Here is a 72089-nt window from a genome sequence, read left to right on the forward strand (position 1 = left end):
GCTGAAACCCTTTCCGCACACAGTGAAAATCTTCCCCACACACTGAAACCCCTTCCTCACACACTGAAACCCATTCCGCACACACTGAAACACCTTCCCCACACACTGAAACCCCTTCCCCACACACTGAAACCAATTCTGCAAACACTGAAACCCCTTTCACACACACGGAAACACCTTCCCCACACACTGAAACCCCTTCGTCAAACACTGAAACAGCTTCCACACACACTGAAACACCTTCCCCACACACTGAAATCCCATCCAACCAACTGAAACCCTTCCCCACACTCTGAAACTCCTTCCCCACGCACTGAAACACCTTCCCCACACACTGAAAGCCTTACCCACACTCTGAAACCCCTTCCCCACGCACTGAAACACCTTCCCCACACACTGAAACCCCTTCCGCACAAACTGAAACCCATTGCCACACACTGAAACCCCTTCCCCACACACTGAAACCCCTTCCTCACACAATGAAATCCCTTTCCCACACACTGAAACACATCCCCACACACAGAAACACCTTCCCCACACACTGAAGCCCCCTCCGCACACACTGAAACCCATCCCCACACACTGAAACTGATCCCCACACCCGGAAACCCATCCCCACATACTGAAACACCATCCCCACACACTGAAACCCTTCCCCACACACTGAAACACATCCCCACACACTGAAACACATTGCCCACACACTGAAACACCTTCCTCACACACTGAAACCCCTTTCCCACACACTGCAACCCATCCCCACACACTGAAAGACCTTCCCAACACACTGAAACACTTCCCCACACACTGAAACACATCCCCACACACTGATGCACATCCCCACGCACTGAAACACCTTCCCCACACACTGAGACCCCATCCCCACATACTGAAACACCTTCCCCACACACTGAAACACCTTCCCCACACATTGAAATCCCATCCCCACACACTGACACCCTTCCCCACACTCTGAGACCGCTTCCCCACACACTGAAACACCTTCCCCACACACTGAAACACCTTCCCCACACACTGAAACACTTTCCCCACTCACTGAAGCCTCTTCCCCACACACTGAAACACCTCCCTCACACACTGAAACCCTTCCCCACACACTGAAACCCCTTCCCCACACACCTAAACCCTTCCCCACATACTGAAACCCCTTCCCCATACCCTGAAACACCTTCCCCACACACTGAAACACCATCCCCACACGCTGAAACACTTTCCCCACAGACCAAAACACCTTCCCCACACACTGAAACCCCTTCCGCACACACTGAAACACCTTCCCCACACACTGAAACAGCTTCCCCACACACTGAAACCCCTTCCCCACACACTGAAACCCCTTCCGCACACACTGAAGCACCTTCCCCACACACGGAAACCATTACCCACACTTTGAAACCCTTTCCACACACACTGAAACCTTTCCCCACACACTGAAATCCCTTCCCCACACACTGAAACAGCTTCCCCACACACTGAAACACCTTCCCCACACACTGAAACCCCTTCCGCACACACTTAAACACCTTCACCACACACTGCAACACATCCCCACACACTGACCCCCCCGTCCCCACACACTGAAACCCTTCCCCAAACACTGAAACCCATTCACCACACACTGAAACACATTCCCCTCACACTGAAACACTTCCAAACACACTGAAACACATTCCCCACACACTGAAACCCCTTCCCCACACACTGAAATCCCATCCACACACACTGAAACCCTTCCCCACACTCTGAGACCCCTTCCACACACAGAGAAACACCTACCCCACACACTGAAACACCTTCCCCACACACTGAAACACCTTCCCCAAACACTGCAACACCTTCCCCACACACTGAAACCCTTCCCCACACACTGAAACCCCTTCCCCACACACTGAAACATCTTCACCACACACTGAAACACCTTCCCCACACACTGAAACCCCTTCCCCACACACTGAAACACCTTCGCCACACACCGAAACACCTTCCCCACGCACTGAAACCCCTTCCCCACTCACTGAAACCCCTTTCCCACACTCTGAAACACCTTCCCCACACAATGAAACACCTTCCCCACACACTGAAACCCATTCCGCACACACTGAAAAACCTTCCCCACACACTGAAACCATTACCAACCCACTGAAACCCCTTCCCCACACATTGAAACCCTTCCCCACACACTGAAACCCCTTCCCCACACACTGAAACACCTTCCCCGCACACTGAAACACCTTCCCCACACACTGAAACCCCTTCCGCACACACTGAAACACATTCCCCACACACTGAAACACCTTCCCCAAACACTGACACCCCTTCCACACACACTGCAATCCTTCCCCACACACTGAAACACATCCCCACACACTGAAACCCCTTCCCCACACACTGAAACACATCCCCACACACTGAAACCCCTTCCCCACACACTGAAACACCTTCACCACACACTGAAACAACTTCCCCACACGCTGAAACCCTTTCCGCACACAGTGAAAATCTTCCCCACACACTGAAACCCCTTCCTCACACACTGAAACCCATTCCGCACACACTGAAACACCTTCCCCACACACTGAAACCAATTCTGCAAACACTGAAACCCCTTTCACACACACGGAAACACCTTCCCCACACACTGAAACCCCTTCATCACACACTGAAACAGCTTCCACACACACTGAAACAGCTTCCCCACATACTGTAACACCTTCCCCACACACTGAAACCCCTTCCACACACACTGAAACAGCTTCACCACACACTGCAACACATCCCCACACACTGAAACACCTTCCCCACACACCGATACCCCTTCCCCACACACTGAAACCCTTCCCCAAACACTGAAACCCATTCACCACACACTGAAACACATTCCCCTCACACTGAAACACTTCCATACACACTGAAACACATTCCCCACACACAGAAACCCCTTCCCCACACACTAAAATCCCATCCACACACACTGAAACCCTTCCCCACACTCTGAGACCCCTTCCACAAACACAGAAACTCCTACCCCACACACTGAAACACCTTCCCCACACACTGAAACACCTTCCCCAAACACTGAAATACCTTCCCCACACACTGAAACCCTTCCCCACACACTGAAACCCCTTCCCCATACACTGAAACCCTTCGCCACACACTGAAACCCCTTCCCCACACACTGAAACATCTTCACCACACACTGAAACAACTTCCCCAAACACTGAAACCGCTTCCCCACACACTGAAACACCATCCCCACACACCGAAACACCTTCCCCACACACTGAAACCCCTTCCGCACACACTGAAACACCTTCCATACACATTGAAACAGCTTCCCCACTCACTGAAACCCCTTCCCCACACACTGAAACACCTTCCCCACACACTGAAACACCTTCCCCACACAATGAAACACCTTCCCCACACACTGAAACCCATTCCACACACACTGACAAACCTTCCCCACACACTGAAACCATTACCCACCCACTGAAACCCCTTACCCACACACTAAAACCCTTCCCCACACACTGAAACCCCTTCCCCACACAGAAACACCTTCCCCGCACACTGAAACACCTTCCCCACACACTGAAACCCCTTCCGCACAGACTGAAACACATTCCCCACACACTGAAACACCTTCCCCAAACACTGACAACCCTTCCACACACACTGCAATCCTTCCCCACACACTGAAACACATCCCCACACACTGAAACCCCTTCCCCACACACTGAAACACATCCCCACACACTGAAACCCCTTCCCCACACAGTGAAACACCTTCCCCACACACTGAAACACCTTCCCCACACGCTGAAACCCTTTCCGCACACAGTGAAACTCTTCCCCACAAACTGAAACCCCTTCCCCACACACTGAAACCCATTCCGCACACACTGAAACACCTTCCCCACACACTGAAACCCCTTCCCCACACACTGAAACCAATTCTGCAAACACTGAAACCCCTTTTGCACACTCTGAAACACCTTCCCCACACATTGAAACCCCTTCATCACACACTGAAACAGCTTCCACACACACTGAAACACCTTCCCCACACTATGAGACCCCTTCCGCACACACAAAAACACCTTCCCCACACACTGAAACACCTACCCCACTCACTGAAACACCTTCCCCAAACACTGAAACCCCTTCCCCACACACTGAAACACCTTCCACACACACTGAAACCCTTCCCCACACACTGAAACCCCTTCCCCACACACTGAAACACTTCCCCACACACTGAAACCCCTTCCCCACACACTGAAACACCTTCAGAACACACCAAAACACCTTCCCCACACACTGAAACCCTTCCCTACACACTGAAACCCCTTCCCCACACACTGAAACACTTCCCCACACACTGACACCCCTTCCCCACACACTGAAACACCTTCACCACACACCGGAGCACCTTCCCCACACACTGAAACCCCTTCCCCACACATTGAAACACCTTCCCCACACACCGAAACAACTTCCCCACACAATGAAACACCTTCCCCACACACTGAAACCCATTCCGCACACACAGAAACACCTTCCCCACAAACTGAAACCCTTACCCACCCACTGAAACACCTTCCCCACACACTGAAACACTTCCCCACACACTGAAACACCTTCCCCACACACTGAAACCCCTTCCGCACACACCGAAACACATTCCCCCACAAACTGAAACACCTTCCCCAGACACTGACACCCCTTCCACACACACTGAAACCCTTCCCGAAACACTGAAACCCATTCACCACTCACTGAAACACATTCCCCACACACTGAAACATCTTCCCCACACACTGAAACCCCTTCCCCACACACTGAAACACCTTCGCCACACACCGAAACACCTTCCCCACGCACTGAAACCCCTTCCCCACACATTGAAACACCTTCCCCACACACCGAAACAACTTCCCCACACAATGAAACACCTTCCCCACACACTGAAACCCATTCCGCACACACAGAAACACCTTCCCCACAAACTGAAACACTTACCCACCCACTGAAACACCTTCCCCACAAACTGAAACACTTCCCCACACACTGAAACACCTTCCCCACACACTGAAACCCCTTCCGCACACACCGAAACACATTCCCCCACAAACTGAAACACCTTCCCCAGACACTGACACCCCTTCCACACACACTGAAACCCTTCCCGAAACACTGAAACCCATTCACCACTCACTGAAACACATTCCCCACACACTGAAACATCTTCCCCACACACTGAAACCACTTCCCCACACACTGAAACACCTTCGCCACACACCGAAACACCTTCCCCACGCACTGAAACCCCTTCCCCACTCACTGAAACCCCTTTCCCACACTCTGAAACACCTTCCCCACACACTGAAACCCATTCCGCACACACTGAAAAACATTCCCCACACACTGAAACCATTACCAACCCACTGAAACCCCTTCCCCACACATTGAAACCCTTCCCCACACACTGAAACCCCTTCCCCACACACTGAAACACCTTCCCCGCACACTGAAACACCTTCCCCACACACTGAAACCCCTTCCGCACACACTGAAACACATTCCCCACACACTGAAACACCTTCCCCAAACACTGACACCCCTTCCACACACACTGCAATCCTTCCCCACACACTGAAACACATCCCCACACACTGAAACCCCTTCCCCACACACTGAAACACATCCCCACACACTGAAACCCCTTCCCCACACACTGAAACACCTTCACCACACACTGAAACAACTTCCCCACACGCTGAAACCCTTTCCGCACACAGTGAAAATCTTCCCCACACACTGAAACCCCTTCCTCACACACTGAAACCCATTCCGCACACACTGAAACACCTTCCCCACACACTGAAACCAATTCTGCAAACACTGAAACCCCTTTCACACACACGGAAACACCTTCCCCACACACTGAAACCCCTTCGTCACACACTGAAACAGCTTCCACACACACTGAAACAGCTACCCCACATACAGTAACACCTTCCCCACACACTGAAACCCCTTCCACACACACTGAAACAGCTTCACCACACACTGCAACACATCCCCACACACTGAAACACCTTCCCCACACACCGATACCCCTTCCCCACACACTGAAACCCTTCCCCAAACACTGAAACCCATTCACCACACACTGAAACACATTCCCCTCACACTGAAACACTTCCATACACACTGAAACACATTCCCCACACACAGAAACACCTTCCCCACACACTGAAATCCCATCCACACACACTGAAACCCTTCCCCACACTCTGAGACCCCTTCCACACACACAGAAACACCTACCCCACACACTGAAACACCTTCCCCACACACTGAAACACCTTCCCCAAACACTAAAATACCTTCCACACACACTGAAACCCTTCCCCACACACTGAAACCCCTTCCCCATACACTGAAACCCTTCGCCACACACTGAAACCCCTTCCCCACACACTGAAACATCTTCACCACACACTGAAACAACTTCCCCACACACTGAAACCGCTTCCCCACACACTGAAACACCATCCCCACACACCGAAACACCTTCCCCACACACTGAAACCCCTTCCGCACACACTGAAACACCTTCCATACACATTGAAACAGCTTCCCCACTCACTGAAACCCCTTCCCCACACACTGAAACACCTTCCCCACACACTGAAACACCTTCCCCACACAATGAAACACCTTCCCCACACACTGAAACCCATTCCACACACACTGACAAACCTTCCCCACACACTGAAACCATTACCCACCCACTGAAACCCCTTACCCACACACTAAAACCCTTCCCCACACACTGAAACCCCTTCCCCACACAGAAACACCTTCCCCGCACACTGAAACACCTTCCCCACACACTGAAACCCCTTCCGCACAGACTGAAACACATTCCCCACACACTGAAACACCTTCCCCAAACACTGACAACCCTTCCACACACACTGCAATCCTTCCCCACACACTGAAACACATCCCCACACACTGAAACCCCTTCCCCACACACTGAAACACATCCCCACACACTGAAACCCCTTCCCCACACAGTGAAACACCTTCCCCACATACCGAAACACCTTCCCCACACGCTGAAACCCTTTCCGCACACAGTGAAACTCTTCCCCACAAACTGAAACCCCTTCCCCACACACTGAAACCCATTCCGCACACACTGAAACACCTTCCCCACACACTGAAACCCCTTCCCCACACACTGAAACCAATTCTGCAAACACTGAAACCCCTTTTGCACACTCTGAAACACCTTCCCCACACATTGAAACCCCTTCATCACACACTGAAACAGCTTCCACACACACTGAAACACCTTCCCCACACTATGAGACCCCTTCCGCACACACAAAAACACCTTCCCCACACACTGAAACACCTACCCCACTCACTGAAACACCTTCCCCAAACACTGAAACCCCTTCCCCACACACTGAAACACCTTCCACACACACTGAAACCCTTCCCCACACACTGAAACCCCTTCCCCACACACTGAAACACTTCCCCACACACTGAAACCCCTTCCCCACACACTGAAACACCTTCAGAACACACCAAAACACCTTCCCCACACACTGAAACCCTTCCCTACACACTGAAACCCCTTCCCCACACACTGAAACACTTCCCCACACACTGACACCCCTTCCCCACACACTGAAACACCTTCACCACACACCGGAGCACCTTCCCCACACACTGAAACCCCTTCCCCACACATTGAAACACCTTCCCCACACACCGAAACAACTTCCCCACACAATGAAACACCTTCCCCACACACTGAAACCCATTCCGCACACACAGAAACACCTTCCCCACAAACTGAAACCCTTACCCACCCACTGAAACACCTTCCCCACACACTGAAACACTTCCCCACACACTGAAACACCTTCCCCACACACTGAAACCCCTTCCGCACACACCGAAACACATTCCCCCACAAACTGAAACACCTTCCCCAGACACTGACACCCCTTCCACACACACTGAAACCCTTCCCGAAACACTGAAACCCATTCACCACTCACTGAAACACATTCCCCACACTCTGAAACCCTTCCAAACACACTGAAACACATTCCCCACACACTGAAACCCTTCCAAACACACTGAAACATATTCCCCACACACTGAAACGCCTTCCGCACACACTGAAACCCCTTCTGCACACACTGAAACACCTTCCCCAGACACTGGAAACCCTTCCCCACACACTGAAACCCCTTCCGCAGATATTGAAACACCTTCCCTACACACTGAAACCCCTTCCCCAAACACTGAAACTCCTTCCGCACACAGTGACACCATTCCCTACACACTGCAACCCCTTCCCCACACACTGAAACCCATTCCTCACACACTGAAACACATCACCACACACTGAAACCCATTCCCCACACACTTAAAACACTTCCCCCCACACGGAAACCCTTCCCCACACTCTGAAACCCCTTCCCCACGCACTGAAACACCATCCCCACACACTGAAACCCTTACCCACACTCTGAAACCCCTTCCCCACACTCTGAAACCCCTTCCCCACGCACTGAAACACCTTCCCCACACACTTAAACCCTTACCCACACTCTGAAACCGCTTTTCCACACACTGTAACCCCTTCCACACACTTAAACGCCTTTTCCACACACTGAAACCCCTTCCGCACACACTGAAACAAATCGCCACACACTGAAACCCATCCCCACACACTGAAACACCTTCCCCACACAATGAAACACCTTCCCCACACAATGAAACACCTTCCCCACAAACTGAAACCCCTTCCGCACATACGGAAGCACCTTCCCCACAAACTGAAACCCTCACCCACACACTGAAACCCTTACCCACACTCTGAAACCCCTTCCCCACACACTGAAACACCTTCCTGAAACACTGAAACACCTTTCCCACACACTGTAACCCCTTCCACACATTGAAACGCCTTTTCCACACACTGAAACCCCGTCCGCACACGCTGAAACCCATCGCCACACACTGACACCCATCCCCACACACTGAAACCCCTTCCCCACACATTGAAACACCTTCCCCACACACCGAAACAACTTCCCCACACACTGAAACCCCTTCCGCACACACTTCAACACCTTCCCCACACACAGAAAACGCTTCCCCACACACTGAAACCCCTTCCCCACACACTGAAACACCTTCCCCACGCACTGAAACACTTACCCCACACAATGAAACACCTTCCCCACACACTGAAACACATTCCGCACACACAGAAACACCTTCCCCACACACTGAAACCCTTACCCACCCACTGAAACCCCTTCCCCACACACTGAAACACTTCCCCACACACTGAAACCCCTTCCCCACACACTGAAACATCTTCCCCATACACTGAAACCCCTTCTGCACACACCGAAACACATTCCCCCACAAACTGAAACACCTTCCCCAGACACTGACACCCCTTCCGCAAACACTGAAACCCTTTCCGAAACACTGAAACCCATTCACCACACACTGAAACACATTCCCCACACTCTGAAACCCTTCCAAACACACTGAAACACATTCCCCAAACACTGAAACGCCTTCCGTACACACTGAAACCCCTTCCGCACACACTGAAACACCTTCCCCAGACACTGAAACCCTTCCCCACACACTGAAACCCCTTCCGCAGATATTGAAACACCTTCCCTACACACTGAAACCCCTTCCCCAACACTGAAACTCCTTCCGCACACAGTGAAACCCTTCCCCACACACTGCAACCCCTTCCCAACACACTGAAACCCATTCCTCACACACTGAAACACATCCCCACACACTGTAACCCTTTCCCCACACACTTAAAACACTTCCCCCCACACGGAAACCCTTCCCCACACTCTGAAACCCCTTCCCCACGCACTGAAACACCATCCCCACACACTGAAACCCTTACCCACACTCTGAAACCCCTTCCCCACACTCTGAAACCCCTTCCCCACGCACTGAAACACCTTCCCCACACACTGAAACCCTTACCCACACTCTGAAACCCCTTTTCCACACACTGTAACCCCTTCCACACACTTAAACGCCTTTTCCACACACTGAAACCCCTTCCGCACACACTGAAACAAATCGCCACACACTGAAACCCATCCCCACACACTGAAACACCTTCCCCACACACTGAAACCTCTTCCTCACACACTGAAACCCATCCCCACACACTGAAACCCCTTCCCCCCCACACGGAAACCCTTCCCATCACTCTGAAACCCCTTCCCCACGCACTGAAACACCTTCCCCACACACTGAAAGACTTACCCACACTCTGAAACCCCTTCCCCACACACTGAAACACCTTCCCCACAGACTGAAACCCCTTTCCCACACAATGGAACCCCCTCCCCACACACTGAAACACCTTCCCCACACACTGAAACCCCTTCCGCACAAACTGAAACCCATTGCCACACACTGAATCCCCTTCCCCACACACTGAAACCCCTTCCCCACACAATGAAATCCCTTCTCCACACACTGAAACACATCCCCACACACAGAAACACCTTCCCCACACACTGAAGCCCCTTCCGCACACACTGAAACCTATCCCCACACACTGAAACTGATCCCCACACCCTGAAACCCATCCCCACATACTGAAACACGATCCCCACACACTGAAACCCTTCCCCACACACTGAAACACATCCCCACATACTGAAACACATTGCCCACCCACTGAAACACCTTCCCCACACACTGAAACCCCTTCCGCACACACTGAAACCCTTCCCCACACACTGAAACACATCCCCACATACTGAAACACATTGCCCACACACTGGAACACCTTCCTCACACACTAAAACACCTTCCCCACACACTGAAACCCATCCCCACACAATGAAACACCTTCCCATCACACTGAAACACTTCCCCACACACTGAAACACATCCCCACACACTGATGCACATCCCCACGCACTGAAACACCGTCCCCACACTCTGAGACCCCATGGCCACATACTGAAACACCTTCCCCACTCACTGAAACACCTTCCCCACACACTGAAATCCCATCCCCACACACTGACACCCTTCCGCACACTCTGAGACCGCTTCCCCACACACTGAAACACCTTCCCCACACACAGAAACACTTTCCCCACTCACTGAAACCCCTTCCCCACTCACTGAAACACCTTCCTCACACACTGAAACCCTTCCCCACACACTGAAACCCCTTCCCCACACACCTAAACCCTTCCCCACACACTGAAACCCCTTCCCCATACACTGAAACACCTTCACAGCTCACTGAAACACCTTCTCCACACACTGAAACCCCTTCCCCACACACTGAAACACCTGCCCCAAACACCGAAACACCTTCCCCACACACTGAAACTACTTCCGCACACACTGAAACACCTTCCCCACACACGGAAACAGCTTCCCCACAGACTGAAACCCCTTCTCCACCCAGTGAAACACCTTACCCACACACTGAAACACCTTCCCCACACAATGAAACACCTTCCCCACAAACTGAAACCCCTTCCGCACATACGGAAGCACCTTCCCCTCAAACTGAAACCCTCACCCACACACTGAAACCCTTACCCACACTCTGAAACCCCTTCCCCACACACTGAAACACCTTCCTGAAACACTGAAACCCCTTTCCCACACACTGAAACCCCTTCCACACATTGAAACGCCTTTTCCACACACTGAAACCCCGTCCGCACACGCTGAAACCCATCCCCACACACTGACACCCATCCCCACACACTGACACCCCATCCCCACATACTGAAATCCCTTCCCCACACACTGAAACACATCCCCACACCCTGAAACCCATCCCCACATACTAAAACAACTTTCCCGCACACTGAAACCCTTCCCCACACACTGAAACACATCCCCAACCACTGAAACAAATCCCGACACACTGAAACACATTCCCCACACACTGAAACCCCTTCCCCACACTCTGAAACCTCTTCAGCACACACTGAAACCCATTCCCACACACTGAAACCCCTTCCCCCCACACGGAAACCCTTCCCCACAATCTGAAAGCCCTTCTCCACGCACTGAAACACCTTCCCCACACACTGAAAGCCTTACCCACACTCTGAAACCCCTTCCCCACACACTGAAACAGCTTCCCCACACACTGAAACCCCTTTCCCACACACTGAAACCCCTTCCCCACACACTGAAACACATTCCCCACACACTGAAACCCCTTCCGCACAAACTGAAACCCATTGCCACACACTGAAACCCCTTCCCCACACACTGAAACCCCTTCCCCACACAATGAAATCCCTTCTCCACACACTGAAACACATCCCCACACACAGAAACACCTTCCCCACACACTGAAGCCCCTTCCGCACACACTGAAACCCATCCCCACAAACTGAAACTGATCCCCACACCCTGAAACCCATCCCCACATACTGAAACACCATCCCCACACACTGAAACCCTTTCCCACACACTGAAACACATCGCCACACACTGAAACACATTGCCCACACACTGAAACACCTTCCCCACACACTGAAACCCCATCCGCACACACTGAAACAACTTCCCCACACACTGAACCCATCCCCACACACTGAAACACCTTCCCAACAGACTGAAACACTTCCCCACACACTGAAACACATCCCCACACACTGACGCACATCCCCACGCACTGAAACACCTTCCCCACACACTGAGACCCCATCCCCACATACTGAAAAACCTTCCCCACACACTGAAACACCTTCCCCACACAATGAAATCCCATCCCCACACACTGACACCCTTCCCCACTCTCTGAGACCGCTTCACCACACACTGAAACACCTTCCCCTCACACTGAAACACCTTCCCCACACACTGAAACACTTTCCCCACTCACTGAAACCCCTTCCCCACACACTGAAACACCTTCCTCACACACTGAAACCCTTCCCCACACACTGAAACCCCTTCCACACACTCCTAAACCCATCCACACACACTGAAACCCCTTCCCCATACCCTGAAACACCTTCACAGCTCACTGAAACACCTTCCCCACACACTGAAACCCCTTCCCCACACACTGAAACACCTTCCCCAAACACCGAAACACCTTCCCCACACACTGAAACTCCTTCCGCACACACTGAAACACCTTCCCCACACACTGAAACAGCTTCCCCACACACTGAAACCCCTTCTCCACACAGTGAAACACCTTACCCACACACTGAAACATCTTCCCCACACAATGAAACACCTTCCACACAAACTGAAACCCTTACCCACACTTTGAAACCCGTTCCCCACACACTCAAACCCTTCCCCACACACTGAAACAGCTTCCCCACACACTGAAACCCCTTCCTCACACACCAAAACACCTTCCGCACACACTGAAACACCTTCCCCACACACTGCAACACATCCCCACACACTGAAACACCTTCCCCACACACTGCCCCCCTTCCACACACACTGAAACCCATTCACCACACACTGAAACACATTCCCCACACACTGAAACCCTTCCAAACACACTGAAACACATTGCCCTCAAACTGAAACCCATTCCCCACAAACTGAAATCTCATCCACACACACTGAAACCCTTCCCCACACTCTGAGACCCCTTCCACACACACAGAAACACCTTCCCCACACACTGAAACACCTTCCCCACACACTGAAACACCTTCCCCAAACACTGAAACAGCTTCCCCACACACTGAAACCCTTCCTCACACACTGAAACCCATTCCCCACACACTAAAACCCTTCCCCACACACTGATACCCCTTCCCCACACACTGAAACTCCTTCACGACACACTGAAACACCTTCCCCACACACAGAAACCCCTTCCCCACACACTGAAACACCTTCCCCACACACCAAAACACCTTCCCCACACACTGAAACCCCTTCCGCACACACTGAAGCACCTTCCCCACACACTGAAACAGCTTCCCCACTCACTGAAACCACTTCCCCACACACTGAAACGCCTTGCCCACACACTGAAACATCTTCCCCACACAATGAAACACCTTCCCCACACACTGAAACCCATTCCGCACACACTGAAAAACCTTCCCCACACACTGAAACACCTTCCCAGCACAATCAAACACCTTCCCCACACACTGAAACCCCTTCCGCACACACTGAAGCACCTTCCCCACACACTGAAACCCTTACCCACACTTTGAAACCCTTTCCACACACACTGAAACCTTTCCCCACAAACTGAAATCCCTTCCCCACACACTGAAACAGCTTCCCCACACACTGAAACTCCTTCCCCACACACTGAAACCCCTTCCGCACTCACTGAAACACCTTCACCACACACTGCAACACATCCCCACACACTGAAACACCTTCCCCACACACTGACCCCCCTTCCCCACACACTGAAACCCTTCCCAAACACTGAAACCCATTCAGCACACACGGAAACACATTCCCCTCACACTGAAACACTTCCAAACACACTGAAACACATTCCCCACACACAGGAACCCCTTTCCCACACACTGAAATCCAATCCACACACACTGAAGCCCTTCCCCACACTCTGAGACCCCTTCCACACACACAGAAACACCTACCCCACACACTGAAACACCTTCCCCACACAATGAAGCACCTTCCCCAAACACTGAAACACCTTCCCCACACACTGAAACCCTTCCCCACACACTGAAACCCCTTCCCCACACACTGAAACCCTTCGCCACACACTGAAACCCCTTCCCCACAAACTGAAACCTCTTCACCACACACTGAAACACCTTCCCCACACACTGAAACCCCTTCCCCACACACTGAAACCCCGTCCGCACACACTGAAACACTCTCCATACACTCTGAAACAGCTTCCTCACTCACTGAAACCCCTTCCCCACACACTGAAACCCCTTCCGCACACACTGAAGCACCTTCCCCACACACTGAAACAGCTTCCCCACTCACTGAAACCACTTCCCCACACACTGAAACGCCTTGCCCACACACTGAAACTTCTTCCCCACACAATGAAACACCTTCCCCACACACTGAAACAGCTTCCCCACACACTGAAACCCCTTCTCCACACAGTGAAACACCTTACCCACACACTGAAACATCTTCCCCACACAATGAAACACCTTCCCCACAAACTGAAACCCTTACCCACACTTTGAAACCCGTTCCCCACACACTGAAACCCTTCCCCACACACTGAAACAGCTTCCCCACACACTGAAACCCCTTCCTCACACACCAAAACACCTTCCGCACACACTGAAACACCTTCCCCACACACTGCAACACATCCCCACACACTGAAACACCTTCCCCACACACTGCCCCCCTTCCGCACACACTGAAACCCATTCACCACACACTGAAACACATTCCCCACACACTGAAACCCTTCCAAACACACTGAAACACATTGCCCTCAAACTGAAACCCATTCCCCACAAACTGAAATCTCATCCACACACACTGAAACCCTTCCCCACACTCTGAGACCCCTTCCACACACACAGAAACACCTTCCCCACACACTGAAACACCTTCCCCACACACTGAAACACCTTCCCCAAACACTGAAACAGCTTCCCCACACACTGAAACCCTTCCTCACACACTGAAACCCATTCCCCACACACTAAAACCCTTCCCCACACACTGATACCCCTTCCCCACACACTGAAACTCCTTCACGACACACTGAAACACCTTCCCCACACACAGAAACCCCTTCCCCACACACTGAAACACCTTCCCTACACACCAAAACACCTTCCCCACACACTGAAACCCCTTCCGCACACACTGAAGCACCTTCCCCACACACTGAAACAGCTTCCCCACTCACTGAAACCACTTCCCCACACACTGAAACGCCTTGCCCACACACTGAAACATCTTCCCCACACAATGAAACACCTTCCCCACACACTGAAACCCATTCCGCACACACTGAAAAACCTTCCCCACACACTGAAACACCTTCCCAGCACAATCAAACACCTTCCCCACACACTGAAACCCCTTCCGCACACACTGAAGCACCGTCCCCACACACTGAAACCCTTACCCACACTTTGAAACCCTTTCCACACACACTGAAACCTTTCCCCACAAACTGAAATCCCTTCCCCACACACTGAAACAGCTTCCCCACACACTGAAACTCCTTCCCCACACACTGAAACCCCTTCCGCACTCACTGAAACACCTTCACCACACACTGCAACACATCCCCACACACAGAAACACCTTCCCCACACACTGAAACCCCTTCCCCACAAACTGAAACCTCTTCACCACACACTGAAACACCTTCCCCACACACTGAAACCCCTTCCCCACACACTGAAACCCCGTCCGCACACACTGAAACACCTTCCATACACACTGAAACAGCTTTCTCACTCACTGAAACCCCTTCCACACAGACTTACAATCCTTCCCGAAACACTGAAACCCATTCACCACACACTGAAACACATTCTGCACGCACTGAAACCCTTCCAAACACAGTGCAACACATACCCCACACACTGAAACCACTTCCCCACACACTGAAACCCCTTCCCCACACACTGAAGCACCTTCCACACACACTGAAACCTTTCCCCACACACTGAAATCCCTTCCCCACACAGTGAAACAGCTTCCCCACACACTGAAACACCTTCCCCACACACTAAAACCCCTTCCGCACACACTGAAACACCTTCACCACACATTGCAACACATCCCCACACACAGAAACACCTTCCCCACACACTGACCCCCCTTCCCCACACACTGAAACCCTTCCCCAAACACTGAAACCCATTCACCACACACGGAAACACATTCCCCACACACATTGAAACACTTCCAAACACACTGAAACACATTCCCCACACACAGAAACCCCTTCCCCACACACTGAAATGTAATCCACACACACTGAAACCCTTCCCCACACTCTGAGACCCCTTCCACACACACAGAAACACCTACCTCACACACTGAAACACCTTCCCCAAACACTGAAACACCTTCCCCACACACTGAAACCCTTCCCCACACACTGATACCCCTTCCCCACTCACTGAAACACTTCGCCACACACTGAAACCCCTTCCCCACACACTGAAACCTCTTCACCACACACTGAAACCCCTTCCCCACACACTGAAACACCTTCCCCACTCACCAAAACACCTTCCCCACACACAGAAACCCCTTCCCCACACACTGAAACACCTTCCCCACACACCAAAACACCTTCCCCACACACTGAAACCCCTTCCGCACACACTGAAACACCTTCCCCACACACTGAAACAGCTACCCCACTCACTAAAACCCCTTCCCCACACACTGAAACGCCTTGCCCACACACTGAAACATCTTCCCCACACAATGAAACACCTTCCCCACACACTGAAACCCATTCCGCACACACTGAAAAACCTTCCCAACACACTGAAACACCTTCCCAGCACAATCAAACACCTTCCCCACACACTGAAACCCCTTCCGCACACACTGAAGCACCTTCCCCACACACTGAAACCCTTACCCACACTTTGAAACCCTTTCCACACACACTGAAACCTTTCCCCACAAACTGAAATCCCTTCCCCACACACTGAAACAGCTTCCCCACTCACTGAAACTCCTTCCAAACACACTGAAACCCCTTCCGCACTCACTGAAACACCTTCACCACACACTGCAACACATCCCCACACACTGAAACACCTTCCCCACACACTGACCCCCCTTCCCCACACACTGAAACCCTTCCCCAAACACTGAAACCCATTCAGCACACACGGAAACACATTCCCCTCACACTGAAACACTTCCAAACACACTGAAACACATTCCCCACACACAGGAACCCCTTTCCCACACACTGAAATCCAATCCACACACACTGAAGCCCTTCCCCACACTCTGAGACCCCTTCCACACACACAGAAACACCTACCCCACACACTGAAACACCTTCCCCACACAATGAAGCACCTTCCCCAAACACTGAAACACCTTCCCCACACACTGAAACCCTTCCCCACACACTGAAACCCCTTCCCCACACACTGAAACCCTTCGCCACACACTGAAACCCCTTCCCCACAAACTGAAACCTCTTCACCACACACTGAAACACCTTCCCCACACACTGAAACCCCTTCCACACACACTGAAACCCCGTCCGCACACACTGAAACACCTTCCATACACACTGAAACAGCTTCCTCACTCACTGAAACCCCTTCCCCACACACTGAAACACCTTCCCCACACACTGAAACACCTTCCCCGCACACTGAAACACCTTCCCCACACACTGAAGCCCCTTCCGCACACACTGAAACACATTCCCCACACACTGAAACAGCTTCCCAAAACACTGACACCCCTTCCACACACACTTACAATCCTTCCCGAAACACTGAAACCCATTCAGCACACAGTGAAACACATTCTGCACGCACTGAAACCCTTCCAAACACAGTGAAACACATACCCCACACACTGAAACCACTTCCCCACACACTGAAACACCTTCCCCACACAATGAAGCACCTTCCCCAAACACTGAAACACCTTCCCCACACACTGAAACCCTTCCCCACACACTGAAACCCCTTCCCCACACACTGAAACCCTTCGCCACACACTGAAACCCCTTCCCCACAAACTGAAACCTCTTCACCACACACTGAAACACCTTCCCCACACACTGAAACCCCTTCCCCACACACTGAAACCCCGTCCGCACACACTGAAACACCTTCCATACACACTGAAACAGCTTCCTCACTCACTGAAACCCCTTCCCCACACACTGAAACACCTTCCCCACACACTGAAACACATTCCCCGCACACTGAAACACCTTCCCCACACACTGAAGCCCCTTCCGCACACACTGAAACACATTCCCCACACACTGAAACAGCTTCCCAAAACACTGACACCCCTTCCACACACACTTACAATCCTTCCCGAAACACTGAAACCCATTCACCACACACTGAAACACATTCTGCACGCACTGAAACCCTTCCAAACACAGTGAAACACATACCCCACACACTGAAACCACTTCCCCACACACTGAAGCACCTTCCACACACACTGAAACCTTTCCCCACACACTGAAATCCCTTCCCCACACAGTGAAACAGCTTCCCCACACACTGAAACACCTTCCCCACACACTAAAACCCCTTCCGCACACACTGAAACACCTTCACCACACATTGCAACACATCCCCACACACAGAAACACCTTCCCCACACACTGACCCCCCTTCCCCACACACTGAAACCCTTCCCCAAACACTGAAACCCATTCACCACACACGGAAACACATTCCCCACACACATTGAAACACTTCCAAACACACTGAAACACATTCCCCACACACAGAAACCCCTTCCCCACACACTGAAATGTAATCCACACACACTGAAACCCTTCCCCACACTCTGAGACCCCTTCCACACACACAGAAACACCTACCCCACACACTGAAACACCTTACCCACACACTGAAACACCTTCCCCAAACACTGAAACACCTTCCCCACACACTGAAACCCTTCCCCACACACTGAAACCCCTTCCCCACTCACTGAAACCCTTCGCCACACACTGAAACCCCTTCCCCACACACTGAAACCTCTTCACCACACACTGAAACACCTTCCCCACACACTGAAACCCCTTCCCCACACACTGAAACACCTTCCCCACACACCAAAACACCTTCCCCACACACTGAAACCCCTTCCGCACACACTGAAACACCTTCCATACACACTGAAACAGCTTCCCCACTCACTGAAACCCCTTCCCCACACACTGAAAAACCTTCCCCTCACACTGAAACACCTTCCCCACACAATGAAACACCTTCCCCACACACTGAAATCTATTCCGCACACACTGAAAAAACTTCCCCACACACTGAAACCATTAGCCAACCACTGAAACCCCTTCCCCACACACTGAAACCCTTCCCCGCACACTGAAACAGCTTCCCAACACACTGAAACTCCTTCCCCACACACTGAAACCCCTTCCGCACTCACTGAAACACCTTCACCACACACTGCAACACATCCCCACGCACTGAAACAGCTTCCCCAAACACTGACCCCCCTTCCCCACACACTGAAACCCTTCCCCAAACACTGAAACCCATTCACCACACACGGAAACACATTCCCCTCACACTGAAACACTTCCAAACACACTGAAACACATTCCCCACACACAGAAACCCCTTTCCCACACACGGAAATCCAATCCACACACACTGAAGCCCTTCCCCACACTCTGAGACCCCTTCCACACACACAGAAACACCTACCCCACACACTGAAACACCTTCCCCACACAATGAAACACATTCCCCAAACACTGAAACACCTTCCCCACACACTGAAACCCTTCCCCACACACTGAAACCCCTTCCCCACACACTGCAACACATCCCCACACACTGAAAAACCTTCCCCACACACTGCCCCCCTTCCGCACACACTGAAACCCATTCACCACACACTGAAACACATTCCCCACACACTGAAACCCTTCCAAACACACTGAAACACATTGCCCTCAAACTGAAACCCATTCCCCACAAACTGAAATCTCATCCACACACACTGAAACCCTTCCCCACACTCTGAGACCCCTTCCACACACACAGAAACACCTTCCCCACACACTGAAACACCTTCCCCACACACTGAAACACCTTCCCCAAACACTGAAACAGCTTCCCCACACACTGAAACCCTTCCTCACACACTGAAACCCCTTCCCCACACACTAAAACCCTTCCCCACACACTGATACCCCTTCCCCACACACTGAAACCCCTTCACCACACACTGAAACACCTTCCCCACACACAGAAACCCCTTCCCCACACACTGAAACACCTTCCCCACACACCAAAACACCTTCCCCACACACTGAAACCCCTTCCGCACACACTGAAACACCTTCCCCACACACTGAAACAGCTTCCCCACACACTGAAACCCCTTCCCCACACACTGAAACGCCTTCCCCACACACTGAAACCCATTCCGCACACACTGAAAAACCTTCCCCACACACTGAAACACCTTCCCAGCACAATCAAACACCTTCCCCACACACTGAAACCCCTTCCGCACACACTGAAGCACCTTCCCCACACACTGAAACCCTTACCCACACTTTGAAACCCTTTCCACACACACTGAAACCTTTCCCCACAAACTGAAATCCCGTCCCCACACACTGAAACAGCTTCCCCACACACTGAAACTCCTTCCCCACACACTGAAACCCCTACCGCACTCACTGAAACACCTTCACCACACACTGCAACACATCCCCACACACTGAAACACCTTCCCCACACACTGACCCCCCTTCCCCACACACTGAAACCCCTCCCCAAACACTGAAACCCATTCACCACACACGGAAACACATTCCCCTCACACTGAAACACTTCCAAACACACTGAAACACATTCCCCACACACAGGAACCCCTTTCCCACACACTGAAATCCAATCCACACACAGTGAAGCCCTTCCCCACACTCTGAGACCCCTTCCACACACACAGAAACACCTACCCCACACACTGAAACACCTTCCCCACACAATGAAACACCTTTCCCAAACACTGAAACCCCTTCCCCACACACTGAAACCCTTCGCCACACACTGAAACCCCTTCCCCACAAACTGAAACCTCTTCACCACACACTGAAACACCTTCCCCACACACTGAAACCCTTCGCCACACACTGAAACCCCTTCCCCACAAACTGAAACCTCTTCACCACACACTGAAACACCTTCCCCACACACTGAAACCCCTTCCCCACACACTGAAACCCCGTCCGCACACACTGAAACACCTTCCATACACACTGAAACAGCTTCCTCACTCACTGAAACCCCTTCCCCACACACTGAAACACCTTCCCCACACACTGAAACACCTTCCCCGCACACTGAAACACCTTCCCCACACACTGAAGCCCCTTCCGCACACACTGAAACACATTCCCCACACACTGAAACCCCTTCCCAAAACACTGACACCCCTTCCACACACACTTACAATCCTTCCCGAAACACTGAAACCCATTCACCACACACTGAAACACATTCTGCACGCACTGAAACACTTCCAAACACAGTGAAACACATACCCCACACACTGAAACCACTTCCCCACACACTGAAACCCCTTCCCCACACACTGAAGCACCTTCCACACACACTGAAACCTTTCCCCACACACTGAAATCCCTTCCCCACACAGTGAAACAGCTTCCCCACACACTGAAACACCTTCCCCACACACTAAAACCCCTTCAGCACACACTGAAACACCTTCACCACACATTGCAACACATCCCCACACACAGAAACACCTTCCCCACACACTGACCCCCCTTCCCCACACACTGAAACCCTTCCCCAAACACTGAAACCCATTCACCACACACGGAAACACATTCCTCACACACATTGAAACACTTCCAAACACACTGAAACACATTCCCCATACACAGAAACCGCTTCCCCACAGACTGAAATGTAATCCACACACACTGAAACCCTTCCCCACACTCTGAGACCCCTTCCACACACACAGAAACACCTACCCCACACACTGAAACACCATACCCACACACTGAAACACCTTTCCCAAACACTGAAACACCTTCCCCACACACTGAAACCCTTCCCCACACACTGAAACCCCTTCCCCACACACTGAAACCCTTCGCCACACACTGAAACCCCTTCCCCACACACTGAAACCTCTTCACCACACACTGAAACACCTTCCCCACACACTGAAACCCCTTCCCCACACACTGAAACACCTTCCCCACACACCAAAACACCTTCCCCACACACTGAAACCCCTTCCGCACACACTGAAACACCTTCCATACACACTGAAACAGCTTCCCCACTCACTGAAACCCCTTCCCCACACACTGAAACACCTTCCCCTCACACTGAAACACCTTCCCCACACAATGAAACACCTTCCCCACACACTGAAACCTATTCCGCACACACTGAAAAAACTTCCCCACACACTGAAACCATTAGCCAACCACTGAAACCCCTTCCCCACACACTGAAACACTTCCCCACACAATGAAACACCTTCCCCACACACTGAAACCTATTCCGCACACACTGAAAAAACTTCCCCACACACTGAAACCATTAGCCAACCACTGAAACCCCTTCCCCACACACTGAAACCCTTCGCCACACACTGAAACCCCTTCCCCACAAACTGAAACCTCTTCACCACACACTGAAACACCTTCCCCACACACTGAAACCCCTTCCCCACACACTGAAACCCCGTCCGCACACACTGAAACACCTTCCATACACACTGAAACAGCTTCCTCACTCACTGAAACCCCTTCCCCACACACTGAAACACCTTCCCCACACACTGAAACACCTTCCCCGCACACTGAAACACCTTCCCCACACACTGAAGCCCCTTCTGCACACACTGAAACACATTCCCCACACACTGAAACCCCTTCCCAAAACACTGACACCCCTTCCACACAGACTTACAATCCTTCCCGAAACACTGAAACCCATTCACCACACACTGAAACACATTCTGCACGCACTGAAACCCTTCCAAACACAGTGAAACACATACCCCACACACTGAAACCACTTCCCCACACACTGAAACCCCTTCCCCACACACTGAAGCACCTTCCACACACACTGAAACCTTTCCCCACACACTGAAATCCCTTCCCCACACAGTGAAACAGCTTCCCCACACACTGAAACACCTTCCCCACACACTAAAACCCCTTCAGCACACACTGAAACACCTTCACCACACATTGCAACACATCCCCACACACAGAAACACCTTCCCCACACACTGACCCCCCTTCCCCACACACTGAAACCCTTCCCCAAACACTGAAACCCATTCACCACACACGGAAACACATTCCTCACACACATTGAAACACTTCCAAACACACTGAAACACATTCCCCATACACAGAAACCCCTTCCCCACAGACTGAAATGTAATCCACACACACTGAAACCCTTCCCCACACTCTGAGACCCCTTCCACACACACAGAAACACCTACCCCACACACTGAAACACCATACCCACACACTGAAACACCTTCCCCAAACACTGAAACACCTTCCCCACACACTGAAACCCTTCCCCACACACTGAAACCCCTTCCCCACACACTGAAACCCTTCGCCACACACTGAAACCCCTTCCCCACACACTGAAACCTCTTCACCACACACTGAAACACCTTCCCCACACACTGAAACCCCTTCCCCACACACTGAAACACCTTCCCCACACACCAAAACACCTTCCCCACACACTGAAACACCTTCCATACACACTGAAACAGCTTCCCCACTCACTGAAACCCCTTCCCCACACACTGAAACACCTTTCCCTCACACTGAAACACCTTCCCCACACAATGAAACACCTTCCCCACACACTGAAACCTATTCCGCACACACTGAAAAAACTTCCCCACACACTGAAACCATTAGCCAACCACTGAAACCCCTTCCCCACACACTGAAACACTTCCCCGCACACTGAAACAGCTTCCCCACACACTGAAACTCCTTCCCCACACACTGAAACCCCTTCCGCACTCACTGAAACACCTTCACCACACACTGCAACACATCCCCACGCACTGAAACACCTTCCCCACACACTGACCCCCCTTCCCCACACACTGAAACCCTTCCCCAAACACTGAAACCCATTCACCACACACGGAAACACATTCCCCTCACACTGAAACACTTCCAAACACACTGAAACACATTCCCCACACACAGAAACCCCTTTCCCACACACTGAAATACAATCCACACACACTGAAGCCCTTCCCCACACTCTGAGATCCCTTCCACACAAACAGAAACACCTACCCCACACACTGAAACACCTTCCTCACACAATGAAACACCTTCCCCAAACACTGAAACACCTTCCCCACACACTGAAACCCTTCCCCACACACTGAAACCCCTTCCCCACACACTGAAACCCTTCGCCACACACTGAAACCCCTTCCCCACAAACTGAAACCTCTTCACCACACAATGAAACACCTTCCCCACACAATGAAACACCTTCCCCAAACACTGAAACACCTTCCCCAAACACTGAAACCCTTCCCCACACACTGAAACCCCTTCCCCACACACTGAAACCCTTCGCCACACACTGAAACCCCTTCCCCACAAACTGAAACCCTTCCCCGCACCCTGAAACAGCTTCCCCACACACTGAAACACCTTCCCCACACACTGAAACCCCTTCCGCACTCACTGAAACACCTTCACCACACACTGCAACACATCCCCACGCACTGAAACACCTTCCCCACACACTGACCCCCCTTCCCCACACACTGAAACCCTTCCCCAAACACTGAAACCCATTCACCACACACGGAAACACATTCCCCTCACACTGAAACACTTCCAAACACACTGAAACACATTCCCCACACACAGAAACCCCTTTCCCACACACTGAAATCCAATCGACACACACTGAAGCCCTTCCCCACACTCTGAGACCCCTTCCACACACACAGAAACACCTACCCCACACACTGAAACACCTTCCCCACACAATGAAACACTTTCCCCAAACACTGAAACACCTTCCCCACACACTGAAACCCTTCCCCACACACTGAAACCCCTTCCCCACACACTGAAACCCTTCGCCACACACTGAAACCCCTTCCCCACACACTGCAACACATCCCCACACACTGAAACACCTTCCCCACACACTGCCCCCCTTCCGCACACACTGAAACCCATTCACCACACACTGAAACACATTCCCCACACACTGAAACCCTTCCAAACACACTGAAACACATTGCCCTCAAACTGAAACCCATTCCCCACAAACTGAAATCTCATCCACACACACTGAAACCCTTCCCCACACTCTGAGACCCCTTCCACACACACAGAAACACCTTCCCCACACACTGAAACACCTTCCCCACACACTGAAACACCTTCCCCAAACACTGAAACAGCTTCCCCACACACGGAAACACATTCCCCACACACATTGAAACACTTCCAAACACACTGAAACACATTCCCCATACACAGAAACCCCTTCCCCACACACTGAAATGTAATCCACACACACAGAAACACCTACCCCACACACTGAAACACCTTACCCACACACTGAAACACCTTCCCCAAACACTGAAACACCTTCCCCACACACTGAAACCCTTCCCCACACACTGAAACCCCTTCCCCACACACTGAAACCCTTCGCCACACACTGAAACCCCTTCCCCACACACTGAAACCTCTTCACCACACACTGAAACACCTTCCCCACACACTGAAACTCCTTCCCCACACACTGAAACACCTTCCCCACACACCAAAACACCTTCCCCACACACTGAAACCCCTTCCCCACACACTGAAACACCTTCCCCTCACACTGAAACACCTTCCCCACACAAAGAAACACCTTCCCCACACACTGAAACATATTCCGCACACACTGAAAAAACTTCCCCACACACTGAAACCATTAGCCAACCACTGAAACCCCTTCCGCACACACTGAAAACCTTCCCCGCACACTGAAACTGCTTCCCCACACACTGAAACTCCTTCCCCACACACTGAAACCCCTTCCGCACTCACTGAAACACCTTCACCACACACTGCAACACATCCCCACGCACTGAAACACCTTCCCCACACACTGACCCCCCTTCCCCACACACTGAAACCCTTCCCCAAACACTGAAACCCATTCACCACACACGGAAACACATTCCCCTCACACTGAAACACTTCCAAACACACTGAAACACATTCCCCACACACAGAAACCCCTTTCCCACACACTGAAATCCAATCCACACACACTGAAGCTCTTCCCCACACTCTGAGACCCCTTCCACACACACAGAAACACCTACCCCACACACTGAAACACTTTCCCCACACAATGAAACACCTTCCCCAAACACTGAAACACCTTCCCCACACACTGAAACCCCTTCCCCACACACTGAAACCCTTCGCCACACACTGAAACCCCTTCCCCACAAACTGAAACCTCTTCACCACACACTGAAACACCTTCCCCACACACTGAAACCCCTTCCCCACACACTGAAACCCCGTCCGCACACACTGAAACACCTTCCATACACACTGAAACAGCTTCCTCACTCACTGAAACCCCTTCCCCACACACTGAAACACCTTCCCCACACACTGAAACACCTTCCCCGCACACTGAAACACCTTCCCCACACACTGATGCCCCTTCTGCACACACTGAAACACAGTTCCCACACACTGAAACAGCTTCCCCAAACACTGACACCCCTTCCACACACACTTACAATCCTTCCCGAAACACTGAAATCCATTCACCACACACTGAAACACATTCTGCACGCACGGAAACCCTTCCAAACACACTGAAACACATACCCCACACACTGAAACCACTTCCCCACACACTGAAACCCCTTCCCCACACACTGAAACCCCGTCCGCACACACTGAAACACCTTCCATACACACTGAAACAGCTTCCTCACTCACTGAAACCCCTTCCCCACACACTGAAACACCTTCCCCACACACTGAAACACCTTCCCCGCACACTGAAACACCTTCCCCACACACTGATGCCCCTTCTGCACACACTGAAACACAGTTCCCACACACTGAAACAGCTTCCCCAAACACTGACACCCCTTCCACACACACTTACAATCCTTCCCGAAACACTGAAATCCATTCACCACACACTGAAACACATTCTGCACGCACGGAAACCCTTCCAAACACACTGAAACACATACCCCACACACTGAAACCACTTCCCCACACACTGAAACCCCTTCCCCACACACTGAAACACCTTCCGCACACACTGAAACACCTTCCCCACACACTGAAACCCCTTCCCCACACACTGAAACACCTTCTGCAGATACTGAAACACTTTCTGCACACAGTGAAACCCTTCCCCACACTCCGAAACGCCTTCCCCACACACTGAAAATCCTTCCGCACACACTGAAACACCTTCCCAACACACTGAAACAGCTTCCCCACACACTGAAACCCCTTCTCCACACAGTGAAACACCTTACCCACACACTGAAACATCTTCCCCACACAACGAAACACCTTCCCCACAAACTGAAACCCTTACCCACACTTTGAAACCCGTTCCCCACACACTGAAACCCTTCCCCACACACTGAAATCCCTTCCCCACACACTGAAACAGCTTCCCCACACACTGAAACCCCTTCCTCACACACTGAAACCCTTCCCCAAACACTGAAACCCATTCACCACACACTGAAACACATTCCCCACACACTGAAACCCTTCCCCAAACACTGAAACCCATTCACCACACACTGAAACACATTCCCCACACACTGAAACCCTTCCAAACACTCTGAAACACATTGCCCACAACTGAAACCCCTTCCCCACAAACTGAAATCTCATCCACACACACTGAAACCGCTTCCCCACACACTGAAATCCCTTCCCCACACACTGAAACGCCTTCCCCACACACTGAAACATCTTCCCCACACAATGAAACACCTTCCCCACACACTGAAACCCATTCCGCACACACTGAAAAACCTTCCCCACACACTGAAACACATTCCCAGCACAATCAAACACCTTCCCCACACACTGAAACACCTTCCGCACGCACTGAAGCACCTTCCCCACACACTGAAACCCTTACCCACACTTTGAAACCCTTTCCACACACACTGAAACCTTTCCCCACACACTGAAATCCCTTCCCCACACAGTGAAACAGCTTCCCCACACACTGAAACACCTTACCCACACACTAAAACCCCTTCCGCACACACTGAAACACCTTCACCACACATTGCACCACATCCCCACACACTGCAACACCTTCCCCACACACTGACCCCCCTTCCCCACACACTGAAACCCTTCCCCAAACACTGAAACCCATTCACCACACACGGAAACACATTCCCCACACACTGAAACATTTCCAAACACACTGAAACACATTCCCCACACACAGAAACCCCTTCCGCACACACTGAAATGTAATCCACACACACTGAAACCCTTCCCCACACTCTGAGACCACTTCCACACACACAGAAACACCTACCCCACACACTGAAACACCTTACCCACACACTGAAACATCTTCCCCAAACACTGAAACACCTTCCCCACACACTGAAACCCTTCCCCACACACTGAAACCCCTTCCCCACACACTGAAACCCTTCGCCACACACTAAAACCCCTTCCCCACACACTGAAACCTCTTCACCACACACTGAAACAACTTCCCCACACACTGAAACCCCTTCCCCACACACTGAAACACCTTCCCCACACACCAAAACACCTTCCCCACACACTGAAACCCCTTCCGCACACACTGAAACACCTTCCATACACACTGAAACAGCTTCCCCACTCACTGAAACCCCTTCCCAACACACTGAAACACCTTCCCCACACACTGAAACACCTTCCCCACACACTGAAACACCTTCCCCACACAATGAAACACCTTCCCCACACACTGAAACCTATTCCGCACACACTGAAAAAACTTCCCCACACACTGAAACCATTACCCAACCACTGAAACCCCTTCCCCACACACTGAAACCCTTCCCCACACACTGAAACCCCTTCCCCACACACTGAAACACCTTCCCCACACACTGAAAGACCTTCCCCACACACTGAAACCATTACTCAACCACTGAAACCCCTTCCCCACACACTGAAACCCTTCCCCACACACTGAAACCCCTTCCGCACACACTGAAACACATTCCCCACACACTGAAACACCTTCGCCAAACACTGACACCCCTTCCACACACACTTACAATCCTTCCCGAAACACTGAAACCCATTCAGCACACACTGAAACACATTCTGCACGCAATGAAACCCTTCCAAACACACTGAAACACATACCCCACACACTGAAATCACTTCCCCACACACTGAATCCCCTTCCCCACACACTGAAACGCCTTCCGCACACACTGAAACACCTTCCCCACACACTAAAACCCCTTCCCCACACACTGAAACCCCTTCCACAGATACTGAAACACTTTCTGCACACAGTGAAACCCTTCCCCACACACCGAAACACCTTCCCCACACACTGAAACTCCTTCCGCACACACTGAAACAGCTTCCCCACACACTGAAACAGCTTCCCCACACACTGAAACCCCTTCCCCACACACTGAAACCCCTTCCGCAGATACTGAAACACTTTCTGCACACAGTGAAACCGTTCCCCACACACTGAAACACCTTGCCCACACACTGAAACACATACCCACATACTGAAGCCCCTTCCCCACACACTGAAACACATCCCCACTCACTAAAACCCCTTCCCCACACACTGAAACCCCTTCCGCACACACTGAAACACCTTCCCCACACACTGAAACCCCTTCCCCACACTCTGAAACCCCTTCTGCACACACTGAAACCCCTTCCGCACACACTGAAACACCTTCCCCACTCACTAAAACCCCTTCCCCACACACTGAAACCCCTTCCGCACACACTGAAACACCTTTCCCACACACTGAAACCCCTTCCGCACACACTGAAAAGTCTTCCCCACAAACTGAAACACCTTCCCCACACACTGAAACTCCTTCCGCACACAGTGAAACCCTTCCCCACACACTGAAACCCCTTCCCCACACACTGAAACCCCTTCCCCACACACTGAAAACACTTCCCCCCACACGGAAACCCTTCCCCACACTCTGAAACCCCTACCCCACGCACTGAAACACCTTCCCCACACACTGAAACCCTTACCCACTCTCTGAAACCCCTTCCCCACACACTGAAACACCTTTCCCACACACTGAAACGCCTTTCCCACACACTGAAGCCCCTTCCCCACACACTGAAACACCTTTTCCACACACTGAAACCCCTTCCGCACACGCTGAAACCCATCCCCACACACTGAAACTGATCCCCACACCCTGAAACCCATCCCCACATACTGAAACCCCTTCCCCACACACTGAAACGCCTTCTGGACACAATGAAACCCCTTCCACACACACAGAAACCCCTTCCCCACACACTGACATCCCATTTACACACACACTGAAACCCTTCCCCACACTCTGAGACCCCTTCCACACACACAGAAACACCTACCCCACACACTGAAACACCTTCCCCACACACTGAAACACCTTCCCCAAACACTGAAACACCTTCCCCAAACACTGAAACACTTCCCCACACACTGAAACCCCTTCCCCACACACTGAAACACTTCACCACACACTGAAACCCCTTTCCCACACACTGAAACATCTTCACCACTCACTGAAACACCTTCCCCACACACTGAAACCCCTTCCCCACACACTGAAACACCTTCCCCACACACCGAAACACATTCCCCATACACTGAAACCCCTTCCACGCACACTGAAACACCTTCCCCACACACTGAAACATATTCCCCACTCACTGAAACCCCTTCCTCACACTCTGAAACATCTTCCCCACACACTGAAACACCTTCCCCACACAATGAAACACCTTTCCCTCACACTGAAACCCATTCCGCACACACTGAAAATCCTTCCCCACACACGAAACCATTACCGACCCACTGAAACCCCTTCCCCACACACTGAAACCCTTCCCCACACACTGAAACCCCTTCCCCACACACTGAAACACCTTCCCCACACACTGAAACACCTTCCCCACACACTGAAAACCCTTCCGCACTCACTGAAACACATTCCCCACACACTGAAACCCTTCCCCATACACTGACACCCCTTCCACACACACTGCAATCCTTCCCGAAACACTGAAACCCATTCACCACACACTGAAACACATTCAGCACGCACTGAAACCCTTCCAAACAAACTGAAACACATACCCCACACACTGAAACCACTTCCCCACATACTGAAACCCCTTCCCCACACACTGAAACGCCTTCTGGACACAATGAAACCCCTTCCGCACACACTGAAACACCTTCCCCACACACTGAAACCCCTTCCCCACACACTGAAACCACTTCCGCAGATACTGAAATACCTTCCCTACACACTGAAACCCCTTCACCACACACTGAAACACTTTCTGCACACAGTGAAACCCATCCCCACACACTGAAACACCTACCCCACACACTGAAACCCCTTCCCCACACACTGAAACCCCTTCCGCACACACTGAAACACCTTCCCCACACACTGAAACAACTTCCCCACACACTGAAACCCCTTCCGCACACGGTGAAACAACTTCCCAACATACTGAAACCCCTTCCCCACACACTGAAACCCCTTCCGCACACACTGAAACACCTTCCCTACACACTGAAACCCCTTCCCAACACACTGAAACACTTTCTGCACACAGTGAAACCCTTCCCCACACACTGAAACAACTTCCCCATACACTGAAACACATACCCACATACTGAAACCCCTTCCCCACACACTGACCCCCCTTCACCACTCACTGAAACCCTTCCCCAAACACTGAAACCCATTCACCACACACTGAAATACATTCCCCACGCACTGAAACACTTCCAAATACACTGAAACACATTCCCCACACACAGAAACCCCTTCCGCACACACTGAAACACCTTCACCACACACTGCAACACATCCCCACACACTGAAACAACTTCCCCACACAGTGACTCCCCTTCCCCACACACTGAAACCCATCCCCAAACACTGAAACCCATTCACCACACACTGAAACACATTCCCCTCACACTGAAACACTTCCAAACACACTGAAACACATTCCCCACACACAGAAACCCCTTCCGCACACACTGAAACACCTTCACCACACACTGAAACACATCCCCACACACGGAAAAACCTTCCCCACACAGTGACTCCCCTTCCCCACACACTGAAACACTTCCCCAAACACTGAAACCCATTCACCACACACTGAAACCCCTTCCGCACACACTGAAACACCTTCCCCACACACTGAAACCCCTTCCCCACACACTGAAACCCCTTCTGCACACACTGAAACCCCTTCCGCACACACTGAAACACCTTCCCCACATATTGAAACCCCTTTCCCACACACTGAAACCCCTTCCGCACACACTGAAACAACTTCCCCACAAACTGAAACACCTTCCCCACACACTGAAACTCCTTCCGCACACAGTGAAACCCTTCCCCACACACTGCAAGACCTTCCCCACACACTGAAACTCCCTCCTCACTCTACGAAACACATCCCCACACACTGAAACCCCTTCCCCACACACTGAAAGCCCTTCCCCACACACTGAAAACACTTCCCCCCACACGGAAACCCTTCCCCACACTCTGAAACCCCTTCCCCACGCACTGAAACACCTTCCCCACACACTGAACCATTACCGACCCACTGAAACCCCTTCCCCACACACTGAAACCCTTCCCCACACACTGAAACCCCTTCCCCACACACTGAAACACCTTCCCCACACACTGAAACACCTTCCCCACACACTGAAAACCCTTCCGCACTCACTGAAACACATTCCCCACCCACTGAAACCCTTCCCCATACACTGACACCCCTTCCACACACACTGCAATCCTTCCCGAAACACTGAAACCCATTCACCACACACTGAAACACATTCCGCACGCACTGAAACCCTTCCAAACAAACTGAAACACATACCCCACACACTGAAACCACTTCCCCACATACTGAAACCCCTTCCCCACACACTGAAACGCCTTCTGGACACAATGAAACCCCTTCCGCACACACTGAAACACCTTCCCCACACACTGAAACCCCTTCCCCACACACTGAAACCCCTTCCGCAGATACTGAAATACCTTCCCTACACACTGAAACCCCTTCACCACACACTGAAACACTTTCTGCACACAGTGAAACCCATCGCCACACACTGAAACACCTTCCCCACACACTGAAACCCCTTCTGCTCACACTGAAACCCCTTCTGCTCACACTGAAACACCTTCACCACACACTGCAACACATCCGCACACACTGAAACACCTTCCCCACACAGTGACTCCCCTTCCCCACACACTGAAACCCTTCCCCAAACACTGAAACCCATTCACCACACACTGAAACACATTCCCCTCACACTGAAACACTTCCAAAAACACACAAAACACATTCCCCACACAAAGAAACCCCTTCCCCACACACTGACATCCCATTTACACACACACTGAAACCCTTCCCCACACTCTGAGACCCCTTCCACACACACAGAAACACCTACCCCACACACTGAAACACCTTCCCCACACACTGAAACACCTTCCCCAAACACTGAAACACCTTCCCCAAACACTGAAACCCTTCCCCACACACTGAAACCCCTTCCCCACACACTGAAACACTTCACCACACACTGAAACCCCTTTCCCACACACTGAAACATCTTCACCACTCACTGAAACACCTTCCCCACACACTGAAACCCCTTCCCCACACACTGAAACACCTTCCCCACACTTCGAAACACCTTCCCCACACACTGAAACCCCTTCCGCGCACACTGAAACACCTTCCCCACACACTGAAACATATTCCCCACTCACTGAAACCCCTTCCTCACACTCTGAAACATCTTCCCCACACACTGAAACACCTTCCCCACACAATGAAACACCTTCCCCTCACACTGAAACCCATTCCGCACACACTGAAAAACCTTCCCCACACACTGAACCATTACCGACCCACTGAAACCCCTTCCCCACACACTGAAACCCTTCCCCACACACTGAAACCCCTTCCAAACACACTGAAACACCTTCCCCACACACTGAAACACCTTCCCCACACACTGAAAACCCTTCCGCACTCACTGAAACACATTCCCCACACACTGAAACCCTTCCCCATACACTGACACCCCTTCCACACACACTGCAATCCTTCCCGAAACACTGAAACCCATTCACCACACACTGAAACACATTCCGCACGCACTGAAACCCTTCCAAACAAACTGAAACACATACCCCACACACTGAAACCACTTCCCCACATACTGAAACCCCTTCCCCACACACTGAAACGCCTTCTGGACACAATGAAACCCCTTCCGCACACACTGAAACACCTTCCCCACACACTGAAACCCCTTCCCCACACACTGAAACCCCTTCCGCAGATACTGAAATACCTTCCCTACACACTGAAACCCCTTCACCACACACTGAAACACTTTCTGCACACAGTGAAACCCATCCCCACACACTGAAACACCTTCCCCACACACTGAAACCCCTTCCCCACACACTGAAACCCCTTCCGCACACACTGAAACACCTTCCCCACACACTGAAACACCTTCCCCACACACTGAAACCCCTTCCGCACACAGTGAAACACCTTCCCAACATACTGAAACACCTTCCCCATACACTGAAACACTTTCTGCACACAGTGAAACCCATCCCCACACACTGAAACACCTTCCCCACACACTGAAACCCCTTCCCCACACACTGAAACCCCTTCCGCACACACTGAAACACCTTCCCCACACACTGAAACACCTTCCCCACACACTGAAACCCCTTCCGCACACAGTGAAACACCTTCCCAACATACTGAAACCCCTTCCCCACACACTGAAACCCCTTCCGCACACACTGAAACACCTTCCCTACACACTGAAACCCCTTCCCCACACACTGAAACAATTTCTGCACACAGTGAAACCCTTCCCCACACACTGAAACACCTTCCCCATACACTGAAACACATACCCACATACTGAAACCCCTTCCCCACACACTGACCCCCCTTCACCACTCACTGAAACCCTTCCCCAAACACTGAAACCCATTCACCACACACTGAAATACATTCCCCACGCACTGAAACACTTCCAAATACACTGAAACACATTCCCCACACACAGAAACCCCTTCCGCATACACTGAAACACCTTCACCACACACTGCAACACATCCCCACACACTGAAACAACTTCCCCACACTGTGACTCCCCTTCCCCACTCACTGAAACCCTTCCCCAAACACTGAAACCCATTCACCACACACTGAAACACATTCCCCTCACACTGAAACACTTCCAAACACTCTGAAACACATTCCCCACACACAGTGACTCCCCTTCCCCACACACTGAAACCCTTCCCCAAACACTGAAACCCATTCACCACACACTGAAACACATTCCCCTCACACTGAAACCCATTCCGCACACACTGAAACACCTTCACCACACACTGCAACACATCCCCACACACTGAAACATCTTCCCCACACACTGACCCCCCCTTCACCACTCACTGAAACCCTTCCCCAGACACTGAAACCCATTCACCACACACTGAAATACATTCCCCACGCACTGAAACACTTCCAAATACACTGAAACACCTTCCCCACACACAGAAACCCCTTCCGCACACACTGAAACACCTTCAACACACACTGCAACACATCCCCACACACTGAAACACCTTCCCCACACAGTGACTCCCCTTCCCCACACACTGAAACCCTTCCCCAAACACTGAAACCCATTCACCACACATTGAAACACTTTCTGCACACAGTGAAACCCATCCCCACACACTGAAACACCTTCCCCACTCACTGAAACCCCTTCCACACACACTGAAACCCCTTCCGCACACACTGAAACACCTTCCCCACACACTGAAACACCTTCCCCACACACTGAAACCCCTTCCGCACACAGTGAAACACCTTCCCCACATACTGAAACCCCTTCCCCACACACTGAAACCCCTTCCGCACACACTGAAACACCTTCCCTACACACTGAAACCCCTTCCCCACACACTGAAACACTTTCTGCACACAGTGAAACCCTTCCCCACACACTGAAACACCTTCCCCATACACTGAAACCCCTTCCGCAGATACTGAAACACTTTCTGCACACAGTGAAACCGTTCCCCACACACTGAAACACCTTGCCCACACACTGAAACACATCCCCACTCACTAAAACCCCTTCCCCACACACTGAAACCCCTTCCGCACACACTGAAACACCTTCCCCACACACTGAAACCCCTTCCCCACACACTGAAACCCCTTCTGCACACACTGAAACCCCTTCCGCACACACTGAAACACCTTCCCCACATATTGAAACCCCTTTCCCACACACTGAAACCCCTTCCGCACACACTGAAACAACTTCCCCACAAACTGAAACACCTTCCCCACACACTGAAACTACTTCCGCACACAGTGATACCCTTCCCCACACACTGCAAGACCTTCCCCACACACTGAAACTCCCTCCTCACTCACTGAAACACATCCCCACACACTGAAACCCCTTCCCCACACACTGAAACCCCTTCCCCACACACTGAAAACACTTCCCCCCACACGGAAACCCTTCCCCACACTCTGAAACCCCTACCCCACGCACTGAAACACCTTCCCCACACACTGAAACCCTTACCCACTCTCTGAAACCCCTTCCCCACACACTGAAACACCTTTCCCACACACTGAAACGCCTTTCCCACACACTGAAGCCCCTTCCCCACACACTGAAACACCTTTCCCACACACTGAAACCCATCCCCACACACTGAAACTGATCCCCACACCCTGAAACCCATCCCCACATACTGAAACACTTTCCCCACAAACTGAAACCCTTCCCCACACACTGAAACACATCCCCACACACTGAAACACATCCCCACACACTGAAACCCCTTCCCCACACAATGAAACACCTTCCCCACACACTGAAACCCCTACCGCACACACTGTAGCACCTTCCCCACACACTGAAACCCTTACCCACACTTTGAAAACCTTTCCCCACACACTGAAAACCTTTCCACAAACACTGAAATCCCTTCCCCACACACTGAAACAGCTTCCCCACACACTGAAACACCCTCCCCACACACTGAAACCCATTCCGCACACACTGAAACACCTTCACCACACACTGCAACACATCCCCACACACTGAAACACCTTCCCCACACACTGACCCCCCTTCACCACTCACTGAAACCCTTCCCCAATGACTGAAACCCATTCACCACACACTGAAATACATTCGCCACGCGCTGAAACACTTCCAAATACACTGAAACACATTCCCCACACACAGAAACCCCTTCAGCACACACTGAAACACCTTCACCACACACTGCAACACATCCCCACACACTGAAACACCTTCACCACACAGTGACTCCCCTTCCCCACACACTGAAACCCTTCCCCAAACACTGAAACCCATTCACCACACACTGAAACACATTCCCCTCACACTGAAACACTTCCAAAAACACACAAAACACATTCCCCACACACAGAAACCCCTTCCCCACACACTGACATCCCATTTACACACACACTGAAACCCTTCCCCACACTCTGAGACCCCTTCCACACACACAGAAACACCTACCCCACACACTGAAACACCTTCCCCACACACTGAAACACCTTCCCCAAACACTGAAACACCTTCCCCAAACACTGAAACACTTCCCCACACACTGAAACCCCTTCCCCACACACTGAAACACTTCACCACACACTGAAACCCCTTTCCCACACACTGAAACATCTTCACCACTCACTGAAACACCTTCCCCACACACTGAAACCCCTTCCCCACACACTGAAACACCTTCCCCACACACCGAAACACCTTCCCCATACACTGAAACCCCTTCCGCGCACACTGAAACACCTTCCCCACACACTGAAACATATTCCCCACTCACTGAAACCCCTTCCTCACACTCTGAAACATCTTCCCCACACACTGAAACACCTTCCCCACACAATGAAACACCTTTCCCTCACACTGAAACCCATTCCGCACACACTGAAAAACCTTCCCCACACACTGAACCATTACCGACCCACTGAAACCCCTTCCCCACACACTGAAACCCTTCCCCACACACTGAAACCCCTTCCCCACACACTGAAACACCTTCCCCACACACTGAAACACCTTCCCCACACACTGAAAACCCTTCCGCACTCACTGAAACACATTCCCCACACACTGAAACCCTTCCCCATACACTGACACCCCTTCCACACACACTGCAATCCTTCCCGAAACACTGAAACCCATTCACCACACACTGAAACACATTCAGCACGCACTGAAACCCTTCCAAACAAACTGAAACACATACCCCACACACTGAAACCACTTCCCCACATACTGAAACCCCTTCCCCACACACTGAAACGCCTTCTGGACACAATGAAACACCTTCCGCACACACTGAAACACCTTCCCCACACACTGAAACCCCTTCCCCACACACTGAAACCACTTCCGCAGATACTGAAATACCTTCCCTACACACTGAAACCCCTTCACCACACACTGAAACACTTTCTGCACACAGTGAAACCCATCCCCACACACTGAAACACCTACCCCACACACTGAAACCCCTTCCCCACACACTGAAACCCCTTCCGCACACACTGAAACACCTTCCCCACACACTGAAACACCTTCCCCACACACTGAAACCCCTTCCGCACACGGTGAAACACCTTCCCAACATACTGAAACCCCTTCCCCACACACTGAAACCCCTTCCGCACACACTGAAACACCTTCCCTACACACTGAAACCCCTTCCCCACACACTGAAACACTTTCTGCACACAGTGAAACCCTTCCCCACACACTGAAACACCTTCCCCATACACTGAAACACATACCCACATACTGAAACCCCTTCCCCACACACTGACCCCCCTTCACCACTCACTGAAACCCTTCCCCAAACACTGAAACCCATTCACCACACACTGAAATACATTCCCCACGCACTGAAACACTTCCAAATACACTGAAACACATTCCCCACACACAGAAACCCCTTCCGCACACACTGAAACACCTTCACCACACACTGCAACACATCCCCACACACTGAAACAACTTCCCCACACAGTGACTCCCCTTCCCCACACACTGAAACCCATCCCCAAACACTGAAACCCATTCACCACACACTGAAACACATTCCCCTCACACTGAAACACTTCCAAACACACTGAAACACATTCCCCACACACAGAAACCCCTTCCGCACACACTGAAACACCTTCACCACACACTGAAACACATCCCCACACACGGAAACACCTTCCCCACACAGTGACTCCCCTTCCCCACACACTGAAACCCTTCCCCAAACACTGAAACCCATTCACCACACACTGAAACCTCTTCCGCACACACTGAAACACCTTCCCCACACACTGAAACCCCTTCCCCACACACTGAAACCCCTTCTGCACACACTGAAACCCCTTCCGCACACACTGAAACACCTTCCCCACATATTGAAACCCCTTTCCCACACACTGAAACCCCTTCCGCACACACTGAAACAACTTCCCCACAAACTGAAACACCTTCCCCACACACTGAAACTCCTTCCGCACACAGTGAAACCCTTCCCCACACACTGCAAGACCTTCCCCACACACTGAAACTCCCTCCTCACTCTCTGAAACACATCCCCACACACTGAAACCCCTTCCCCACACACTGAAACCCCTTCCCCACACACTGAAAACACTTCCCCCCACACGGAAACCCTTCCCCACACTCTGAAACCCCTTCCCCACGCACTGAAACACCTTCCCCACACACTGAAACCCTTACCCACTCTCTGAAACCCCTTCCCCACACACTGAAACACCTTTCCCACACACTGAAATCCCTTTCCCACACACTGAAGCCCCTTCCCCACACACTGAAACACCTTTTCCACACACTGAAACCCCTTCCGCACACGCTGAAACCCATCCCCACACACTGAAACTGATCCCCACACCCTGAAGCCCATCCCCACATACTGAAACACTTTCCCCACAAACTGAAACCCTTCCCCACACACTGAAACACATCCCCACACACTGAAACACATCCCCACACACTGAAACCCCTTCCCCACACAAGGAAACACCTTCCCCACACACTGAAACCCCTACCGCACACACTGTAGCACCTTCCCCACACACTGAAACCCTTACCCACACTTTGAAAACCTTTCCCCACACACGGAAAACCTTTCCACAAACACTGAAATCCCTTCCCCACACACTGAAACCCATTCACCATACACTGAAACACATTCCGCACGCACTGAAACCCTTCCAAACAAACTGAAACACATACCCCACACACTGAAACCACTTCCCCACATACTGAAACCCCTTCCCCACACACTGAAACGCCTTCTGGACACAATGAAACCCCTTCCGCACACACTGAAACACCTTCCCCACACACTGAAACCCCTTCCCCACATACTGAAACCCCTTCCGCAGATACTGAAATACCTTCCCTACACACTGAAACCCCTTCACCACACACTGAAACACTTTCTGCACACAGTGAAACCCATCCCCACACACTGAAACACCTTCCCCACACACTGAAACCCCTTCCCCACACACTGAAACCCCTTCCGCACACACTGAAACACCTTCCCCACACACTGATACACCTTCCCCACACACTGAAACCCCTTCCGCACACAGTGAAACACCTTCCCACCATACTGAAACACCTTCCCCATACACTGAAACACTTTCTGCACACAGTGAAACCCATCCCCACACACTGAAACACCTTCCCCACACACTGAAACCCCTTCCCCACACACTGAAACCCCTTCCGCACACACTGAAACACCTTACCCACACACTGAAACACCTTCCCCACACACTGAAACCCCTTCCGCACACAGTGAAACACCTTCCCAACATACTGAAACCCCTTCCCCACACACTGAATCCCCTTCCGCACACACTGAAACACCTTCCCTACACACTGAAACCCCTTCCCCACACACTGAAACAATTTCTGCACACAGTGAAACCCTTCCCCACACACTGAAACACCTTCCCCATACACTGAAACACATACCCACATACTGAAACACCTTCCCCACACACTGACCCCCCTTCACCACTCACTGAAACCCTTCCCCAAACACTGAAACCCATTCACCACACACTGAAATACATTCCCCACGCACTGAAACACTTCCAAATACACTGAAACACATTCCCCACACACAGAAACCCCTTCCGCATACACTGAAACACCTTCACCACACACTGCAACACATCCCCACACACTGAAACAACTTCCCCACACAGTGACTCCCCTTCCCCACACACTGAAACCCTTCCCCAAACACTGAAACCCATTCACCACACACTGAAACACATTCCCCTCACACTGAAACACTTCCAAACACACTGAAACACATTCCCCACACACAGTGACTCCCCTTCCCCACACACTGAAACCCTTCCACAAACACTGAAACCCATTCACCACACACTGAAACACATTCCCCTCACACTGAAACCCATTCCGCACACACTGAAACACCTTCACCACACACTGCAACACATCCCCACACACTGAAACACCTTCCCCACACACTGACCCCCCTTCACCACTCACTGAAACCCTTCCCCAAACACTGAAATCCATTCACCACACACTGAAATACATTCCCCACGCACTGAAACACTTCCAAATACACTGAAACACATTCCCCACACACAGAAACCCCTTCCGCACACACTGAAACACCTTCAACACACACTGCAACACATCCCCACACACTGAAACACCTTCCCCACACAGTGACTCCCCTTCCCCACACACTGAAACCCTTCCCCAAACACTGAAACCCATTCACCACACATTGAAACACTTTCTGCACACAGTGAAACCCATCCCCACACACTGAAACACCTTCCCCACTCACTGAAACCCCTTCCACACACACTGAAACCCCTTCCGCACACACTGAAACACCTTCCCCACACACTGAAACACCTTCCCCACACACTGAAACCCCTTCCGCACACAGTGAAACACCTTCCCCACATACTGAAACCCCTTCCCCACATACACTGAAACCCCTTCCGCACACACTGAAACACCTTCCCTACACACTGAAACCCCTTCCCCACACACTGAAACACTTTCTGCACACAGTGAAACCCTTCCCCACACACTGAAACACCTTCCCCATACACTGAAACACATACCCACATACTGAAACCCCTTCCCCACACACTGAAACGCATCCCCACACACTGAAACCCCTTCACCACACACTGAAACCCCTTCCGCACACACTGAAACAACTTCCCCACACACTGAAACACCTTCCCCACACACTGAAACCCCTTCCGCACACAGTGAAACACCTTCCCCACAGACTGAAACCCCTTCCCCACACACTGAAACCCCTTCCGCACAAACTGAAACAACTTCCCCACACACTGAAACACCTTCCCCACACACTGAAACCCCTTCCGCACACAGTGAAACCCTTCCCCACACACTGCAACCCCTTCCCCACACACTGAAACCCCCTCCTCACACATTGAAACACATCCCCACACACTGAAACTCCTTCCCCACACACTGAAACCCCTTCCCAACACACTGAAAACACTTCCCCACACACGGAAACCCTTCCCCACACTCTGAAACCCCTTCCCCACGCACTCTAACACCTTCCCCACACACTGAAACCCTTCCCCACTCTCGAAACCCCTTCCCCACACACTGAAACACCTTCCCCACACACTGAAACCCCTTTCCCACACACTGAAACCCCTTCCCCACACACTGAAACACCTTTTCCACACACAGAAACCCCTTCCGCACACACTGAAAACCATCGCCACACACTGAAACACATCCCCACACACTGAAACCCCTTCCCCACACACTGAAATCCCTTCCCCACACAGTGAAACACATCCCCACACACAGAAACACCTTCCCCACACACAGAAACCCCTTCCGCACACACTGAAACCCCTTCCCCACACACTGAAACCCCTTCCTCACACACTGAAAACCATACCCAACACTGAAACCCCTTCCCCACACACTGAACCCACCCCCCACACACTGAAAGCAATTCCCCCCAAACGGAAATCCTTCCCCATACTCTGAAACCACTTCCCCACGCACTGAAACACCTTCACCACACACTGAAACCCTCACCCACACTCTGAAACCTCTTCCGCACACACTCAAACACCTTCCCCACACACTGAAAGCCCTTTCCCACACACTGCAACCCCTTCCCCACACACTGAAACACCTTCCCCACACACTGAAACCCCTTCGGCCCACACTTAAAGCCATTGCCACATACTGAAACCCATCCCCACACACTGAAACCCCTTCCCCACACACTGAAGTCCCTTCCCCACACACTGAAACACATCCACACACACAGTAACACCTTCCCCACACACTAAAACACCTTCCCCATACACTGAAACCCATCCCCACACACTGAAACTGATCCCCACACCCTGAGACCCATCCCCACATACTGAAACACTTTCCCCACACACTGAAACCCTTCCCCACACACTGAAACACATCCCCACACACTGAAACACATCCCCACACACAGAAACACCTTCCCCACACACTGCAAACCCTTCCCCACACACTGAAACACCTTCCCCAGACACTGAAACCCTTCCCCACACACTGAAACGCATCCTCACACAATGAAGCACATCCCCACGCACTGAAACACCTTCCCCACACACTGAAACAGCTTCCCCACACACTGAAACCCCTTCCCCACACACTGAAACACCTTCCCCACACACTGAAACAACTTCCCCACACTATGAAACTCCTTCCCCTCACACTGAAAGCCATTCCGCCCACACTGAAAAACCTTCCCCACACACTGAAACAGCTTCCCCACACACTGAAACCCCTTCTCCACACAGTGAAACACCTTCACCATACACTGAAACACCTTCCCCAAACAATGAAACACCTTCCCCACACACTGAAACCCCTTCCGCACGCACTGAAGCACCTTCCCCACACACTGAAACCCTTACCCACACTTTGAAACCCTTTCCCCACACACTGAAACCCTTCCCCACACACGGAAATCCCTTCCCCGCACACTGAAACAGCTTCCCCACACACTGAAACACCTTCCCCACACACTGAAACCCCTTCCGCACACACTGAAACAACTTGCCCACACACTGCAAAACATCCCCACACACTGAAACACCTTCACCACGCACTGACCCCCCTTTACCACACACTGAAACCCTTCCCCAAACACTGAAACCCATTCACCACACACTGAAACACATTCCCCACACACTGAAACCCTTCCAAACACACTGAAACACATACCCCACACACTGAAACCCCTTTCCCACACACTGAAGCCCCTTCCCCACACACTGAAACACCTTTTCCACACACTGAAACCCCTTCCGCACACGCTGAAAACCATCGCCACACACTGAAAAACATCCCCACACACTGAAACCCCTCCCCACACACTGAAATCCCTTCCCCACACACTGAAACACATCCCCACACACAGACACACCTTCCCCACACACTGAAACCCCTTCCGCATACGCTGAAACCCATCCCCACACACTGAAACAGATCCCCACACCCTGAAACCCATCCCCACATACTGAAACACTTTCCCCACAAACTGAAACCCTTCCCCACACACTGAAACACATCCCCACACACTGAAACAAATCCCCACACACTGAAACCCCTTCCCCACACAATGAAGCACCTTCCCCTCACACTGAAACCCCTACCGCACACACTGTAGCACCTTCCCCACACACTGAACCCTTACCCACACTTTGAAAGCCTTTCCCCACACACTGAAAACCTTTCCACAAACACTGAAATCCCTTCCCCACACACTGAAACACATCCCCACACACTGAAACACCCTCCCCACACACTGAAACCCATTCCGCACACACTGAAACACCTTCCCCACACATTGACCCCCCTTCACCACTCACTGAAACCCTTCCGCAAACACTGAAACCCATTCACCACACACTGAAATACATTCCCCACGCACTGGAACACTTCCAAATACACTGAAACACATTCCCGACACACAGAAACCCCTTCCGCAAACACTGAAACACCTTCACCACACACTGCAACACATCCCCACACACTGAAACACCTTCCCCACACACTGACTCCCCTTCCCCACACACTGAAACCCTTCCCCAAACACTGAAACCCATTCACCACACACTGAAACACATTCCCCTCACACTGAAACACTTCCAAACACACTCAAACACATTCCCCACACACAGAAACCCCTTCCCCACACACTGAAATCCCATTTACACACACACTGAAACCCTTCCCCACACTCTGAGACCCCTTCCACACACACAGAAACACCTACCCCACACACTGAAACACCTTCCCCACACACTGAAGCACCTTCCCCAAACACTGAAACACCTTCCCCACACACTGAAACCCTTCCCCACACACTGAAACCCCTTCCCCACACACTGAAACCCCTTCCGCACACAGTGAAACACCTTCCCCACATACTGAAACCCCTTCTCCACACACTGAAACCCCTTCCGCACAAACTGAAACAACTTCCCCACACACTGAAACACCTTCCCCACACACTGAAACCCCTTCCGCACACAGTGAAACCCTTCCCCACACACTGCAACCCCTTCCCCACACACTGAAACCCCCTCCTCACACATTGAAACACATCCCCACACACTGAAACTCCTTCCCCACACACTGAAACCCCTTCCCAACACACTGAAAACACTTCCCCCCACACGGAAACCCTTCCCCACACTCTGAAACCCCTTCCCCACGCACTCTAACACCTGCCCCACACACTGAAACCCCTTCCCCACTCTCGAAACCCCTTCCCCACACACTGAAGCATCTTCCCCACACACTGAAACCCCTTTCCCACACACTGAAACCCCTTCCCCACACACTGAAACACCTTTTCCACACACAGAAACCCCTTCCGCATACACTGAAAACCATCGCCACACACTGAAACACATCCCCACACACTGAAACCCCTTCCCCACACACTGAAATCCCTTCCCCACACACTGAAACACATCCCCACACACAGAAACACCTTCCCAACACACAGAAACCCCTTCCGCACAAACTGAAACCCATCCCCACACACTGAAACTGATCCCCACACCCTGAAACCCATCCCCACATACTGAAACACCTTCCCCACACACTGAAACCCTTCCCCACACACTGAAACACATCCCCACACACTGAAACACATCCCCATACACTGAAACACCTTCCCCACACACTGAAACCCCTTCCCCACACACTGAAACCCCTTCCTCACACACTGAAAGCCATCCCCAACACTGAAACCCCTTCCCCACACACTGAACCCCCTCCCCACAACACTGAAAGCAATTCCCTCCAAACGGAAATCCTTCCCCACACTCTGAAACCACTTCCCCACGCACTGAAACACCTTCACCACACACTGAAACCCTCACCCACACTCTGAAACCTCTTCCGCACACACTGAAACACCTTCCCCACACACTGAAAGCCCTTTCCCACACACTGCAACCCCTTCCCCACACACTGAAACACCTTCCCCACACACTGAAACCCCTTCGGCAGACACTGAAAGCCATTGCCACAAACTGAAACCCATCCCCACACACTGAAACCCATTCCCCACACGCTGAAATCCCTTCCCCACACACTGAAACACATCCCCACACACAGAAACACCTCCCCCACACACTAAAACACCATCCGCACACACTGAAACCCATCCCCACACACTGAAACTGATCCCCACACCCTGAGACACATCCCCACATACTGAAACACTTTCCCCACACACTGAAACCCTTCCCCACACACTGAAACACATCCCCACACACTGAAACACATCCCCACACACAGAAAGACCTTCCACACACACTGCAAACCCTTCCCCACACACTGAAACACCTTCCCCGCACACTGAAACCCATCCCCACACACTGAAACACCTTCCCCACACACTGAAACCCTTCCCCACACACTGAAACGCATCCCAACACAATGAAGCACATCCCCACGCACTGAAACACCTTCCCCTCACACTGAAACAGCTTCCCCACACACTGAAACACCTTCCCCACACACTGAAACAACTTCCCCACACAATGAAACACCTTCCCCACACACTGAAACCCATTCCGCACACACTGAAAAACCTTCCCCACACACTGAAACAGCTTCCCCACACACTGAAACCCCTTCTCCACAAAGTGAAACACCTTCACCCTACACTGAAACACCTTCCCCAAAAAATGAAACATCTTCCCCACACACTGAAACCCCTTCCGCACACACTGAAGCACCTTCCCCACACACTGAAACCCTCACCCACACTTTGAAACCCTTTCCCCACACACTGAAACCCTTCCTCACACACGGAAATCCCTTCCCCGCACACTGAAACAGCTTCCCCACACACTGAAACACCTTCCCCACACAATGAAACCCCTTCCGTACACACTGAAACAACTTGCCCACACACTGCAACACATCCCCACACACTGAAACACCTTCCCCACGCACTGACCCCCCTTCACCACACACTGAAACCCTTCCCCAAACACTGAAACCCATTCACCACACACTGAAACACATTCCCCACACACTGAAACCCTTCCAAACACACTGAAACACATTCCCCACACACTGAAACCCCTTTCCCACACACTGAAGCCCCTTCCCCACACACTGAAACACATTTTCCACACACTGAAACCCCTTCCGCACACTCTGAAAACCATCGCCACACACTGAAAAACATCCCCACACACTGAAACCCCTCCCCACACACTGAAATCCCGTCCCCACACACTGAAACACATCCCCACACACAGACACACCTTCCCCACATACTGAAACCCCTTCCCCACACACTGAAACCCCTTCCGCACAAACTGAAACAACTTCCCCACACACTGAAACACCTTCCCCACACACTGAAACCGCTTCCGCACACAGTGAAACCCTTCCCCACACACTGCAACCCCTTCCCCACACACTGAAACCCCCTCCTCACACATTGAAACACATCCCCACACACTGAAACTCCTTCCCCACACACTGAAACCCCTTCCCAACACACTGAAAATACTTCCCCCCACACGGAAACCCTTCCCCACACTCTGAAACCCCTTCCCCACGCACTCTAACACCTTCCCCACACACTGAAACCCTTACCCACTCTCGAAACCCCTTCCCCACAGACTGAAACACCTTCCCCACACACTGAAACCCCTTTCCCACACACTGAAACCCCTTCCCCACACACTGAAACACCTTTTCCACACACAGAAACACCTTCCGCATACACTGAAAGCCATCGCCACACACTGAAACACATCCCCACACACTGAAACCCCTTCCCCACACACTGAAACTCCTTCCCCACACACTGAAACACCTTTTCCACACACAGAAACCCCTTCCGCACACACTGAAAACCATCGCCACACACTGAAGCACATCCCCACACACTGAAACCACTTCCCCACACACTGAAATCCCTTCCCCACACACTGAAACACATCCCCACACACAGAAACACCTTCCCCACACACAGAAACCCCTTCCGCACAAACTGAAACCCATCCCCACACACTGAACTGAACCCCACACCCTGAAACCCATCCCCACATACTGAAACACCTTCCCCACACTCTGAACCCCTTCCCCACACACTGAAACACATCCCCACACACTGAAACACATCCCCATACACTGAAACACCTTCCCCACACACTGAAACCCCTTCCCCACACACTGAAACCCCTTCCTCACATACTGAAAACCATCCCCAACACTGAAACCCCTTCCCCACACACTGAACCCCTTCCCCACACACTGAAACCACTTCCCCAAACGGAAATCCTTCCCCACACTCTGAAACCACTTCCCCATGCACTGAAACACCTTCACCACTCACTGAAACCCTCACCCACACACTGAAACCTCTTCCGCACAAACTGAAACACCTTCCCCACACACTGAAACCCATCCCCACACACTGAAACTGATGCCCACACCCAGCAACCCATCCCCACATATTGAAACACCTTCCCCACACACTGAAACCCTTCCCCACACACTGAAACACATCCCCACACACTGAAACACATCCCCACACATTGAAACACCTTCCCCACACACTGTAACCCCTTCCCCACACACTGAAACCACTTCCTTACACGCTGAAAACCATCCACAACACTGAAACCCCTTCCCCACACACTGAACCCCCTCCCCACACACTGAAAGCAATTCCCCCCAAACGGAAATCCTTCCCCACACTCTGAAACCACTTTCCCACGCACTGAAACACCTTCACCACACACTGAAACCCTCACCCACACTCTGAAACCTCTTCCGCACACTCTGGAACACCTTCCCCACACACTGAAAGCCCTTTTCCACACACTGCAACCCCTTCCCCACACACTGAAACACCTTCCACACACACTGAAACCCCTTCGGCACACACTGAAAGCCATTGCCACACACTGAAACCCATCCCCACACACTGAAACCCCTTCCTCACACGCTGAAATCCCTTCCCCACACACTGAAACACATCCGCACAAACAGAAACACCTTCCCCACACACTAAAACACCTTCTGCACACACTGAAACCCATCCCCACACACTGAAACTGATCCCCACACCCTGAGACCCATCCCCACATACTGAAACACTTTCCCCACACTGAAACCCTTCCCCACACACTGAAACACATCCCCACACACTGAACCACATCCCCACACACAGAAACACCTTCCACACACACTGCAAACCCTTCCCCACACACTGAAACACCTTCCCCGCACACTGAAACCCATCCCCACACAGTGAAACACCTTCCCCACACACTGAAACCATTCCCCACACACTGAAACGCATCCCCACACAATGAAGCACATCCCCACGCACTGAAACACCTTCCCCGCAAACTGAAACACCTTCCCCACACACTGAAACACCTTCCCCAAACACTGAAACACCTTCCCCACACACTGAAACCCTTCCCCACACACTGAAACTGATGCCCACACCCAGCAACCCATCCCCACATATTGAAACACCTTCCCCACACACTGAAACCCTTCCCCACACACTGAAACACATCCCCACACACTGAAACACATCCCCACACATTGAAACACCTTCCCCACACACTGTAACCTCTTCCCCACACACTGAAACCAATTCCTTACACGCTGAAAACCATCCCCAACACTGAAACCCCTTCCCCACACACTGAACCCCCTCCCCACACACTGAAAGCAATTCCCCCCAAACGGAAATCCTTCCCCACACTCTGAAAGCACTTTCCCACGCACTGAAACACCTTCACCACACACTGAAACCCTCACCCACACTCTGAAACCTCTTCCGCACACTCTGGAACACCTTCCCCACACACTGAAAGCCCTTTTCCACACACTGCAACCCCTTCCCCACACACTGAAACACCTTCCACACACACTGAAACCCCTTCGGCACACACTGAAAGCCATTGCCACACACTGAAACCCATCCCCACACACTGAAACCCCTTCCTCACACGCTGAAATCCCTTCCCCACACACTGAAACACATCCGCACAAACAAAAACACCTTCCCCACACACTAAAACACCTTCTGCACACACTGAAACCCATCCCCACACACTGAAACTGATACCCACACCCTGAGACCCATCCCCACATACTGAAACACTTTCCCCACACTGAAACCCTTCCCCACACACTGAAACACATCCCCACACACTGAACCACATCCCCACACACAGAAACACCTTCCACACACACTGCAAACCCTTCCCCACACACTGAAACACCTTCCCCGCACACTGAAACCCATCCCCACACAGTGAAACACCTTCCCCACACACTGAAACCATTCCCCACACACTGAAACGCATCCCCACACAATGAAGCACATCCCCACGCACTGAAACACCTTCCCCGCAAACTGAAACAGCTTCCCCACACACTGAAACCCTTTCCCCACACACTGAAACACCTTCCCCACACACTGAAACAACTTCCCCACACAATGAAACACCTTCCCCACACACTGAAACCCATTCCGCACACACTGAAAAACCTTCCCCACACACTGAAACAGCTTCCCCACAAACTGAAAACCCTTCTCCACACAGTGAAACACCTTCACCATACACTGAAACACCTTCCCCAAACAATGAAACACCTTCCCCACAAACTGAAACACCTTCCGCACACACTGAAGCACCTTCCCCACACACTGAAACCCTTACCCACACTTTGAAACCCTTTCCCCACACACTGAAACCCTTCTCCACACACGGAAATCCCTTCCCCGCACACTGAAACAGCTTCCCCACACACTGAAACACCTTCCCCACACACTGAAACCCCTTCCGCACACACTGAAACAACTTGCCCACAAACTGCAACACATCCCCACACACTGAAACACCTTCCCCACGCACGGACCCCCCTTCACCACACACTGAAACCCTTCCCCAAACACTGAAACCCATTCACCACACACTGAAACACATTCCCCACACACTGAAACCCTTCCAAACACACTGAAACCCATTCCCCACACACTGAAACCCCTTTCCCACACACTGAAGCCCCTTCCCCACACACTGAAACACCTTTTCCACACACTGAAACCCCTTCTGCACACGCTGAAAACCATCGCCACACACTGAAAAACATCCCCAAACACTGAAACCCCTCCCCACACACTGAAATCCCTTCCCCACACACTGAAACACATCCCCACACACAGACACACCTTCCCCACACACTGAAACCCCTTCCGCACACGCTGAAACCCATCCCCACACACTGAAACTGATCCCCACACCCTGAAACCCATCCCCACATACTGAAACACTTTCCCCACAAACTGAAACCTTTCCCCACACACTGAAACACATCCCCACACACTGAAACACATCCCCACACACTGAAACCCCTTCCCCACACAATGAAGCACCTTCCCCACACACTGAAACCCTAACCGCACACACTGTAGCACCTTCCCCACACATTGAAACCCTTACCCACACTTTGAAAACCTTTCCCCACACACTGAAAACCTTTCCACAAACACTGAAATCCCTTCCCCACACACTGAAACACCCTCCCCACACACTGAAACCCATTCCGCACACACTGAAACACCTTCACCACACACTGCAACACATCCCCACACACTGAAACACCTTCCCCACACACTGACCCCCCTTCACCACTCACTGAAACCCTTCCCAAAACACAGAAACCCATTCACCACACACTGAAATACATTCCCCACGCACTGAAACACTTCCAAATACACTGAAACACATTCCCCACACACAGAAACCCCTTCCGCACAGACTGAAACACCTTCACCACACACTGCAACACATCCCCACACACTGAAACACTTTCCCCACACACTGACTCCCCTTCCCCGTACACTGAAACCCTTCCCCAAACACTGAAACCAATTCACCAAACACTGAAACACATTCCCCTCACACTGAAACACTTCCAAACACACTGAAACACATTCCACACACACAGAAACCCCTTCCCCACACACTTAAATCCCATTTACACACACACTGAAACCCTTCCCCTCATTCTGAGACCCCTTCCACACACACAGAAACACCTACCCCACAAACTGAAACACCTTCCCCACACACTGAAACACCTTCCCCAAACACTGAAACACCTTCCCCACACACTGAAACCCTTCCCCACACACTGAAACCCCTTCCCCACACACTGAAACACTTCACCACACACTGAAACCCCTTTCCCACACACTGAAACATCTTCACCACTCACTGAAACACCTTCCCCACACACTGAAACCCCTTCCGCACACACTGAAACACCTTCCCCACACACCGAAACACCTTCCCCACACACTGAAACCCCTTCCGCGCACACTGAAACACCTTCCCCACACACTGAAACATATTCCCCACTCACTGAAACCCCTTCCTCACACACTGAAACATCTTCCCCACACACTGAAACACCTTCCCCACACAATGAAACACCTTCCCCTCACACTGAAACCCCTTCCCCACACACTGAAACCCTTCCCCACACACTGAAACACATCCCCACACACTGAAACACCTTCCCCACACACTGAAACACCTTCCCCACACACTGAAACCCCTTCCGCACTCACTGAAACACATTCCCCACACACTGAAACCCTTCCCCATACACTGACACCCCTTCCACACACACTGCAATCCTTCCCGAAACACTGAAACCCATTCACCGCACACTGAAACACATTCCGCACGCACTGAAACCCTTCCAAACAAACTGAAACACATACCCCACACATTGAAACCACTTCCCCACATACTGAAACCCCTTCCCCACACACTGAAACGCCTTCTGGACACAATAAAACCCCTTCCGCACACACTGAAACACCTTCCCCACACAATGAAACCCCTTCCCCACACACTGAAACCCCTTCCGCAGTTACTGAAAGCCATTGCCACACACTGAAACCCATCCCCACACACTGAAACCCCTTCCTCACACGCTGAAATCCCTTCCCCACACAGTGAAACCCATCCCCACACACTGAAACACCTTCCCCATACACTGAAAGACATACCCACATACTGAAACCCCTTTCCCACACACTGAAACACATCCCCACACACTGAAACCCCTTCCTCACACACTGAAACCCCTTCCGCACACACTGAAACACCTTCCCCACACACTGAAACCCCTTCCCCACACATTGAAACCCCTTCCGCACCCACTGAAAAACCTTCCCCACACACTGAAACACCTTCCCCACACACTGAAAGCCCTTCCGCACACAGTGAAACACCTTCCCCACATACTGAAACCCCTTCCCCACACACTGAAACCCCTTCCGCACACACTGAAACACCTTCCCTACACACTGAAACCCCTTCCCCACACACTGAAACACTTTCTGCACACAGTGAAACCCTTCCCCACACACTGAAACACCTTCCCCATACACTGAAACACATACCCACATACTGAAACCCCTTCCCCACACACTGAAACGCATCCCCGCACACTGAAACCCCTTCACCACACACTGAAACGCATCCCCACACACTGAAACCCCTTCACCACACACTGAAACCCCTTCCGCACACACTGAAACACCTTCCCCACACACTGAAACCCCTTCCGCACACAGTGAAACACCTTCCCCACATACTGAAACCCCTTCCGCACACACAGAAACCCCTTCCGCACAAACTGAAACACCTTCCCCACACACTGAAACCCCTTCTGCACACAGTGAAACCCTTCCCCACACACTGCAACCCCTTCCCCACACACTGAAACCGCCTCCTCACACATTGAAACACATCCCCACACACTGAAACTCCTTCCCCACACACTGAAACCCCTTCCCAACACACTGAAAACACTTCCCCCCGCACGGAAACCCTTCCCCACACTCTGAAACCCCTTCCCCACGCACTCTAACACCTTCCCCACACACTGAAACCCTTACCCACTCTCGAAACCCCTTCCCCACACACTGAAACACCTTCCCCACACACTGAAACCCCTTTCCCACACACTGAAACCCCTTCCGCACACACTGAAAACCATCGCCACACACTGAAACACATCCCCACACACTGAAACCCCTTCCCCACACACTGAAATCCCTTCCCCACACACTGAAACACATCCCCACACACAGAAACACCTTCCCCTCACACAGCAACCCCTTCCGCACAAACTGAAACCCATCCCCACACACTGAACTGAACCCCACTCCCTGAAACCCATCCCCACATACTGAAACACCTTCCCCACACACTGAAACCCTTCCCCACACACTGAAACACATCCCCACACACTGAAACACATCCCCATACACTGAAACACCTTCCCCACACACTGAAACCCCTTCCCCACACACTGAAACCCCTTCCTCACACACTGAAAACCATCCCTAACACTGAAACCCCTTCCCCACACACTGAACACCCTCCTCACACACTGAAAGCAATTCCCCCCAAACGGAAATCCTTCCCCACACTCTGAAACCACTTCCCCACGCACTGAAACACCTTCACCACACACTGAAACCCTCACCCACACTCTGAACCCTCTTCCGCACACACTGAAACACCTTCCCCACACACGGAAAGCCCTTTCCCACACACTTGAACCCCTTCCCCACACACTGAAACACCTTCAACACACACTGAAACCCCTTCGGCACACACTGAAAGCCATTGCCACACACTGAAACCCATCCCCACACACTGAAACCCCTTCCCCACACGCTGAAATCCCTTCCCCACGCACTGAAACACATCCCCACACACAGAAACACCGTCCCCACACACTAAAACACCTTCCGCACACACTGAAACCCATCCCCACACACTGAAACTGATCCCCACACCCTGAGACCCATCCCCACATACTGAAACACTTTCCCCACACACTGAAACCCTTCCCCACACACTGAAACACATCCCCACACACTGAAACGCATCCCCACACACAGAAACACCTTCCTCACACACTGCAACCCCTTCCCCACACACTGAAACCCCTTCCGCACACACTGAAAACCATCGCCACACACTGAAACACATCCCCACACACTGAAACCCCTTCCCCACACACTGAAATCCCTTCCCCACACACTGAAACACATCCCCACACACAGAAACACCTTCCCCTCACACAGAAACCCCTTCCGCACAAACTGAAACCCATCCCCACACACTGAACTGAACCCCACACCCTGAAACCCATCCCCACATACTGAAACACCTTCCCCACACACTGAAACCCTTCCCCACACACTGAAACACATCCCCACACACTGAAACACATCCCCATACACTGAAACACCTTCCCCACACACTGAAACCCCTTCCCCACACACTGAAACCCCTTCCTCACACACTGAAAACCATCCCTAACACTGAAACCCCTTCCCCACACACTGAACCCCCTCCCCACACACTGAAAGCAATTCCCCCCAAACGGAAATCCTTCCCCACACTCTGAAACCACTTCCCCACGCACTGAAACACCTTCACCACACACTGAAACCCTCACCCACACTCTGAACCCTCTTCCGCACACACTGAAACACCTTCCCCACACACTGAAAGCACTTTCCCACACACTTGAACCCCTTCCCCACACACTGAAACACCTTCAACACACACTGAAACCCCTTCGGCACACACTGAAAGCCATTGCCACACACTGAAACCCCTTCCCCACACGCTGAAATCCCTTCCCCATGCACTGAAACACATCCCCACACACAGAAACACCTTCCCCACAAACTAAAACACCTTCCGCACACACTGAAACCCATCCCCACACACTAAAACTGATCCCCACACCCTGAGACCCATCCCCACATACTGAAACACTTTCCCCACACACTGAAACCCTTCCCCACACACTGAAACACATCCCCACACACTGAAACGCATCCCCACACACAGAAACACCTTCCCCACACACTGCAAACCCTTCCCCACACACTGAAACACCTTCCCCGCACACTGAAACCCATCCCCACACACTGAAACACCTTCCCCACACACTGAAACCCTTCCCCACACACTGAAACGCATCCCCACACAATGAAGCACATCCCCACGCACTGAAACACCTTCCGCACACACTGAAACAGCTTCCCCACACACTGAAACCCCTTCCCCACACAGTGAAACACCTTCCCCACACACTGAAACAACTTCCCCACACACTGAAACACCTTCCCCACACACTGAAAGCCCTTCCGCACACAGTGAAACAACTTCCCCACATACTGAAACCCCTTCCCCACACACTGAAACCCCTTCCGCACACACTGAAACACCTTCCCTACACACTGAAACCCCATCCCCACACACTGAAACACTTTCTGCACACAGTGAAACCCTTCCCCACACACTGAAACACCTTCCCCATACACTGAAACACATACCCACATACTGAAACCCCTTCCCCACACACTGAAACGCATCCCCGCACACTGAAACCCCTTCACCACACACTGAAACGCATCCCCACACACTGAAACCCCTTCACCACACACTGAAACCCCTTCCGCACACAATGAAACACCTTCCCCACACACTGAAACACCTTCCCCACACACTGAAACCCCTTCCGCACACAGTGAAACACCTTCCCCACACACTGAAACCTATTCCCCACACACAGAAACCCCTTCCGCACAAACTGAAACAACTTCCCCACACACTGAAACACCTTCCCCACACACTGAAACCCCTTCCGCACACAGTGAAACCCTTCCCCACACACTGCAACCCCTTCCCCACACACTGAAACCCCCTCCTCACACATTGAAACACATCCCCACACACTGAAACTCCTTCCCCACACACTGAAACCCCTTCCCAACACACTGAAAACACTTCCCCCCACACGGAGACCCTTCCCAACACTCTGAAACCCCTTCCCCACGCACTCTAACACCTTCCCCACACACTGAAACCCTTACCCACTCTCGAAACCCCTTCCCCACACACTGAAACACCTTCCCCACACACTGAAACCCCTTTCCCACACACTGAAACCCCTTCCCCACACACTGAAACACCTTTTCCACACACAGAAACCCCTTCCGCACACACTGAAAACCATCGCCACACACTGAAACACATCCCCACACACTGACACCCCTTCCCCACACACTGAAATCCCTTCCCCACACACTGAAACACATCCCCACACACAGAAACACCTTCCCCTCACACAGAAACCCCTTCCGCACAAACTGAAACCCATCCCCACACACTGAAACTGAACCCCACACCCTGAAACCAATCCCCACATACTGAAACACCTTCCCCACACACTGAAACCCTTCCCCACACACTGAAACACATCCCCACACACTGAAACACATCCCCATACACTGAAACACCTTCACCACACACTGAAACCCCTTCCCCACACACTGAAACCCCTTCCTCACACACTGGAAACCATCCCTAACACTGAAACCCCTTCCCCACACACTGAACCCCCTCCCCACACACTGAAAGCAATTCCCCCCAAACGGAAATCCTTCCCCACACTCTGAAACCACTTCCCCACGCACTGAAACACCTTCACCACACACTGAAACCCTCACCCACACTCTGAACCCTCTTCCGCACACACTGAAACACCTTCCCCACACACGGAAAGCCCTTTCCCACACACTTGAACCCCTTCCCCACACACTGAAACACCTTCAACACACACTGAAACCCCTTCGGCACACACTGAAAGCCATTGCCACACACTGAAACCCATCCCCACACACTGAAACCCCTTCCTCACACGCTGAAATCCCTTCCCCACACACTGAAACACATCCGCACAAACAGAAACACCTTCCCCACACACTAAAACACCTTCTGCACACACTGAAACCCATCCCCACACACTGAAACTGATACCCACACCCTGAGACCCATCCCCACATACTGAAACACTTTCCCCACACTGAAACCCTTCCCCACACACTGAAACACATCCCCACACACTGAACCACATCCCCACACACAGAAACACCTTCCACACACACTGCAAACCCTTCCCCACACACTGAAACACCTTCCCCGCACACTGAAACCCATCCCCACACAGTGAAACACCTTCCCCACACACTGAAACCATTCCCCACACACTGAAACGCATCCCCACACAATGAAGCACATCCCCACGCACTGAAACACCTTCCCCGCAAACTGAAACAGCTTCCCCACACACTGAAACCCTTTCCCCACACACTGAAACACCTTCCCCACACACTGAAACAACTTCCCCACACAATGAAACACCTTCCCCACACACTGAAACCCATTCCGCACACACTGAAAAACCTTCCCCACACACTGAAACAGCTTCCCCACAAACTGAAAACCCTTCTCCACACAGTGAAACACCTTCACCATACACTGAAACACCTTCCCCAAACAATGAAACACCTTCCCCACAAACTGAAACACCTTCCGCACACACTGAAGCACCTTCCCCACACACTGAAACCCTTACCCACACTTTGAAACCCTTTCCCCACACACTGAAACCCTTCTCCACACACGGAAATCCCTTCCCCGCACACTGAAACAGCTTCCCCACACACTGAAACACCTTCCCCACACACTGAAACCCCTTCCGCACACACTGAAACAACTTGCCCACAAACTGCAACACATCCCCACACACTGAAACACCTTCCCCACGCACGGACCCCCCTTCACCACACACTGAAACCCTTCCCCAAACACTGAAACCCATTCACCACACACTGAAACACATTCCCCACACACTGAAACCCTTCCAAACACACTGAAACCCATTCCCCACACACTGAAACCCCTTTCCCACACACTGAAGCCCCTTCCCCACACACTGAAACACCTTTTCCACACACTGAAACCCCTTCTGCACACGCTGAAAACCATCGCCACACACTGAAAAACATCCCCAAACACTGAAACCCCTCCCCACACACTGAAATCCCTTCCCCACACACTGAAACACATCCCCACACACAGACACACCTTCCCCACACACTGAAACCCCTTCCGCACACGCTGAAACCCATCCCCACACACTGAAACTGATCCCCACACCCTGAAACCCATCCCCACATACTGAAACACTTTCCCCACAAACTGAAACCTTTCCCCACACACTGAAACACATCCCCACACACTGAAACACATCCCCACACACTGAAACCCCTTCCCCACACAATGAAGCACCTTCCCCACACACTGAAACCCTAACCGCACACACTGTAGCACCTTCCCCACACATTGAAACCCTTACCCACACTTTGAAAACCTTTCCCCACACACTGAAAACCTTTCCACAAACACTGAAATCCCTTCCCCACACACTGAAACACCCTCCCCACACACTGAAACCCATTCCGCACACACTGAAACACCTTCACCACACACTGCAACACATCCCCACACACTGAAACACCTTCCCCACACACTGACCCCCCTTCACCACTCACTGAAACCCTTCCCAAAACACAGAAACCCATTCACCACACACTGAAATACATTCCCCACGCACTGAAACACTTCCAAATACACTGAAACACATTCCCCACACACAGAAACCCCTTCCGCACAGACTGAAACACCTTCACCACACACTGCAACACATCCCCACACACTGAAACACTTTCCCCACACACTGACTCCCCTTCCCCGTACACTGAAACCCTTCCCCAAACACTGAAACCAATTCACCAAACACTGAAACACATTCCCCTCACACTGAAACACTTCCAAACACACTGAAACACATTCCACACACACAGAAACCCCTTCCCCACACACTTAAATCCCATTTACACACACACTGAAACCCTTCCCCTCATTCTGAGACCCCTTCCACACACACAGAAACACCTACCCCACAAACTGAAACACCTTCCCCACACACTGAAACACCTTCCCCAAACACTGAAACACCTTCCCCACACACTGAAACCCTTCCCCACACACTGAAACCCCTTCCCCACACACTGAAACACTTCACCACACACTGAAACCCCTTTCCCACACACTGAAACATCTTCACCACTCACTGAAACACCTTCCCCACACACTGAAACCCCTTCCGCACACACTGAAACACCTTCCCCACACACCGAAACACCTTCCCCACACACTGAAACCCCTTCCGCGCACACTGAAACACCTTCCCCACACACTGAAACATATTCCCCACTCACTGAAACCCCTTCCTCACACACTGAAACATCTTCCCCACACACTGAAACACCTTCCCCACACAATGAAACACCTTCCCCTCACACTGAAACCCCTTCCCCACACACTGAAACCCTTCCCCACACACTGAAACACATCCCCACACACTGAAACACCTTCCCCACACACTGAAACACCTTCCCCACACACTGAAACCCCTTCCGCACTCACTGAAACACATTCCCCACACACTGAAACCCTTCCCCATACACTGACACCCCTTCCACACACACTGCAATCCTTCCCGAAACACTGAAACCCATTCACCGCACACTGAAACACATTCCGCACGCACTGAAACCCTTCCAAACAAACTGAAACACATACCCCACACATTGAAACCACTTCCCCACATACTGAAACCCCTTCCCCACACACTGAAACGCCTTCTGGACACAATAAAACCCCTTCCGCACACACTGAAACACCTTCCCCACACAATGAAACCCCTTCCCCACACACTGAAACCCCTTCCGCAGTTACTGAAAGCCATTGCCACACACTGAAACCCATCCCCACACACTGAAACCCCTTCCTCACACGCTGAAATCCCTTCCCCACACAGTGAAACCCATCCCCACACACTGAAACACCTTCCCCATACACTGAAAGACATACCCACATACTGAAACCCCTTTCCCACACACTGAAACACATCCCCACACACTGAAACCCCTTCCTCACACACTGAAACCCCTTCCGCACACACTGAAACACCTTCCCCACACACTGAAACCCCTTCCCCACACATTGAAACCCCTTCCGCACCCACTGAAAAACCTTCCCCACACACTGAAACACCTTCCCCACACACTGAAAGCCCTTCCGCACACAGTGAAACACCTTCCCCACATACTGAAACCCCTTCCCCACACACTGAAACCCCTTCCGCACACACTGAAACACCTTCCCTACACACTGAAACCCCTTCCCCACACACTGAAACACTTTCTGCACACAGTGAAACCCTTCCCCACACACTGAAACACCTTCCCCATACACTGAAACACATACCCACATACTGAAACCCCTTCCCCACACACTGAAACGCATCCCCGCACACTGAAACCCCTTCACCACACACTGAAACGCATCCCCACACACTGAAACCCCTTCACCACACACTGAAACCCCTTCCGCACACACTGAAACACCTTCCCCACACACTGAAACCCCTTCCGCACACAGTGAAACACCTTCCCCACATACTGAAACCCCTTCCGCACACACAGAAACCCCTTCCGCACAAACTGAAACACCTTCCCCACACACTGAAACCCCTTCTGCACACAGTGAAACCCTTCCCCACACACTGCAACCCCTTCCCCACACACTGAAACCGCCTCCTCACACATTGAAACACATCCCCACACACTGAAACTCCTTCCCCACACACTGAAACCCCTTCCCAACACACTGAAAACACTTCCCCCCGCACGGAAACCCTTCCCCACACTCTGAAACCCCTTCCCCACGCACTCTAACACCTTCCCCACACACTGAAACCCTTACCCACTCTCGAAACCCCTTCCCCACACACTGAAACACCTTCCCCACACACTGAAACCCCTTTCCCACACACTGAAACCCCTTCCGCACACACTGAAAACCATCGCCACACACTGAAACACATCCCCACACACTGAAACCCCTTCCCCACACACTGAAATCCCTTCCCCACACACTGAAACACATCCCCACACACAGAAACACCTTCCCCTCACACAGCAACCCCTTCCGCACAAACTGAAACCCATCCCCACACACTGAACTGAACCCCACTCCCTGAAACCCATCCCCACATACTGAAACACCTTCCCCACACACTGAAACCCTTCCCCACACACTGAAACACATCCCCACACACTGAAACACATCCCCATACACTGAAACACCTTCCCCACACACTGAAACCCCTTCCCCACACACTGAAACCCCTTCCTCACACACTGAAAACCATCCCTAACACTGAAACCCCTTCCCCACACACTGAACACCCTCCTCACACACTGAAAGCAATTCCCCCAAACGGAAATCCTTCCCCACACTCTGAAACCACTTCCCCACGCACTGAAACACCTTCACCACACACTGAAACCCTCACCCACACTCTGAACCCTCTTCCGCACACACTGAAACACCTTCCCCACACACGGAAAGCCCTTTCCCACACACTTGAACCCCTTCCCCACACACTGAAACACCTTCAACACACACTGAAACCCCTTCGGCACACACTGAAAGCCATTGCCACACACTGAAACCCATCCCCACACACTGAAACCCCTTCCCCACACGCTGAAATCCCTTCCCCACGCACTGAAACACATCCCCACACACAGAAACACCTTCCCCACACACTAAAACACCTTCCGCACACACTGAAACCCATCCCCACACACTGAAACTGATCCCCACACCCTGAGACCCATCCCCACATACTGAAACACTTTCCCCACACACTGAAACCCTTCCCCACACACTGAAACACATCCCCACACACTGAAACGCATCCCCACACACAGAAACACCTTCCTCACACACTGCAACCCCTTCCCCACACACTGAAACCCCTTCCGCACACACTGAAAACCATCGCCACACACTGAAACACATCCCCACACACTGAAACCCCTTCCCCACACACTGAAATCCCTTCCCCACACACTGAAACACATCCCCACACACAGAAACACCTTCCCCTCACACAGAAACCCCTTCCGCACAAACTGAAACCCATCCCCACACACTGAACTGAACCCCACACCCTGAAACCCATCCCCACATACTGAAACACCTTCCCCACACACTGAAACCCTTCCCCACACACTGAAACACATCCCCACACACTGAAACACATCCCCATACACTGAAACACCTTCCCCACACACTGAAACCCCTTCCCCACACACTGAAACCCCTTCCTCACACACTGAAAACCATCCCTAACACTGAAACCCCTTCCCCACACACTGAACCCCCTCCCCACACACTGAAAGCAATTCCCCCCAAACGGAAATCCTTCCCCACACTCTGAAACCACTTCCCCACGCACTGAAACACCTTCACCACACACTGAAACCCTCACCCACACTCTGAACCCTCTTCCGCACACACTGAAACACCTTCCCCACACACTGAAAGCACTTTCCCACACACTTGAACCCCTTCCCCACACACTGAAACACCTTCAACACACACTGAAACCCCTTCGGCACACACTGAAAGCCATTGCCACACACTGAAACCCCTTCCCCACACGCTGAAATCCCTTCCCCATGCACTGAAACACATCCCCACACACAGAAACACCTTCCCCACAAACTAAAACACCTTCCGCACACACTGAAACCCATCCCCACACACTAAAACTGATCCCCACACCCTGAGACCCATCCCCACATACTGAAACACTTTCCCCACACACTGAAACCCTTCCCCACACACTGAAACACATCCCCACACACTGAAACGCATCCCCACACACAGAAACACCTTCCCCACACACTGCAAACCCTTCCCCACACACTGAAACACCTTCCCCGCACACTGAAACCCATCCCCACACACTGAAACACCTTCCCCACACACTGAAACCCTTCCCCACACACTGAAACGCATCCCCACACAATGAAGCACATCCCCACGCACTGAAACACCTTCCGCACACACTGAAACAGCTTCCCCACACACTGAAACCCCTTCCCCACACAGTGAAACACCTTCCCCACACACTGAAACAACTTCCCCACACACTGAAACACCTTCCCCACACACTGAAAGCCCTTCCGCACACAGTGAAACAACTTCCCCACATACTGAAACCCCTTCCCCACACACTGAAACCCCTTCCGCACACACTGAAACACCTTCCCTACACACTGAAACCCCATCCCCACACACTGAAACACTTTCTGCACACAGTGAAACCCTTCCCCACACACTGAAACACCTTCCCCATACACTGAAACACATACCCACATACTGAAACCCCTTCCCCACACACTGAAACGCATCCCCGCACACTGAAACCCCTTCACCACACACTGAAACGCATCCCCACACACTGAAACCCCTTCACCACACACTGAAACCCCTTCCGCACACAATGAAACACCTTCCCCACACACTGAAACACCTTCCCCACACACTGAAACCCCTTCCGCACACAGTGAAACACCTTCCCCACACACTGAAACCTATTCCCCACACACAGAAACCCCTTCCGCACAAACTGAAACAACTTCCCCACACACTGAAACACCTTCCCCACACACTGAAACCCCTTCCGCACACAGTGAAACCCTTCCCCACACACTGCAACCCCTTCCCCACACACTGAAACCCCCTCCTCACACATTGAAACACATCCCCACACACTGAAACTCCTTCCCCACACACTGAAACCCCTTCCCAACACACTGAAAACACTTCCCCCCACACGGAGACCCTTCCCAACACTCTGAAACCCCTTCCCCACGCACTCTAACACCTTCCCCACACACTGAAACCCTTACCCACTCTCGAAACCCCTTCCCCACACACTGAAACACCTTCCCCACACACTGAAACCCCTTTCCCACACACTGAAACCCCTTCCCCACACACTGAAACACCTTTTCCACACACAGAAACCCCTTCCGCACACACTGAAAACCATCGCCACACACTGAAACACATCCCCACACACTGACACCCCTTCCCCACACACTGAAATCCCTTCCCCACACACTGAAACACATCCCCACACACAGAAACACCTTCCCCTCACACAGAAACCCCTTCCGCACAAACTGAAACCCATCCCCACACACTGAAACTGAACCCCACACCCTGAAACCAATCCCCACATACTGAAACACCTTCCCCACACACTGAAACCCTTCCCCACACACTGAAACACATCCCCACACACTGAAACACATCCCCATACACTGAAACACCTTCACCACACACTGAAACCCCTTCCCCACACACTGAAACCCCTTCCTCACACACTGGAAACCATCCCTAACACTGAAACCCCTTCCCCACACACTGAACCCCCTCCCCACACACTGAAAGCAATTCCCCCCAAACGGAAATCCTTCCCCACACTCTGAAACCACTTCCCCACGCACTGAAACACCTTCACCACACACTGAAACCCTCACCCACACTCTGAACCCTCTTCCGCACACACTGAAACACCTTCCCCACACACGGAAAGCCCTTTCCCACACACTTGAACCCCTTCCCCACACACTGAAACACCTTCAACACACACTGAAACCCCTTCGGCACACACTGAAAGCCATTGCCACACACTGAAACCCATCCCCACACACTGAAACCCCTTCCCCACACGCTGAAATCCCTTCCCCACGCACTGAAAAACATCCCCACACACAGAAACACCTTCCCCACACACTAAAACACCTTCCGCACACACTGAAACCCATCCCCACACACTGAAACTGATCCCCACACCCTGAGACCCATCCCCACATACTGAAACACTTTCCCCACACACTGAAACCCTTCCCCACACACTGAAACACATCCCCACACACTGAAACGCATCCCCACACACAGAAACACCTTCCTCACACACTGCAACCCCTTCCCCACACACTGAAACCCCTTCCGCACACACTGAAAACCATCGCCACACACTGAAACACATCCCCACACACTGAAACCCCTTCCCCACACACTGAAATCCCTTCCCCACACAGTGAAACACATCCCCACACACAGAAACACCTTCCCCTCACACAGAAACCCCTTCCGCACAAACTGAAACCCATCCCCACACACTGAACTGAACCCCACACCCTGAAACCCATCCCCACATACTGAAACACCTTCCCCACACACTGAAACCCTTCCCCACACACTGAAACACATCCCCACACACTGAAACACATCCCCATACACTGAAACACCTTCCCCACACACTGAAACCCCTTCCCCACACACTGAAACCCCTTCCTCACACACTGAAAACCATCCCTAACACTGAAACCCCTTCCCCACACACTGAACCCCCTCCCCACACACTGAAAGCAATTCCCCCCAAACGGAAATCCTTCCCCACACTCTGAAACCACTTCCCCACGCACTGAAACACCTTCACCACACACTGAAACCCTCACCCACACTCTGAACCCTCTTCCGCACACACTGAAACACCTTCCCCACACACTGAAAGCACTTTCCCACACACTTGAACCCCTTCCCCACACACTGAAACACCTTCAACACACACTGAAACCCCTTCGGCACACACTGAAAGCCATTGCCACACACTGAAACCCCTTCCCCACACGCTGAAATCCCTTCCCCATGCACTGAAACACATCCCCACACACAGAAACACCTTCCCCACAAACTAAAACACCTTCCGCACACACTGAAACCCATCCCCACACACTAAAACTGATCCCCACACCCTGAGACCCATCCCCACATACTGAAACACTTTCCCCACACACTGAAACCCTTCCCCACACACTGAAACACATCCCCACACACTGAAACGCATCCCCACACACAGAAACACCTTCCCCACACACTGCAAACCCTTCCCCACACACTGAAACACCTTCCCCGCACACTGAAACCCATCCCCACACACTGAAACACCTTCCCCACACACTGAAACCCTTCCCCACACACTGAAACGCATCCCCACACAATGAAGCACATCCCCACGCACTGAAACACCTTCCCCACACACTGAAACAGCTTCCCCACACACTGAAACCCCTTCCCCACACAGTGAAACACCTTCCCCACACACTGAAACAACTTCCCCACATACTGAAACACCTTCCCCACACACTGAAAGCCCTTCCGCACACAGTGAAACAACTTCCCCACATACTGAAACCCCTTCCCCACACACTGAAACCCCTTCCGCACACACTGAAACACCTTCCCTACACACTGAAACCCCATCCCCACACACTGAAACACTTTCTGCACACAGTGAAACCCTTCCCCACACACTGAAACACCTTCCCCATACACTGAAACACATACCCACATACTGAAACCCCTTCCCCACACACTGAAAAGCATCCCCGCACACTGAAACCCCTGCACCACACACTGAAACGCATCCCCACACACTGAAACCCCTTCACCACACACTGAAACCCCTTCCGCACACAATGAAACACCTTCCCCACACACTGAAACACCTTCCCCACACACTGAAACCCCTTCCGCACACAGTGAAACACCTTCCCCACACACTGAAACCTATTCCCCACACACAGAAACCCCTTCCGCACAAACTGAAACAACTTCCCCACACACTGAAACACCTTCCCCACACACTGAAACCCCTTCCGCACACAGTGAAACCCTTCCCCACACACTGCAACCCCTTCCCCACACACTGAAACCCCCTCCTCACACATTGAAACACATCCCCACACACTGAAACTCCTTCCCCACACACTGAAACCCCTTCCCAACACACTGAAAACACTTCCCCCCACACGGAGACCCTTCCCAACACTCTGAAACACCTTCCCCACGCACTCTAACACCTTCCCCACACACTGAAACCCTTACCCACTCTCGAAACCCCTTCCCCACACACTGAAACACCTTCCCCACACACTGAAACCCCTTTCCCACACACTGAAACCCCTTCCCCACACACTGAAACACCTTTTCCACACACAGAAACCCCTGCCGCACACACTGAAAACCATCGCCACACACTGAAACACATCCCCACACACTGAAACCCCTTCCCCACACACTGAAATCCCTTCCCCACACACTGAAGCACATCCCCACACACAGAAACACCTTCCCCTCACACAGAAACCCCTTCCGCACAAACTGAAACGCATCCCCACACACTGAAACCCCTTCACCACACACTGAAACCCCTTCCGCACACACTGAAACACCTTCCCCACACACTGAAACACCTTCCCCACACACTGAAACCCCTTCCGCACACAGTGAAACACCTTCCCCACAGACTGAAACCCCTTCCCCACACACAGAAACCCCTTCCGCACAAACTGAAACAACTTCCCCACACACTGAAACACCTTCCCCACACACTGAAACCCCTTCCGCACACAGTGAAACCCTTCCCCACACACTGCAACCCCTTCCCCACACACTGAAACCCCCTCCTCACACATTGAAACACATCCCCACACACTGAAACTCCTTCCCCACGCACTGAAACCCCTTCCCAACACACTGAAAACACTTCCCCCCACACGGAAACCCTTCCCCACACTCTGAAACCCCTTCCCCACGCACTTTAACACCTTCCCCACACACAGAAACCCTTACCCACTCTCGAAACCCCTTCCCCACACACTGAAACACCTTCCCCACACACTGAAACCCCTTTCCCACACACTGAAACCCCTTCCCCACACACTGAAACACCTTTTCCACACACAGAAACCCCTTCCGCACACACTGAAAACCATCGCCACACACTGAAACACATCCCCACACACTGAAACCCCTTCCCCACACACTGAAATCCCTTCCCCACACACTGAAACACATCCCCACACACAGAAACACCTTCCCCTCGCACAGAAACCCCTTCCGCACAAACTGAAACCCATCCCCACACACTGAAACTGAACCCCACACCCTGAAACCAATCCCCACATACTGTAACACCTTCCCCACACACTGAAACCCTTCCCCACACACTGAAACACATCCCCACACACTGAAACACATCCCCATACACTGAAACACCTTCCCCACACACTGAAACCCCTTCCCCACACACTGAAACCCCTTCCTCACACACTGAAAACCATCCCTAACACTGAAACCCCTTCCCCACACACTGAACCCCCTCCCCACACACTGAAAGCAATTCCCCCCAAACGGAAATCCTTCCCCACACTCTGAAACCACTTCCCCACGCACTGAAACACCTTCACCACACACTGAAACCCTCACCCACACTCTGAACCCTCTTCCGCACACACTGAAACACCTTCCCCACACACTGAAACCCCTTTCCCACACACTGAAACCCCTTCCCCACACACTGAAACACCTTTTCCACACACAGAAACCCCTTCGGCACACACTGAAACACATTGCCACACACTGAAACCCATCCCCACACACTGAAACCCCTTCCCCACACGCTGAAATCCCTTCCCCACGCACTGAAACACATCCCCACACACAGAAACACCTTCCCCACACACTAAAACACCTTCCGCACACACTGAAACCCATCCCCACACACTGAAACTGATCCCCACACCCTGTGACCCATCTACACATACTGAAACACTTTCCCCAAACACTGAAACCCTTCCCCACACACTGAAACACATCCCCACACACTGAAACGCATCCCCACACACTGAAACACCTTCCCCACACACTGCAAACCCTTCCCCACACACTGAAACACCTTCCCCGCACACTGAAACCCATCCCCACACACTGAAACACCTTCCCCACACACTGAACCCCTTCCCCACACACTGAAACGCATCCCCACACAATGAAGCACATCCCCACGCACTGAAACACCTTCCCCACACACTGAAACAGCTTCCCCACACACTGAAACCCCTTCCCCACACACTGAAACACCTTCCCCACACACTGAAACAAATTCCCCACACAATGAAACACCTTCCCCACACACTGAAACCCATTCCGCACACACTGAAAAACCTTCCCCGCACACTGAAACACCTTCCCCACACACTGAAACAGCTTCCCCGCACACTGAAACCCCTTCTCCACACAGTGAAACACCTTCACCATACACTGAAACACCTTCCCCAAACAATGAAACACCTTCCCCACACACTGAAACCCTTTCCGCACACACTGAAGCACCTTCCCCACACACTGAAACCCTGACCCACACTTTGAAACCCTTTCCCCACACACTGAAACCCTTCCCCACACACGG

Source organism: Heterodontus francisci, unplaced genomic scaffold (assembly GCF_036365525.1).
Source record: "Heterodontus francisci isolate sHetFra1 unplaced genomic scaffold, sHetFra1.hap1 HAP1_SCAFFOLD_285, whole genome shotgun sequence".
NCBI classification, from domain to species: domain Eukaryota; kingdom Metazoa; phylum Chordata; class Chondrichthyes; order Heterodontiformes; family Heterodontidae; genus Heterodontus; species Heterodontus francisci.